Raw genomic sequence first — 72,089 nt, 5'->3', positions numbered from 1 at the left:
TAGGATTTCGCAGGTTCTTGTGACACATGAGGTCCAGGGCCTAGGAACTCTGACCGCCCCCCAGACACTTTTTGCCCTGGTGCAGTACCCGGCACGTTCTTTAAAAGACCATGCAGCACCCGTACTGGGTTTCAGGAGGGCCCCAGTGGGAAACAACCTGCTCTATAGTTGAAGAATATCTGGCTAAATTGACAACCACCTATCCAGAGCACCATTGCACAGGTCTCCTTTATAACATGGCACCGCCTTCCTACCACCAAATTTCCTGTCAGCAAGCAATCCAGAATACCTACTGGCCATCAATCTCTGTGTGTGCTAGCCAGTATTAAGGTTCTTTAGGGACCAGAGGGTCCGCTTGTGGTAGAAAGGAAAGCACATATCATGGCACTAGGTGCTGGCTGGGGTGTATGCTTAAACCAATCTAAGCAAACTGATTAAGGAAAATCCATCTGGGCCACCATCCACGGGTCCAGATGGTGCCCCACATGGATATTCCGGCCAACAATCTGCCTGCTCCACACAGTTCCATGGATTCTTCATGTCTTTCAATGGATGCATGGGAGTCCTTCTACTAGCCTCTCAGCAGAAGGTGGCCGTTATGTCTTGAGCCCAGCAAGCCACTGCTCCTTTTCACAACACAGTACTCTACTGTGGCACATGCCTGATACCTCAAGATGCCTCCGTGGGGTACTTCTGGGCATCACTCGCCCTGACTTTGTTGTCTGAGTGACGCTTTTGGCAACTAGACTGTCAGTGCTCTAATTTAGTACGAACCAAATTAAGGTACCTTGTTGTAGAATATGGAGAAGGCAATGGCACCCCACTCCAGTACTCTTCCCTGGAAAATCCCATGGACGGAGGAGCATGGTAGGCTGCACTCCATGGAGTCGCTAAGAGTGGGACAGGACTGAGCGACTTCACTTTCACTTTTCACTTTCCTGCATTGGAGAAGGAAATGGCAACCCACTCCAGTGTTCTTGCATGGAGAATCTCAGGGACAGGGGTGCCTGGTGGGCTGCCGTCTATGGGGTCGCACAGAGTCGGACACGACTGAAGCAACTTAGCAACAGCAGCAGCAGCAGCTGTAGAATATACAGCCTTACTAGAAACCCCCAGTAGGTCCTTTGTCCTCTGAATTCCACGTGGGGGACATTCCAGCTTTAAATGTTTTTGTGAGGTACTTTCTGCCCACAGCCCATATTGGAAGCACAAGCTGTTAGTCCAGTTTGACCACCGGCCTACTGCTGACACTGGAGGATATTCAATTGAGGGATAGAGCTCTGAAAAATACACAGCGGGCATTTGACAAAGGAATTTTGAACCCGATCAGCTCCCGTACTTCTCCAGTACCCTATCAGCTAAGAATTTTGACATTTATAGGCCACCATCCTTCACCTTAGGCTCCAGTGCACTGCAGAATTACCGAACACCAACAGTACCCTGGCTCTAAGGTTCCGGGACTACTTCTGATCTACTGACCATCACGTGCTCAGAAAACGTGTGTTCTTAAGCCCCCAACCTGCCTGCGTGATGCAGAACCTAGAACCCATCAGGTTAGGAGTTAGGCTTGTCTGTGGTGAGCCACTTGCTCTTCCAGTCCTCCGCTAGCTCATGTGCCATAGCTCTTTGAATCCTTTTCGTCATGGGCTTGCTCATTTGTGTCCCTAGAGAGGTTCCAATCACCAGGTCACCCAGCACCTAAGGTTCCTACACTCCTTATGGCCTCGAGCCTCACTGTTATTTAGGGGCACTCTGTACCCTTGTGAGGATCACCCTCTGGATAGGGCCAGAACGTGGAGTCCTTAGTGCATCTCATCCATTTTGATCAGAAGGAACCTCCAGGGTGTTCCTCAACAATGATGTTGCCCTGGCCACTGGCATTCAAAAAGGCCTTCTGGACACATTCTGCCCTGATCCTAGTGACCTGTGGATCCTTGCTGTAACCACAATATTTTGCATAGAGTTCCAGGAGAGCCTTTACGTACCCTAGCCTACACCTTTGCTTTGGAAGTTAGCTCTTTTTTTGGCAACCAGTCGTTCAGATCCATGCAGCATGAGGGGCCTTCTGCATCAATGCACCTCCGTCTAACTGGTTTAACTGAAATGTTTCTGCCTGCAGACTTCTTAGCAGGTAGGGTCCCCGGATCCTTCCAAGCCCCACTTGCAAGCCGCCAAAGCAGTGAATTTATTCTGGGGAATCCTGACTGCTTGTATAACCTGGATGCCCGACAGAGGTGAAAACAGAATATTTCCCCCTCCCTCCCCCCCCTCCAAGTCCAGTAATAATATCCATCAGTTGGAAACGTGAGACTTTCAGGCCTTCAATAAGCTAGCAGGCTTGAGATTAGCTCTCGGACACAGTCTGCCCTCTCCTGGTTGCCCCAGGTATTTTTCCGCCGCTAAATTTCCTTCTCTCCAAGATTCCAGCAATACTCCAGGCCAACAAAGGAAACTCAGGAAGGGAAATATGGGCTCTTCTTATCAAGTCATCAACCTGATGGTCCCTTTAGGTCTACATCCATCTAGAGATTCTCAGGCCCTGGGACTTTTCTGGATTCCACCTGCTAGCACACTGGTATCCCAAGGAGCATTTCCAGACACCATCTGCCATTTGAACTCTGGCCTGAGGGTCCTGATTCAGCCAGATTGCCATTGAACTGGAGTTGCGTGGTGTGATGTCCCCCCAAATCCTGTTATATGGAATATATAGTCTAAATGAAAACCAAACTTCCTGTACCCTGCTTGTCTCAGTCACAATTAGGCACCATGGCATCAGGGAAGTGTCCAGGATATCTTACTGCTCAAAGTTCACGGACATGCCTGCAACCAGGGGACTCTCTGTTGATTACTCTACTGGTGGCTGTTAAAAGTAGAGCTCTTTGGATCATATTACCAGACTTCAGCTCATGTATGCTAAGCCCTCATGACTAAGGAATCTCAACCCTTTCAGACACTGAGCATAACAAAAGCATAGATGAACAAATGAAATTTCAATTCGACATGTTTCCTCCCTTAAGGTCTGGTGCTCCTGAGAGTCCAGAATTGCTTGGCTTCCCTGTAGACCTAAAAAGATTAGGTCACTAGACTGACACTGTGCTAAAAAGATCAGGGCATTTGCACCCCCTAGCCATGCCTGGCTTGGGAAGGTCCTCAGATATCCTGATTCATATGGAAACTAGAACCCCTTCAAACATAAAATTCCACACCCATTGTGTCCCTGGCAACCTTCTTAGCACCATTTGGTCCCTGTATTAGAATTCCACGTGTCCTCATGGCTTTACCCTGCTCATCAGCTGGAGGATTAGATACACTTCACATCATCACCTTCTTAGTGGCCATGAAACTCACACCCTGAAGTCTAGGTCCCTAAGGCTCTTATGCCCACATTTATTCCAGGGTCTTCTTACTGAGGGAGCACTTGCAGACATGTGCGCTGACATGGGCCATGTGGATTCTTTCTGAAACCAAATTACTTGAGCAGTGAGTTCCAGAAGAACACACACAAGCACTAATTTGCCCGGGATATGTGGCACACACTGCCCTAAGGATAGTCATCCACCCAGCGGGTCCTCTTTCCCCCACTGCGTCTTGATCTGGACTTTGCCTGGGGCATCTGGTCATCACACTTTCTGCTAGCTAGGGTTCCACATTTCCAGCTGGCTCCCACTTTCTGTATATTCATGAGAAGCCAGGCTTATTGGTGACCTGTATCCCCCTCCAGGTGGAGAAACTTTGGGGTCACAGCACTATCAGCCCAGAGGAACTGAGTGATTGCTAGATGGTTAATACGGAGTTCTCTTGGCCACTAACTGTCTCACGTGCTGGTGCCCAGGAGAACGTTCCTGCAAACAGCCTGATTGCTTAGTAAGGTTCTGATGATAATTAAGGATCCTACACCATCCTCATGGGATGGAAACCCGGGATCCAACCAACTGACCCCAGAGTAGAACCAGGCTTTTCACTCTTAGGTATGGCACCCTCTTATGCCTGGGTCACTTCTATGACCCTCGCTGATACCACAGACATTACTCCTGGAAGACATCTTCCGTGCAGGGGACCTTCAGTGGAGACAGAACATGCATCCAGAGCTCCCATTGGCCCTAGTCAGAGACATACTTGTTATATATAGCCCTAGTGGGCACTATTCTTGTAAATCGGTCCTACTCCACACCCATTTGAGCTCCCACTGTCTGTCACATGAGTGTCAGGAGGGCCTTCACCATGGAGTTTTTGGGTACTTACCATCTAAGATGCACCAGTGTGCTTGGGGCCTGGGACTTTCCAGACATCAGTTTAGCAGTCTAGTGTTGAAATCAGAGGAGTTTCAGTCACAGTACATGACACATGCTAAGGTAAAGTGGGTAATTTCGGTTCTCTTGTTGGAACCATTTCAGCTACCTTGCCCCTTCCCCATAACTAACCCCACATGGGAACCCTAACGAAACTTCCAACCACAGATGTGACTCCTTGCTAGGGTTCTTGGGTTCACTCTTGCATGGGGTCTTCTAGCATTCTAGCATGCCTAGGGAATGAGGGTACTTTGGCCACCAGGCTTCCTCCATGATGCAGAAAGAACTCATCCAGCCACTGGTCAGGCCTAGCTCAGCTACACCATTTGCATATCACTTTCCATAACCACCATCCACTTGGCTGTGACAGCCATAGCGCATAGGGCATGGTTTTCCATCCAGACATCCAGGAACAAGTAGGTTTCTAGACACCTGCATTTGGAGCACTTCTGGCGACCCTGCCCCTGTGCTGTGTCCTGGGACTGTTCTCAGACAGACCAGGCTGTGTGTGCACTCTGTTCTACAAGGACCACAGGCTGCCTGTTCCTGTGGCACACAAATCCCTGTAAGGAATCACTTATCTAGAACTCTGGTACTAGATGACCCTGTTCACATCCAGCCTTCATCTGCATGGTGACCCAGCGGCCATCCAGCTGCCAGACTTGCTGCCAGCCTGGGTTCCAGGTTTCCCAACAGCTCCCAGCCATTGTGCAGCCTGGAGAACTGGGAACTGTGTTGGGCTCTTCAGCAACCAGCCTGCTCACGGAAGGCAGAAGGAGAGCACTTCTCCTCATAGCACTGACATCCTGAATGGTAACTGCGGGCCTGGTGTTTGAACCAGAGCACCTCTGTTCACAGCACAGGCCTCACTAGGAGATGTCATCGGGCTTCCAGCCCAGGAATCAGGAATCCTCTGGCACTCCGTTTCTCACCCCTTAGGGTGACAACAACATGTCCATTCACTCTGGTTTTGGGGGTCTTTCGGGCTCCCAAACACACTTTGATTGAACCCATGTAGAACCCAGGCTCCTCCTATTAGTCTGTCAGCAGGACGAGACACTTCGGACTGAGTCCATCTTGATTTCTCAGGCTGGTGACTCTTCTGGATGTGGGCTTGCCCCTGCACCAGTGCCACGGGAGACAGTTCAGGACACCATCTGCCTGGTCACACTGCCCTGGGGGCCCCTTTGGCAACTATACTTCTGAAAACCTATGATCTCTCTGGGCAAGAGCAAAGCTGTGAGGTGGAACACCTGGCCCTACCGTGAACATTACTTTGTAGTATGCAAGCGCCCATGGTCCCATTACTCCTAATCCATGTAATGTTAATGTTATGCAGGCCTTTCTGACTCTAAATTTCTAATCAAAGTCTGTTGGTGTGCTGGGCACCTGGGTGATTTACAGCAACCCATTTTGCAAAAGTCCGTTGAAACCAGAGCATTTTCATTCTAAATACGTGTCTCACACTGGAATAAATAAACTGGGCACTTGGGAGTTACCAAAGCTTAGTGCTCTCAGCCACCACACTTCCCCCCCAACGTGACTGCACTGATGGATTTTCTGATCACCATCATACTCCTTTGCTATGCTTCCCAGGTTCCTTCTGACCTGGATTTATCCTCCTTGCCTGGGAACCAAAAGTTCTTTCCCTAACCTGATAATGGAATACAGATAACAGAAACCTTCTGAATACTGCACAGGCATGGGAAACTATGGCCCTTATAGTCCTCAGCTAGCCCATCTGAAATGCTCCCTGGTATCCTTTGTGTTTGGAGTCTTTGCAGAAGTGAGTATACATAGCACATTATGATCACCATCCATCCTAGACCCCAGAATGTCCGGTGCCCTAAGATAAACAACTTGACCTGCAAGCTGGGCAACCATGTACCTTGTACCATCTCTCTTCTTGTAGGATGTAGATTCTGTAGCCCATGGACACGCCATCCAACTGGATCTCTAGGTCCCTAAGAGCGCGTCCAGAATGTGCTGTCCAGGGTGCTGAAACCCAGGACAGTTTCAGACTCTGCTAGTAAGGAAGCAGCTGACAGGACGTGAGGAGGGGTGTGAGAAATGCCTGGGGAGAGTCTGATAGACACCATGAGTTCATCAATTTCTGCACAAGGGCCCCTTTGGCGATGAGACTTATCACCCACGTCTGTGCCAGGGGCCTTACCCCAAACCTCTGCTGTGCAATATTTCTCTCATGAGAAATTCCAGCTGCCTGGACCCCATTGGCAGCATTCTACAGTCATATTGGAGTCATGAAGGCCCTTCCACGCTGAAGAACATCAGGGATAATTTTTCCATCAGGTGGATGCTGTGGACCCAGAGAGTTTTACTGTAAGTTTGCCCAGCTGCTCAGAATTCATTTTGGATCAATCACTTGAGCCATTTTGTCCACCGTCCCTACCCACTCTGCACACATCCAAGTACCTGCCAGTAACAATTACCCCTCATTACAATTCCAGAGCTCCTTCTGGCCCAAAGTCATCAAGAAAGTGTAAACCATTCAGACCATTACCTATCTCTAGCCTACCTCTACCTCCTAGGTCAGTCAGATCAACTGAATGACCAAGCAAAGCATAGCACACCTCGTGGCTCAGTTGGTCAGAATCTGCATGCGATGCAGGAGATCGAGGTTCAATCCCTGGATTGGGAATATCACATAGAGAAGGAAATGGCAACCCAATCCAGTATTCTTGCCTGGAGCATCTCATGAAAACAGGAGACTGTCAGGCTACAGGCCATGGGATCGCAAGATTTGGACACGATCTAAGAGACTAAACCACCACCAGGGCTGCTGGAGTTTCCAGACACAGGCAGTCGAAGGCACTGGCATCCTGAATCAATTCGGGACATATTCAGCCCTGACGCTAGTGCCCTGTGGGTGTTTTAATAGACCATGCCACTCCTATACTGGGGTCCAGGTGAGCCCACATGGGTAATAGCCAGCTGCATCGCTGAAGAATATCTGGCCTTATTGACAGTAACCTATCGAGAACATTGTTGTCAGGGGCTCCTTTTATCAACACACTGGCTTCCTGCCATTGCACCCAGAAAACCTTCCAACCACCAGACTTCCCGTCAGTCAGCAGTCTGGAATACCTGTTGGCCCCCAATCTGTACATGTGCTAGCATGTATAAAGGTTCTTTAGGGACCAGAGCGTCTGCTTGTGGTGGAAATGAAAGCATATGGTAATGGCATTAGACACTGGCTGGGGAGGTGCATGCCTCAACCAGTCTAAGCAAACTGATGAAGCCTTTTTGTCTGAGTCAAACTGCATTTCTCAGTCTCTGAGATTCTTCTGGATGTAAGCTTGCCCATGTACCCATGGTATGGGAGGCAGTTCAGGACACTATTTACCTGGGCATGCTACCTAGGGAGCCTGTTTGCAACTGTATGCCCAAAAACTAATGGTCTTGTTGGCCAGACTAAATTTGTTTTGTGAAATACGTGGAGCTGCTGTGAACCATACTTTCCAGTACACCAGTGTCCGTGGTCCCATTGAGGCACCCTACACCATGCATGTTAGTATCTTAAAAGTCCTTCTGGCCCTAAATCTAATCAAAGTCTGCTGGTGTGCTATGCATATGGAAGATAACCCGCAGCTAGTTTTTCAAAAGTCTTTTTAAACCAGAGCATTTTCACTCATAGTATAGGCCTCACACTGAAATACACTGGGATCTTGCAGTTAAGAACCCTGAGCCCTTTCAGCTATGACACTTCTCCCTGTGGGTGCACTGATGGATTTTTCTCACCACCATCATACCTCTTTGCTATGTTTCCCAGGTTCCTTCTGATCTGGATTTATCCTGCTTGCCTGGGAATGAAAACTTCTTTGCTTAAGCCTGGTAATGTGAATCAGATAGTAGAAATTTTCTGGATAGCAGACAGGCATGGGAAATATGGCTCTTATAGCTCTCAGCTATCCCATTTAAATGCTACCTAGACCATTTCTGTCAACAGCCTTTGAAAAAGTTAGTATACACGGCACATTGAGATCACCATCCAGCCTAGACTCCAGAATTCCAGATGTCCTAAAATCTACTAGTTGGTCTGGAAGCTGGGCAACCATGTAACGATATGATCATCACTCTTGGGTAGTATGCGGAACCTACAGCCCTTGGACGTCCTGTCCATCTTGATTCATAGGTGTATAAGGACTGGTCTGCAATGTGCTGTCCAGGGTGCTGAACCCCAGAACACTTCCGGACACAGCCTGAATGCAGGGTCAAGGGGGCCATTGGGCTGGGGAGGGCCTCTGTACGTCATGTGCCTGGTTGCTTCTTCACTGGGGCCCCCTTTGGGAAGGAGACTTACCACCTACAGTTGAGCCAGGGTCTTTACCCAAAACTCTTCCCGTGTGATATGTACCTTGTGTGAGCTATTACTGCCAGCTCCCAAAACCTCTTTTGGCAGCTTTCTACCATCATTTGGAGTCATGAAGGTCCTTTCACACTGAAGTGTTTCAGGGAGAAGTTTCTGGCCACACTGATGTAGTGGACCCAGGGATACCAATTGTAAATCAGCTCCACTGCTCAGAATTCCCTTCGGTTCAATCATTGGAGCCATTTCAGCCGCCATCTCTACCCACTTCTCCCCATCCAAGTACCTGCCAAAATCCAATTTAATTCCTCACTACAATTCCAGAGGTCCTTATCACCCAAAGTCACAAAGAAAGTATATACCTTTGAGACGATCTCCCTTCTCGTAGGCTGTAGAACCAAGGGCTTTTGTGCATCTAGGACTCCTGGAGTTCTCCCAGACACATGCAGTCCAGGACACTGGCATTCTGAATCATTTCTGGACACCTTCTGCCCTGGCACTGGTGCCCTGCTCGTCCTTTAGAAAACCCTGTTACCATGTACTGGGTTCCTGGAGAGCCCTTATGGGAAAGAGCCTGCTCTACTTCTGAGGAATATGTGGCTTTATTGACAACCACCTATTGAGAACATGATTGCAAGGGCCTCCTTTAAACAACGAATTGGGTCGGGGCAGTGCTCCTGCAAATCATAGTGGCCACTAGAGTTCCTGTCAGCCAGCAAAATGGAATTCCCACTGACCCCCAATGTGTATGTGTGCTAACAAGTATTAAGGATTTTTAGTGACAAGAAGGTCCGCTTGTGGTAGAAAAGAAATGCACTTGGTCATGAACTAGCCACTAGCTGGGGAGGGGTTGACCACAACCACTCTAAGCAAACTGATGAAGCAAGACCTCTCTGGGCAACCATCTAGCAGTCAAACTGGTACCACACCCTTGCATTCTGGCCAGGAACCGGTCTCCTCTATACCGTTCCATGGATTCTTCATGCCCTTCAATGAAAGCATGGGATCATCCTACCAGCAGAGAGCAGGGGGAAGCCTTTAGGCCTTGGGCCCCACAAGCCATCACCCCTTATTATAGCACACTACTGTACTTTTCTACATGCTTGACACCAAAATGATGCCTTGGCGGGGTACTTCTGGGCACCATTCCTCCTGATTTCATTGTCTGGGTGACCCTTTTGGCAACTAGACTGTCAGTGTACTGGGTTCCGACGAACTGAATTAAGAATTCTTGCCATGGAATATAGGGCCTTACTGGAAACCATTGTAACAGCTTGTTGGTACCTGGGGGCCCTTTGGCCCCAGTACTCCCATTCTGTTAGACTCATGAGGGTCATTCCAGCTTTAAATGTTTTCGTGAGATATTTCCTGTCCAAAGCCTAAACAAGAAGCATGGGTAGTCAGTCCAATTTGACCACTCGCTTATCACTGAAATTTTAACATGTTAGATTCAGGTATAGATCTCTGACCAAGACACAACGTGTCCTACGAGCAAAGGAATTTTGAACCGTATTGGCCACTGTCCTTCTGCAAGATACTTTCTCTGGGCTAATTTGGGCCTTTTAGTCCACCTTCCTTCACCTCAGGTTCTAGTGCAGAATCCTGATCTCCAACAGTACCCTGGCTCTAAGGTTCAGGGACTATTTCCAGCTTCCTGCCAATTGGGTGCCAGGAACCAAACATTCTTAAGCCACCAACCTGCACCATCATGCCGAAGCTAGAAGTCTTCAAGTCAGGAGTTAAAGTTGCCTGTGGTGAACCGATTGCTCCTCCAGTCCTAAGACAGCACCTATGGCATGAAACTTGAACCGTTTCATTCATGGGCTTGATCACTCCTGTCACTGGAGAGTTTCGCTCACCAGTCCACCCAGCACCTAAGGTCCCTACACTCTTTATGGCCCCGAGTCTCAGTGTTATTAAGGGCACTCTGTACCCTTGTGACCGTCACCCTCCCGATAGGGCCAGAACTCAGAGCCCTTAGTGCATCTCATCCATTTTGACCAGGAGGAATTTACAGGGTGTTCCTCCGCATTGACACTGCCCTGGACACTGGCACTAAAAAGGATTCCTTGACATATTCCGCTCTGGTCCGGATGACCTGTGGGTCCTTGCTGAGACCACAGTATCTTTGCGTAGAGTTCCAGGAGAGTGTTTATGTACACTAGATCTCAGCTCTTTTGGAATAGAGTTGTGTTTGGCAACCAGCCGTTGACTCTCCTGCAGTGAGGGGGCCCATCTGCATCACTTCACCTCGGAGTAAGTGGTTGGTGTACCTTGGAATTTTTATGGGAAAAGGTCTGGCAGTTAGGGTTCCAAGATACCCACAGACCACCACTCTGAATTTGTTCTGGGGAAACGAAATTGCTTGGATAACCAGGCTGCTGGACTGCAGGGAAAACAGAGGATTTCCCCCTCTAGGCACTAATACTCACCAGAGAGAAGTGTGAGCCTTTCAGGCCTTCAATTAGCTAACGGTCTTGCAATTAAATGAGCGTTCTGTGCCACAGTTCGCTGCCTCTACCATGCACCAGGAATTTTTCCTTCCTCTAAATTTCGCTCTCTCCAAGATTCCAACAGGTGGCGCTACTTGAAAAGAACCCTCCTGCCAATGCAGCAGACATAAGAGACATGATGGGTTCGATCCCTGAGTCGGGAAGATCCACTGGACAAGGAAGGAAATGGCAACCAAGTCCAGTATCCATGCCTGGAAAATCCCAGAGACTAAGGATTCTGGTGGGCTATAGTGCATGGGGTGGTAGAGAGTTGGACACAACTGAAGCGACTTAACACTCAGGGAAGATTCCAGCAATCCTTCAAGTCCACAAACCACATTAAGGAGGGGAAACATGGGTTCCTCTTAGTAAAATATCAACCTCATGTTCCCTGTAGGTCTGCGTCCATCTAGATTTTCTCAGGCCCTGGGACTTTTCTGAATTCTTTTTGATAAAACATTGGAGTGTCAGGAGGGTATCCAGAAGCCATCTGTCATGGAGCTCCTGCCCTGGGGGTTCTGATTTATGCAAATTCTTAGTGAATTGGTATGGCGTGGGCTGTACCCAAATCCTGTGCTATGGCATATATACCTGATTGAAAACCATACTTTCCGTACCCAGGTGGCCTCAGTCACAATTAGGCATGGGACTCCACATCTCATCAAGGAAGTGCTCAGGACATCTTACTGCTCTAAGAACGCGGACATGCCTGGGACCAGTGGGATTTCTGGCAATTACTTTACTGGCAGCTATTAAAACTGGAGTCCTTTTGGTCACAGTATCAGACTTCAGCATATGGACGCAGAGCCCTTACAGCTAAGGAATCTACCGGCTTTCAGACACTGTGATTCCAAAAATATGTATGAACCAATGAACTTTCAAGTCACCAACATGTTTCCTGTGGTGTTCCGTAGGGTCCAGTATTGTTTGGTTTCCCTGTAGAAATAAAACGATTAGGTCACTAGACTGATATTGTGATGCAGAGAACAGGGCCTTTGCAGCCACTAGCCAGACCTGGCCTTGGGGAGGGTCCTCAGCTATCCCACTTGAAACAGAACCTACAACCCTTTCCAACATGGAATTCAGCACGCTTGTGTCCCTAGGCATATTCCTAGCACATCTGGTCCCTGTTTCTGGATTTTCAAGTGTCCTTATGACCCTAGCCCATCCATCAGCTAGAGGATTAGATACACTTCACATCATCATCTTCTCACAGCCTGATCTCTATGACCCTAAGGCTCTTCTGACCACTTTTGGTCGAGGTGACTCTCGCCAAAGGAACACTTCCAGAAATGTACTGTTATGTGGCTCATGCACTGTGGATCATTTCTGAAGCCAAACTACTTCTGCACTGTGCTCCAGGAAAACACATACAGACACTATCCTGGGCCAAGTTTTGGCATGCACTGCCCTAAGGCTAACCATTCACTGAGGGATCTGGTGCAAAGGATCCCTTTCTCCAGTTCATCTTGATCTTGAAGTGCCTATGGAAGGTCTGGCCATCAGGTTTTGCTACCTAGGGTTCCAGGTTCATGCTGGCCCATACTTTTTTCATGTTCATGGGAACCTAGGCTTCTTGGAGACCTGTCTGCTCACCCTAGATGGAGAGACTTCTACATCACAGCACTATCATTGCAGCGGAACCTAGAGCTTCCTACCCAGCGAATCTTAGCTCTCTCGGTCACTAATTCTCGGCCTCATGATGGTGCACCAGGGAACCTTCCTGCCAGCAGCCTCACTGCCTTGCAATGTTCTGATGATCATTACGGCTCCAACACTATTCTCATGTCATGGAAACCCAGGATCCTCCAACGGGGCACAGAGCAGACCAAGGATTTTCACCTTTTGGTCTGTCACCGTCTCATGCCTGGACATTTCCATGCCCCACCCTGGTAGACAACTCCTGGAAGACAGCTGCTGTTCAGAGGGCCCTTTAAGTGGAGACCCCTGCATGGAGGGTGCACGCTGGCCCTGGACAGAGCCTGTGGTGAAAAATATATAGGCCTCGTGGGAACCATTCTTGTAAATAGATGTTACTCCAGACACATTTTGGCACCCACACTCTGTCCCATGGGGTCAGGTGGGCCTTCCTCAGCAAGGAGTTTTGGGGTAGTTCCCATCTATGACACACCAGTGTTCTTGGGGCCTGGGCCTCCAGCCATCAGATTGTTTAACTACTGATATAGGAGCACTTTGAGTCACAGTACATGACACACACTGATGTAAGCGGCTACTTTTGATTTAGTGTTGGGACAATTTCAGCCACCTTTCCCCTTCCACTCTACCCAAGCCCACATGGGACCCCCTAATGAAACTTCAAACCACAGATGTGGTTTCTTGCGAGAGTTCTCAGGTTCTCTCTTGAATAGGGCCTTCCAGCGTGCCTAGGGGCTGAAGGTACTTTGGTCACCAGGATCCCACATGATGTAGAACAGAGAGCACCTATATTCATTGGTCAGACCTAGATCTCAGGACATTTGATGGTTCCAGCACTCGGCTACATCATTTATACACAACCTTCCATAATCACCCTCCCAGTAACCTGTGGCACCTGGAGCACGTTGGGCACAGTTACCTATCCAAACATCCAGGAACAAAGAGGTTTCCGGACACTTCCACTTGCAGCACGTCTGCTGGGCCTGCCTTGGTGCTCTGTTCTGGAAATATTCTCAGGGACCAGGCTCTCTGCACACTGGATTCGAAAGGACCACAGGCTATCTGGTGCTGTGGAACATAAAACCCCTTAAGTGACCATTTATCTAGAGCTGTGGTACAAGACAGCCCCTTTCACAATCTGCCATCATCTGCATGGTGTCCCAGGGAGCCTTCCAGCCACCAGGCTTGCTGCCATCTAGGGTTCCAGGATTCCCATCAGCTCCCACATCTGTCAATCCTGCAGAACTGAGAAGTGTGTAGCTCTCCCAGGACAACAGGGTGCTTGGGGTAGCAGGATAGTTCAGTTCAGTTAAAATCAGTTCAGTTTCTCAGTCGTGTCCATCTCTTTGCAATCCCATGAACTGCAGCATGCCAGACCTCCCTGTCCATCACCAACTCCTGGAATTTACTCAAACTCGTCCATAGAGTTTGTGATGCCATTGAACCATCTCATCCTCGGTCGTCTCCTTCTCTTCCTGCCTTCAATCTTTCCCAGCATCAGGGTCTTTTCAAAGGAGTCAGTTCTTCATATCAGGGGGCCAAAGTATTGGAGTTTCAGTTTCAGTACTGTCAGCTTGGTGTTTGAACCAGATCACCTGTGTTCACAATACAGGCATCACTAGAGATATCATGAGCAATTCCAGCCCCAGCATCATGAACCCTGTAGGACAGCATTCCACCCCCCTTGGGATCCCCATGCATCTTCAGACCAAAAACATAATGATTCTTTAGATTCTGAGGATACTTAAGGCTCCCAATCACATTTCTGTGGTGGAACCCACGCTCCTCCTATTCGTATGCCAGCACGAGAAGACATTTTGGTCTGATTCCATCTTGACTTCTCAGAGCTGGGACTCTTCTAGAGGTGAGTTTGCCTCTGCACTGGTGCCATGGGAGGCAGTTCAGGATACCCTCTGACTAGACACATTACCTAGCAACCCGTTTTCAAAATATACCTTGAAAACCTAGGGTTTCTCTGGCCAAAACCAAATCTGTGTTGTGGAATACCTGGTCCTACTGTGAACCTACTTGCCAGTATGCGGTATGCCTATGCCCATGGTCACATTTAGGCGCCTAACACCATGCATGTTAATATCATGAAGGCCCTTCTGGATCTAAATGTCTAATCAAACTTTGTTGATGTCACAGTCACCTGGGTGATTTCCAGCTGCTAGTTTTCGAAAAGACTGTTTAAAGCAGAGCATTTTCACTCATAATACAGGCTTCACACTGGAACAAACTGGGCACGTGAGTTGAGAAACCAGAACCCTTTCAGCCATCACACTTGCCCCCATGGGTGCACTCATGGATTTTTTTGGTCACAGATTGTACTCCTTTGCTATGCTTCCCAGGTTCCTCCTGACCTGGATTTATCTAGCTTGCCTAGAAACTAAAAGTTCTTCGCCTAAGCCTGATAATGTGATACAGATAATAGAAACCTTATGGATACTGGACAGGCATGGGAAACCATCGTCCTTATAGTCCTCGGCTATCCCATTTGAAATGCTACCTAGATCCTTTTAGTCAAGAGTCTTGACAAAGTTAGTATACACAGCACATTGGAATCACCATCCAGGCTACACTCCAGAATTCCAGGTGTCCTAAGATATAATAATTGGCCTAGAAGATGCAGAATTCTATAACCTGCTGACCGGCACTCTTGTGCAGGATGTGAACCATACACAGTCCGTGGCCAGTCGGTCTATCTTGATGCTCAGGTCTCTAAGGGCTCGTCCAGAATATGCTGTCCAGGGTGCTGAACCCCAGAACACTACTGGACTCAATATGGATGCCAGGTCATGAGGGACACAGGGCTGGGGAGGGCCTTCTTGAACACCATCTGCCAGGCCTCTTCTGCACTGTGGGCTGCTGTGGCAAACAAGACTACCACTTTGGTTGAGCCAGGGTCTTTACCAGAAACTCTTGCTGGGCAATGTGGCCCTCGTGGTAATTAAACTGCCAGTTCCCTGGACCCCTTTTGGCAGCAGTCTACCACTGGATTCGACTCAGGAAGGCCCTTTTACCCTGAAGTGTTTCAGGGAGATCTTTCTGCCCACAGTTGCTGTGCAGTCAGAGATACTGATTTTACGTCAGCTGCACTGCTCAGAATTCCTTTTGTTTCAGTCATTTGAGCCATTTCAGCCACCATCTGTACCCACTCCTCCCCATCCAGTACCTGCCAATAACTAATTTAACCCCTCACTACCATTCCAGCACTCCTTGTGGCCCAAAGTCATAAAGCAAGCATACACCCTTGAGATCATCTCCCTTCTCACAGGCTGCAGAACCAAGTGATTCTGTGCATCTAGCACTTCAGGGGTTCTTCCAGAGACACACACTGAAGGGCACTGGCACTCTGCACCAATTCCAGACACCTTCTGTCCTGGCGCTGATACCCTAGTCATCCTGTAAAATCCACTGTTAGCCCGGCACTGGGGTCCAGGAGAGCACTTATGGGAAACGGCCTGCCCTATTCCTGAGGAACATGAGGCTCTATTGACAACCACTTATTGAGAACATGATTGCTAGGGACTCCTTTTAACAGTGAACTGGCTACTCGGCACTGCTCCCGGAAATCTTACCGTCCACTAAATGGTCTGTCAGTAAGTGAAACAGAATTTCCACTGGCCCCCAATCTGTATGTGTGCTAGCCAGTATTAAGGTTCTTTAGTAGCAAGAATGCTCACTTGTTGTAGAAAAGAAAGCGCTTGGTCATGGCAGTAGCCACAGGCTGGGGAAGGATGGGCCTTAATCACGCTAAGCAAACTGATGAAAAAAGATCCCTCTGGGCCACCGTCCAGCAGTCCAGATGGTGCACCACACTTACATTCCGGCCAGCAACCTGCCTCTTCCATAGGGTTCCACATATTCTTCATACCCCTCAATGGAAGCATGGTTCCTCTTACCAGCATTGAACAGGGAGCGGCCTTTGTGCCTTGAGCCCAACAATCCATCGCTCCTTTTCACAAAAGAAAGCGCTTGGTCATGGCAGTAGCCACAGGCTGGGGAGGGGTGGGCCTTAATCACGCTAAGCAAACTGATGAAACAAGATCCCTCTGGGCCACCGTCGGGCAGTCCAGATGGTGGACCACACTTACATTCCGGCCAGCAACCTGCCACTTCCATAGGGTTCCACGGATTCTTCATACCCCTCAATGGAAGCATGGTTCCTCTTACCAGCATTAAGCAGGGAGTGGCCTTTGTGCCTTGAGCCCAACAATCCATCACTCCTTTTCACAAGACAGTACCGTAGTTTAGTACATGCTTGACCCAGAAATGATGCTTTGGTGAGGTACTTCCGGACACCATTCCCCCTGACTTTATTGTCCGGGTGACCCTTTTGGCAACTAGACTGTCAGTGCACTGGGTTCCTACGAAATGAATTAAAAGTTCTTGGCGCGAAAGATAGGGCCTTACTGAAAATCATTCTAACAGCTTTTTGGTACCTGGGGGCCCTTCAGACTCAGTACTCCTATCCTATTAGCCTCATGAGGATCATTCCAACTTCAAACGTTTTCGTGAGGTATTTCCTTTCCGCAGCCTATACAGGAAGCACGGATTCTCTTTCCAATCTGACCACCCACCTACTGCTGAAACTGGAACATATTTGATTCAGGTTTAGATAACTGACAGTGCTATAATGTATCGAGGAGCTTAGGAATTTTGAGCCCTATCAGCCACCATACCTCTCCGAGACCCGTACAAACGATAAATTTGAGCCCTGTAGGCTACCTTCCTTCACCTCGCACTCCAGGGCCCAGCCGAATCACCGACCACCAACAGTACCCTGGCTCTAAGGTTCCGGGATGTTCTCTGGCTTCCTGCCAATCACGTGCCCAGGAACCAAACGTTATTAACTCGTCAACCTGCCATGTCATGCAGAAATTAGGCACTTCAGGTCAGGAGTTAGGCTTGTCTATGGTTAGCCAATTGCTCCTCCACTCATCTGCCCGCATGTTTGCCTGCTATGTTGAACCCTTTTAATGACGGGTTTGCTCGCTAGTGTGTCCGGAGAGGTTCCGATCACCAGCCACAGAGCACCTGAGGTTCCTACACTCCTTATGGCCCTGAGTCTCACTGTTATTCAGTGGCACTTTATCCTTGTGACTCTGGGAGTGTGTGGTGGACAGGGAGGCCTGGCATGCTGCAATTCATGGGGTTGCAAAGAGTCGGACACGACTGAGCAACTGAACTGAACTGAACCCTTGTGACCATCACCCTCCCGATAGGGCCAGGACTCAGAGCCCTTAGTGCATCTCATGCATTTTGATCGGGAGGAACCTACAGGGTGTTCCACCGCAATGACGCTGCCCTGGCCACTAGTACTCAGGACTTCTGGACACATTCCTCTCTGATCATGGCGACCTGCGGGTCCTTTCTGAGACCGCAATATCTCTGCGTAGAGTTCCAGGAGAGACTGTATGTACACTAGTGCACAGTTTTCGTTGAAGTGGTGTTATTTTGGGGCAACAAGTCATTCAGACCCGTGCAGAGAGGGACTGTTTAGAATCACTGCACCTCCGAGTCACTGGTGTACCTGGCGATTTTCTTGTGCAGACTTCTTGGCAGCTAGGGCTCTGGGATACCCTCTGGCCCCCAGGGTGAATTTATTCTGGGGAATCAACGGTGCTCGGAAAACGAGCCTGCCCGACTGCAGTGGAAACAGGTTATGTCTCCTTCGGGGCATCAATACTCTCCAGGTGGAACTGTAAGCCTGTCAGGCCTTCAAGTAGCTTGCAGTCCTGAGATTAAATAAACGCACACTGCCACAGTCGGCTGTCTAGTGTACGGCCCACGATTTTTTTCTGCCACTAAATATCCCTTTCTCCAAGATTCCTGCAGGTGGCGCTACTGGTAAGGAACACACTTGCTAATGCAGGAGACCTAAGAGACATCAGTTCAATCCCTGGGTAGGCAAGATCCCCTGGAGAAGGAAACGGCAACCCACTCCGGTATCCAAGATTGGAAAAATCCCAGGGACTGAGGATTCTGACAGGCTACAGTCCATCAGGTCCCAAAGAGGTGGATAGGACTGAATTCACTTAGCATGTATACAAGAAAGATTCCAAATCATTCAGTTCCATAAAGCATACTCAGGCAGGAAATGTGGGCTCCTCCTATTGAGTCATCAAAGTAATCCCTTTCGGTCTGTGGCCATCTAGATTTTCTCAGGTCCTGGGACTCTTCTGGATTCTTGCCTCCTAGCACATTGGAGTCCCAGGGGGCATTTCCAGACACCATCTGCCATGGAAGGGCTGCCCTTGGGTTCCTGACTTACCCAGATTGCCGGTGAACTGTCATGGCGTGGGCTGTACACAACTCCTGAGCTATGGCATCTGTACCCTGATTGAAAACCACCCTTCCCGTACCCTGGTGGTCTTGGTCACAATTAGGAACCTTACTCCACATCCCACTGGGGATTTGTCCAGGAGGTCTTACTGCTTAGAGTTCACCAACATGCTACAGAATAATGGGATTTCTGCTGATTAGTTTACTGGTGGCTTTTAAAACTAGAGGTGTTTTGGTCACAGTTCCACACTTGAGCATATGTACCCTGAGCCCTCACAACTAAAGAATCTCATCCTTTCACACACAGAACTGACTAACAGCATGGCTGATCCAATGAAATATCAAGTCAACAATGTGTTTCCTCCTTAGGGTCTGCTGTTCCTTAGGGTCCAGAGTTGTTCTTCTTCCCTGTAGACCTAAAATTATTATGTCACTAGACTGACATTGTGATGCAGAGATCATGGCCATTGCAGTCACTGGCCTGACCTGGCCTTAGGGATAATCTTCAACTATCCCACTTGAAACAGAACCTAGAACCCTTTCAAGCATGGAATCCCATATTCATTGTGTCTCTGGGCACCTCCTAGCAACATCTGGTCCCTGCATCTAAAGTTCAACCTGCCCTTATGGCACTAGCCCATCCATCAGCTGGAGGATCAGAATCACTTCTCATCAGCACCCTCTTAATGGCCATGAAACTCACAGCCTGAACTCTAGGTCCCTAAAGGCTCTTCTACCCACCTTGGTTCCAGGGCCCTCTCACCCAGGGAGCACTTCCGGACATGTTCTGCCTTCATGCTTGTTCCTTGTGGGTTCTTTCTGAAGTCAACTATTTGAGCACTGAGCTCCAGAACACACACTAGCACTGTCCTACCCCAGATATAAGGCACACACTGCCCGAAGGCACCACCCAGCGATCTGGGGCAAGGGACCTCTTTTCCCCAGTGCATCTTGATCTGGAAGTGCCTGGGGTATTTCTTGTCAGCGGTCTTTTTCCAAGCAAGGGTTCGAAGTTTCCTCCTTGCCCCACATAGACATGTTCATGAGAACCCAGGTTACTTGGCACCCTGTCTGCACCACTTCGGTGGAGAACCTTTGGGGTCACAGCATTATCATCCCACACGAACCAAGAGCTTGCTAGCTAGGGTATCTGGAGTTCTCATTCACTAGCTGACCCTCATGCTGGGTCCAGGAAATCAGCGACTTTACCTCAGGATGTGTCATGTACTGTGACTGAAAGTGCTGCCATTTCAACACTAGAGAGATAAACTCACCTCTGGAATGTGCCATGCCCAAAGCATATTGGTGCATCTTAGATGGGAATTACCCCAAAATTCCTTGGTGAGGAACGCCCTTCTGAGGCTTATGTGACTAGAGTATGGGTGCCAAAATGGGTATTAAGTCAGAGCATTTTACAAGTATGGTTCCCACTAGGGCTTTATATTCCATAGCACAGGCTCTGTTCAGGGCCAGTGGGAGCCCTGGTTGCAGGTAGTGTCTGACTTAAAGGGCTTAAAATGTCCAGGAAATGACACTTAAAGTGTCCAGGAAAACCTTCCTGCCAACAACCTGACTGCTTCGTAAGGTTCTGATGATAATTAAGGCACCTCCACTTTTATCACACGATGGAACCCCAGGATCCTCCAACTGGGCTCAGAGCAGTACAAGGCCATTATCTTTTGGGGTATGTCAACCTCTCATGTCTGGGCCATTTCCATGCCCCTCGCTGATACCACAGGCATTACTCCTAGAAGACATCTGCTGCACAGTCAGCCCTTTAAGTGAGACACTATCTGCAACCAGGGCTCCCACTGGCCCTGGACAGAGCCTGTGCTATGGAATTAATTCCCTAGTGGGAACCATACTTGTAAAATGCTCTGACTTAACACCCATTTTGGCACCCATACTCTAGTCACATAAGCGTCAGAAGGGTGTTCCTCACCAAGGAATTTTGGGGTAGTTACTATCTAAGATGCACCAATATGCTTGGGGCCTGGCACATTCCAGAGGTGAGTTTATCTCTCTAGTGTTGAAATGGCAGCACTTTCAGTCACAGTACATGATACATATTGAGGTAATGTGGCTGATTTAAGTGCTGGTGTTGAAAGCATTTCACCCACATTTCCCCTTCCCTCTACCCAAGCACACATTGCAGCCATAATGAAACTTTCACAACAGACATGGCTCATTGCTAGGGTTCTCAGGTTCTCTCTTGCATGGGGTCTTCTAGAGCACCTAGGAACTGAAGATATTTTGGGCACAAGGCTTCCTGCATGATTCAGAAAGAAGAAATCATCCAGTCACTTGTCAGGCGTAACTCAGCGACACTATTTGCACATCACCTTTGCATAATCACCCTATACTTGGTGTGGCACCAGAGCCCATCAGGCATGGTTTTCCATCCCACCAGGAACAAGAGTTTTCTGTACAGTTGCACTCGGAGCACTTCTGGTGATCCAGCCCTGGTGCTGTGTTCTGGGAATAATCTCAGAGACCAGGCTGTATGTGCACTGTGTTCTTCAAGGACCACAGGCTGCCTGGTCCTGTGGAACACAGAACCCTGTAAGGAACCCCTTATCTAGAGACCAGGTACAAGACAGCCCCGTTCACATCAGGCTTTCATCTGTGTCGTGCACCAAGGGGCCTTCCATGCCACCAAACTTGCTGCCATCTAGGGTTCCAGGATTCCTGACAGCACCCACCTTTGTCAAGCCTGGAGAACTGAGAAGTGTGTTGCCCTCTTGGGTGACCAGCCTGCTCATGGGTGGCAGAAGGAGAGTACTTCCCCTCAAAACACTGCTGTCCTCCAGGCCAACTCTTGGCCTGGTGTTTGAACCAGAGCACGTGTTTTCAGTATAGGCCTCAATAGAGATATCATGGGCGATTCCAGCCCAGGACTCATGAACCCTGTAGGCCACCATTTGTCCTCCCTTGCGACCCTCAAGAACTGTCATGCCAAGAACATATCCATTTTTTAAGGTTCTGAGGACGTTTTAGATTCCTAATTGCTCTTCTATAGCTCTTCCCTGATACCTCACTTGGAAAAGAATCCACCTGTAATACAGGACACATGTGTTCGATCCCTGGGTTGAGAAGGTCCCCTAGAGAAGGAAAATGCTACCCACTCCAGTATTCTGACCTGGAGAATTCCTTGGACTGTATAGAGCATGGGGTCGCAAGGAGTCAGACACGATTGAGATACGTTTACTCACTCACTTACTCACTCACTCACTCACTCACACTTCACCAGTGGAACCCAGTCTCCTCCTATCAGCCTGTCAGCAGGAGGAGACATTTTTGTCTGAGTTCATCTTGATTACTCAGGCCCTGGGACTCTCCTGGATGTAAGGCTGCACCTGAACTGGTGCCATGGGACGCAGTTCAGGACACCATCTGCCAGAGCACGCTGCCCTGGGGGCTTGGTTGCAACTATGTTTCTGAAAACCTGGGGTCTCTTTGGCCAAGACCAAATCTGTGCTTTGGAATACGTGGCCCTACTGTGAACCATGCTTTCCAGGATGCCTGAGCCCGTGGTCACATTGAGGCACCTAACACCACACATGTTAATAACATGAAAGCCCTTCTGGCTCTAAATTTCTAATCAAAGTCTGTTGGTGTGCTGGACTCATGGGTGATTGCCAGACACCAGCTTTCCAAAACGCTTTTGAAACCAGAATATTTTCATTCATAATAGGGGTTCACAGTGGAAGAAACTGGGCACTTGGAGTTAAGAAACCTGAGTACTTTCTGCCTCCACACTTCCCCCCACGATGGGTGTACTGATGGATTTTCTGATCACCAAAGTATCCCTTTGCTATTTCCCAGGTTCCTTCTGTCCTGGACTTATGCTGACTGCCTGGGAACCAAAAGTTCTATGCCCATTTCTGAGAATGTGATACAGAAAGTAGAAAACTGGATAGCAGAGTGGCAGGGCAAACTATGACTCTTATACGCCTCAGGTATGCCATTTGAAATGCTACTGAAAATTCTTTCTTCTGTCAAGAGACCTTGAAAAGTTAGTATACGCAGCACAGTATTATATCCATGCAACTAGAACTCAGGATTCCAGGAGTCCTAAGACCTACAACGTGTTCTGCAGCTGGGCAAAAGTGTACCTTCTGCCCTTCTCTCTTCTTGTAGGATGTTGATTTTGTAGCCCTTGGATATTCTGTCCAACTTGATCTTTAGGCCCCTAAGGATTCAACCAGAATGTGCTGTCCGGGGTGCTGAAACGCAGCAGTTCCAGTCTCTGTTAGTCTGGAAGCAGGTCATTAGGGCAACAGGGATGGGGAGGGACTTCTGGACACCATGTTACCCGCGCGATTCTGAACCAGGGCCCCTTTGGCGATGAGACCTCCCAGCCAAGGTTGTGCCAGAGGCCTTACCCCAAACCCTTGCTGTGCAATATTTCCCTCATGGGAATTTCCAGTTGCCTAGAAACCTTTGGAAGTATTCTACAGACTGATTGGAGTCACAAAGGCACTTTCATGCAGAAGCATTTCAGAGATGCCTTTTGCCCCAAGTGGATGTTGTGGACGTGGAGATTTTGACTGTAAGTTTGACCTGCTGCTCAGAATTCCTTTTGCTTTAGCCACTTGAGCCATTTTGGCCACCATCCCCTACCAGCTCGGCACACATCCCAGTACCTGCCAATAACCAAATATCCCTCACTGAAATTCCAGAGATCCTTCTGGCCCAAAGTCATCAAAAAAGTATGTACCTTTGAGACCATCTCCCTTACTGTAGGCTGCAGAATCCAGCAAGTTTGTGCATCTAGGATTCCGCAGGTTCTTGCAAAACATGTGGTCCAGGGCCTAGGAACTCTGATCACCCGCTCCCCCAACACCTTTTGCCCTGGTGCAGTACCCTGCACGTCCTTTAAAAGATCGTGCTGTGCCCATACTGGGTTCCAGGAGAGCCCCAGTGGGAAACAGCCTGCTCTATAGTTGAAGAATATCTGGCTAAATTGACAACCACCTATCCAGAACACCATTGCTCGGGTCTCCTTTTTAACACGGCACCGCCTTCCTATCACCAAATTTCCTGTCAGCAAGCAATCCAGAATACCTACTGGCCATCAATCCCTGTGTGTGCTAGCCAATATTAAGGTTCTTTAGGGACCAGAGGGTCTGCTTGTGGTGGAAAAGAAAGCACATATCATGGCACTAGGTGCTGGCTGGGGTGTATGCTTAAACCAATCTAAGCAAACTGATTAAGGAAAATCCATCTGGGCCACCATCCACGGGTCCAGATGGTGCCCCACATGGATATTCCGGCCAACAATCTGCCTGCTCCACACAGTTCCATGGATTCTTCATGTCTTTCAATGGATGCATGGGAGTCCTCCTACTAGCCTCTCAGCAGAAGGTGGCCGTTATGTCTTGGGCCCAGCAAGCCACTGCTCCTTCTCACAACACAGTACTCTACTGTGGCACATGCCTGACACCTCAAGATGCCTCCGTGGGGTACTTCCGGGCATCACTCGCCCTGACTTTGTTGTCTGAGTGACGCTTTTGGCAACTAGACTGTCAGTGCTCTAATTTAGTACGAACCAAATTAGGATACCTAGCTCTAGGATATACGGACTTACTAGGAAACACCGGTAGGTCCTCTGTCCTCTGAATTCCACGTGGGGGCATTCCAGCTTTGAAAGAATTCGTGAGGTACTGTCTGGCCACAGCCCATATTGGAAGCACAAGCTTAGTCCAGTTTGACCACCGGCCTACTGCTGACACTGGAGCATATTAGATTGACGGACAGACCTGTGTGAAAAACACAAAGCGGGCACATGACCAAAGGAATTTTGAACCCAATCAGCCCCTGTACTTCTCCAGTACCCTTTCAGCTAAGAATTTTGACACTTATAGGCCACCATCTTTCACCTCGCGTGCTAGTGCCCTTCAGAATCACCGACCACCAACAGCACCCTGGCTCTAAGGTTCCGGGACTATTTCCAGCTTTCTGCCAATCGGGTGTCAGGAACTAAACGTTCTTAAGCCACCAACCTGCACCATCATGCCGAAGCTAGAAGCCTTCAGGTCAGGAGTTAAATTTGTCTGCGGTGAACCGATTGCTCCTCCAGTCCTAAGACAGCACCTATGGCATGAAACTTGAACCGTTTCATTCATGGGCTTGATCACTCCTGTCCCTGGAGAGCTTCGCTCACCAGTCCACCCAGCACCTAAGGTCCCTACACTCTTTATGGCCCCGAGTCTCAGTGTTATTAAGGGCACTCTGTACCCTTGTGACCGTCACCCTCCCGATAGGGTCAGAACTCAGAGCCCTTAGTGCATCTCATCCATTTTGACCGGGAGGAATTTACAGGGTGTTCCTCCGCATTGACACTGCCCTGGACACTGGCACTAAAAAGGATTCCTTGACATATTCTGCTCTGGTCCGGATGACCTGTGGGTCCTTGCTGAGACCACAGTATCTTTGCGTAGGGTTCCAGGAGAGTGTTTATGTACACTAGATCTCAGCTCTTTTGGAATAGAACTGTGTTTGGCAACCAGCCGTTCAGACACCTGCAGCGAGGGGGCACATCTGCATCACTTCACCTCAGAGTAAGTGGTGTACCTTGGAATTGTTATGGGAAACGTTCTGGCAGCTAGGGTTCCAAGATACCCACTGGCCACTACTGTGAATTTACTCAGGGGAAAGGAGATTGCTTGGAGAACCAGGCTGCTGGACTGCAGGGAAAACAGAGGATTTCCCCCTCTAGGCACTAATACTCACCAGGGAGAAATGTGAGCCTTTCAGGCCTTCAATTAGCTAACAGTCTTGTAATTAAATGAGCGCTCTGGGCCACAGTTCACTGTCTCCCCCACGCCCCAGGAAATTTTCCATCCTCTAAATTTCGCTCTCTCCAACATTCCAGCAGGTGGCGCTACTTGAAAACAACCCTCCTGCCAATGCAACAGACATAAGAGACATGATGGGTTCGATCCCTGGGTCGGGAAGATCCACTGGACAAGGAAGGAAATGGCAACCAAGTCCAGTATCCATGCCTGGAAAATCCCAGGGACTAAGGATTCTGGTGGGCTATAGTGCATGGGGTGGTAGAGAGGCGGACACAACTGAAGCGACTTAACACTCAGAGAAGATTCCAGCAATCCTTCAAGTCCACAAACCACATTAAGGAGGGGAAACATGGGTTCCTCTTAGTAAAATATCAACCTCATGTTCCCTGTAGGTCTGTGTCCATCTAGATTTTCTCAGGCCCTCCCTGGAATTTTCTGAATTCTTTCTGATAACACACTGGAGTGTCAGGAGGGTATCCAGAAGCCATCTGCCATGGAATTCCTACCCTGGGGCTTCTGATTTACGCAAATTCCTAATGACCTGGCATGGCGTGGGCTGTACCCAAATCCTGTGCTATGGCATATATACCTGATTGAAAACCAGAGTTTCCGTACCCAGGTGGTCTCAGTCACAATTAGGCATGGGACTCCACATCTCATCAAGGAAGTGCTCAGGACATCTTACTGCTCTAAGTTCACGGACATGCCTGGGACCAGTGGGATTTCTGGCAATTACTTTACTGGCAGCTATTAAAACTGAAGTCCTTTTGGGCAGAGTATCAGACTTCACCATATGTATGCACAGCCTTCACAGCTAAGGAATCTCCATGCTTTCAGATACTGTAATTCCCAAAATATGTATGAACCAATGAACTTTCAAGTCACCAACATGTTTCCTACCTTACAGTCTGGTGTTCCTTACAGTCCAGAATTGTATGGTTTCCCTGTTGAAATAAAATGATTAGGTCACTAGACTGATATTGTGATGCAGAGAACAGGGCCTTTGCACCCACTAGGCAGACCTGGCCTTGGGGAGGGTCCTCAGCTATCCCACTTGAAACAGAACCTACAACCCTTTCCAACATGGAATTCAGCACCCTTTGTGTCCCTAGGCATATTCCTAGCACATCTGGTCCCTGTTTATGGATTTTCAAGTGTCCTCATGGCTCTAGCCCATCCATCAGCTAGAGGATTAGATACACTTCACATCATCACCTTCTCACATCCTGATCTCTAGGACCCTAAGGCTCTTTTGACCACTTTTGGTCGAGGTGACTCTCGCCAAAGGAACACTTACAGAAATGTACTGTTATGTGGCACATGCACTGTGGATCCTTTCTGAAGCCAAACTACTTCTGCACTGTGCTCCAGGGAAACAGATACAGACACAATCCTGGGGCAAGTTTTGGCACGCACTGCCCTAAGGCTCACCATTCACTGAGAGATCTGGTGCAAAGGATCCGTTTCTCCAGTTCATCTTGATCTCAGAGTGCCTGGGGAAGCTCTGGTCATCAGATTTTGCTAGCTAGGGGTCCAGGTTCATGCTGGCCCATACTTTTTTCATGTTCATGGGAACCTTGGCTTCTTGGAAATCTGTCTGCTCACCCTAGATGGAGAGACTTCTGGATCACAGCACCATTATCCCAGAGGAACCCAGAACTTCCCAATCAGTGATTCTTCGCTCTGTCTGGCACTAACGCTTGTCCTCATGTTGGTGCCCCAGAGAACCTTCCTGCCGACAACCTCACTGCTTTGCAAGGTTCTGATGATCATTATGGCTCCGACACTATTCTCATGTGATGGAAACCCAGGATCCTACACCAGGGCTCAGAGCAGACCAAGGGTTTTCACTTTTGGGGTCTGTCACATCTCATGCCTGGACATTTCCATGCCCCTCCCTGGTAACCAGGTATTACTCCTGGAAGACAGCTGCTGTGCAGAGGGGCCTTTCAGTGGAGATACTCCCTGCATTCCAGGGTGCTGACTGGCCCTGGATAGAGCCTGTGCTGTCAAATATACAGCCTTAGCAGGAACCATTCTAGTGAATTGCTGCTACTCCAGACACAGTTTGGCTCCCACACTCTGTCACATGAGGATCAAGTGGGCCTTCCTCAGCAAGGAGTTTTGGGGTAGTTCCCATCTATGACACATCAATGTGCTTGGGGCTTGGATCTCCAGCCATCAGATTGCTTAACTACTGATATAGGAGCACTTTGAGTCACAGTACATGACACACACTGAAGCAAGTGGGTACTTTCAATATAGTGTTGCAACAATTTCAGCCATCTTTCTCCTTCCTGTCTACCCAAGCCCACATGGGACCCCGTAATGAAACTTCCAACCACAGATGTGGCTTCTTGCTAGAGTTCTCAGGTTCTCTCTTGAATATGGTCTTCTACCGTACCTAGGGGCTGAAGGTACTTTGGCCAGCAGGGTCCCACATGACGTAGAACAGAGAACACCTATATCCACTGGTCACACCTAGATCTCAGGACATTTGACGGTTCCAGGAATCGGCTACATCATTTATACATGACCTTCAATAATCACCCTCCCAGTAAACTGTGGCACCCAGAGCACGTCGGGCATGGTTTTCTATCCAATCATCCAGGAACAAAAAGATTTTGGCACACTTGCACATGCAGCACATCTGCTGGGCTTAACCTGGTGCTGTGCTCTGGGGATATTCTCAGAGACTAGGCTCTCTCCACACTGGATTCTACAAGGACAACAGGCAGTCTGGTGCTGTGGAACATAAAACCCCTTAAGTGACCATTTATCTAGAGACTTCTGGTACAAGACGGCCCCTATCCCAATCTGCCATCATCTGCATGGTGTCCCAGGGAGCCTTCCAGCCACCAGACTTGTTGCCATCTAGGGTTCCAGGATTCCTGCCAGCTCCCACCTTTGTGAATCCTTCAGATCTAAGAAGTGTGTTGCTCTCTCAGGTTAGCAGCGTGCTCATGGGTGGCAGTTCAGTTCAGTTAAAATCAGTTCAGTTGCTCAGTCGTATCCAAGTCTTTGCAACCCCATAGCCTGCAGCATGTCAGGCCTCCCTGTCCATCACCAACTCCTGCAATTTACTCAAACTTACCCCCATTAAGTCGGTGATGCCATCCAACCATCTCATCCTCTGTCATCCCCATATCCTCCTGCCTTCAATCTTTCCCAGCATCAGGGTCTTTTCAAATGAGTAAGTTCTTCATATCAGGGGGCCAAAATATTGGAGTTTCAGCTTCGATACTGTTGGCTTGGTGTTTGTACCAGATCACCTCTTTTCACAATACAGGCATCACTAGAGATATCATGAGCAATTCCAGCCCAGGGAGCATGAACTCTGTAGGACAGCATTTCCATCCCCTTGGGATCCCCATGCATCTTCGAACCAACAACATATTGATTCTTCAATATTCCAAGGATATTTAAGGCTCCCAATCACACTTCTGCGGTGGATCCCTTGTTCCTCCTATTAGTATGCCTGCACGAGGAGACATTTTGGTTTGAGTCCATCTTGACTTCTCAGATGCTGGGACTCTTCTAGAGGTGAGGATGCCCTTGCACTGGTGCCATGGGAGGCGGTTCAGGTCACCATCTGCCTAGACATGCTACCTCAGCAGCCCATTTTCAAAATATACTTCTGAAAACCTAGGGTGTCACTGGCCAAAACCAAATCTGTTTTGTAGAAAACCTGGCCCTACTGTGAACCATACTTTCCAGTATGCCTATGCCCCTGGTCACATTTAGGCACCAAATACCACCCATGTTAATATCATGAAGGCCCTTCTGGATCTGAATTTCTAATCAAAGTTTGTTGGTGTGACAGGCACCTCAGCAATTTCCAGCTGCTAGTTTTGCAAAAGACTGTTTAAAATGGAGCATTTTCACTCATAATACAGGCTTCACACTGGAACAAACTGGGTACGTGAGTTGAGAAACCAGAACCCTTTCAGACATCACACTTCCCCCCATGGGTGTACTCATGGCCTTTTTGGTCACCGATTGTACTCCTTTGCTATGCTTCCCGGGTTCCTCCTGACCGGGATTTATCTAGCTTGCCTGGAAGCTAGAAGTTCTTTGCCTAAGCCTGATAATGTGATACAGATAATAGAAACCTTATGGATATTGGACAGGCATGGGGAACTATAGTCCTTAGAGTCCTCAGCATTCCCATGTGAAATGCTGCCTAGATCCTTTAAATCAAGAGACTTTGAAAAAGTGAGTATACACAGCACATTGGGAAATACACAGCACATTATCATATGCAGCACCATCCAGCCTAGACTCCAGAATTTCAGGTGTCCTGAGATATAATACTTGGCCTGGAAGATGGAGAACTGTGTAACCTTCTGACCGTCACTCTTGTGTAGATGTGGACCCTACAGTCTGTGGACATTTGGCCCATCTTGATGCTCAGGTCTCTTCCAAGGACTCTTCCAGAATGTGTTGTCCAGGTTGCTGAACTCCAGAACACTACTGGACTCAATCTGGATGCCAGGTCAGGAGGCGCACAGGGCTGGGGAAGGACTTCTGAACACCATCAGCCAGGCCACTTCTGCACTGTGGGCTGCTGTGGCAAACAAGACTACCACTTTGGTTGAGCCAGGGTCTTTACCAGAAACTCTTGCTGGGCAATGTGGCTCTCATGGGAACTAAAATGCCAGTTCCCTGGACCCCTTTTGGCACCATTTTACTGTTGGATTGGACTCAGGTAGGCCCTTTTCCCTTGAAGTGTTCCAGGTAGATCTTTCAGCCTACAGTTGATGCTGTGCAGTCAGAGATACTGATTTTACGTCAGCTGCACTGCTCAGAACTCCTTTTGTTTCAGTCATTTGAGCCATTTCAGCCACCATCTGTACCCACTCCTCCCCATCCAGTACCTGCCAATAACTAATTTAACCCCTCACTACAATTCCAGCACTCCTTGTGGCCCAAGGTCATAAAGCAAGCATACACCCTTGAGATCATCTCCCTTCTCACAGGCTGTAGAACCAAGTGATTCTGTGCATCTAGCACTCCAGGGGTTCTTCCAGAGACACGCACTGAAGGGCACTGGCACTCTGCACCAATTCCAGACACCTTCTGTCCCGGCACTGGTACCCTAATCATCCTTTAAAATCCACTGTTAGCCCGGAATGGGATTACAGGAGAGCCCTTATGGGAAACGGCCTGCCCTATTGCTGAGGAACATGAGGCTCTATTGACAACCACTTACTGAGAACATGATTGCTAGGGACTCCTTTTAACAGTGAACTGGCTACTCGGCACTGCTCCCGGAAATCTTACCGGCCACCAGACGTTCTGTCAGTAAGTGAAACAGAATTTCCACTGGCCCCCAATCTGTATGTGTGCTAGCGAGTATTAACATTCTTTAGTAACAAGAATGCACTCTTGTTGTAGAAAAGAAAGCGCTTGGTCATGGCACTATCCACAGGCTGGGGAGGGGTTGGCCTCAGTCATGCTAAGCAAACTGATGAAGCAAGATCCCCCTGTGCCACCGTCGAGCAGTCCAGATGGTGCACCACACTTACATTCCGGCCAGCAACCTGCCTCTTCCAAGGGTTCCAAAGATTCTTCATACCCCTCAACAAAAGCATGGTTCCTCCTACCAGCATTAAGCAGGGAGCGGCCTTTGTGCCTTAGCCCAGGAAAACATCTCTCCTTTTCACAACACAGTACCGTACTTTAGTATATGCTTGACCCAGAAATGATGCTTGGTGGGTCACTTCCGGACACCGTTCCCTCTGACTTTATTGTCCGGGTGACCCTATCGGCAACTAGACTGTCAGTGCACTAGGTTCCTATGAACTGAATTAAAAATTCTTGTTTGAAAAGATAGGGCTTTACTGGAAATCATCCTAACAGCCTTCTGGTACTTTGGGGCCCTTCGGCCCAAGTCGCCTATCCTATTAGCTTCGTGAGGGTATTTCCATCTTAAAACGTTTTCGTGAAGTATTTCCTTTCCGCAGCCTATATGGGAAGCATGGAGTGTCATTCCAAACTGACCACCTACTGATGAAACTGGAACATATTTGATTTAGGTATAGATAGCTGACAGTGATATAATGTATCTAGGAGCTAGGAATTTTGAGCCCTATCAGCCACCGTACTTCTCCAAGACCCGTACAAATCATAAATTTGAGCCTTGTAGGCTACCTTCCTTCACCTCGCACTCCAGTGCCCAGCCGAATCACCGACCACCAACAGTACCCTGGCTCTAAGGTTCCGGGATGTTCTCTGGCTTCCTGCCAATCACGTGCCAAGGAACAAAATGTTATTAAGTCACCAACCTGCCATGTCATGCAGAAATTAGGCACTTCAGGTCAGGAGTTAGGCTTGTCTATGGTTAGCCAATTGCTCCTCCACTCGTCTGCCCGCTTGTTTGTCTGGAATGTTGAACCTTTTTAGTGACGGACTTGCTCGTTAGTGTCTCTGGAGAGGTTCCGATCACCAGCCACACAGCACCTGAGGTTCCTAGACTCCTTATGGCCCTGAGTCTCACTGTTGTTTAGTGGCACTTTACCCTTGTGACCATCACCCTCCCTATAGGGTCAGGACTCAGAGCCCTTAGTGCATCTCATGCATTTTGATTGGGAGGAACCTACAGGGTGTTCCTCTGCAATGACGCTGCCCTGGTCACTAGTACTCAAGACTTCTGGACACATTCCGCTCTTATGATGGCGACCTGCGGGTCCTTTCTGAGACTACAATATCTCTGCGTAGAGTTCCAGCAGAGCCTGTATGTACACTAGCACACAGTTTTCTTTGAAACGGTGATCATTTTTGGCAACTACCCTTTCAGACACATGCAGGGAGGGGCCGATCTGAAACACTGCACGTGCGAGTCACTGGCGTACCTGGCGATTTTCATGTGCAGACTTCTTGGCAGCTAGGCCTCCGGGATACCCTCCGGCCCCCAGGGTGAATTTATTCTGGGGACTCGATGGTGCTTGGAAAACCAGCATGGCCGACTGCAGTGGAAACAGAATATGTCTCCCCAGGGCAACAATACCCTACAGGTGGAACTGTAAGCCTGTCAGGCCTTCAAGTAGCTCACAGTCTTGAAATTAAATGAATACACACTGCCACAGTCAGCTGTCTAGTGTATGGCCCACGAATTTTTTCAGCCACTAAATAGCCCTTTTTCCAAGATTCCTGCAGGTGGCGCTACTGGTAAAGAACACACTTGCTAATGCAGGAGACCTAAGAGACATCAGTTCAATCCCTGGGTAGGCAAGATCCCGTGGAGAAGGAAATGGCAACCCACTCCAGTATCCAAGATTGGGAAAATCTCAGGGACTGAGGATTCTGACAGGCTACAGTCCATCAGGTCGCAAAGAGATGGACAGGACTAAATCCACTTAGCATGTATACAAGATTCCAGTAATCATTCAGGTCCACAAAGCATACTCAGGCAAGAAATGTGGGCTCCTCCTATTGAGTCATCAAAGTAATCCCTTTCGGTCTGTGGCCATCTAGATTTTCTCAGGCCCTGGGACTCTTCTGGATTCTTGCCTCTTAGCACATTGGAGTCCCAGGGGGCATTTCCAGACACCATCTGCCATGGAAGGGCTGCCCTTGGGTTCCTGACTTACCCAGATTGCCGGTGAACTGTCATGGCGTGGGCTGTACACAACTCCTGAGCTATGGCATCTGTAGCCTAATTGAAAACAGCCTTCCCACACCCTGGTGGTCTTGGTCACAATTAGGAACCTTCCCCCACATCCCACTGGGGATTTGTCCAGGTCTTACTGCTTAGAGTTCACCAACATGCTACAGAATAATGGGATTTCTGCTGATTAGTTTACTGGTGGCTTTTAAAACTAGAGGTGTTTTGGTCACAGCACCAACCTTGAGCATATGTACCCTGAGCCCTCACAACTAAAGAATCTCATCCTTTCACACACAGAAATAACTAACAGCATGGCTGATCCAGTGAAATATCAAGTCAACAATGTGTTTCCTCCTTAAGGTCTGGTGTTCCTCAGGATCCAGAATTGTTTTTCTTCCCCGTAGACCTAAAATGATTATGTCATTAGACTGACTTTGTGATACAGAGTTCACGGCCTTTGAAGTCACTGGCCTGACCTGGCCTTAGGGATGATCCTCAACTATCCCACTTGAAACAGAACCTAGAACCCTTTCAAGCATGGAATCCCATACTCATTGTTTCTCTGGGCACCTTCCTTCCAACATCTGGTTCCTGCATCTAAAGTTAAACCTGCCCTTATGGCACTAACCCGTCCATCAGATGGAACATCAGATACACTTCACATCTGCACCTTCTTAATGGCCTTGAAACTCACAGCCTGAACTCTAGGTCGCTAAAGGCTCTTCTACCCACCTTGGTTCCAGGGCCCTCTCACCCAGGGAGCACTTCTGGACATGTTCTGCCTCCATGCTTGTTCCTTGTGGGTTCTTTCTAAAGTAAAGTATTTGAGCACTGAGTTCCAGAACACACACAAGCACTGTCCTACCCCAGATATAAGGCACACACTGCCCAAAGGGTAATCATTCACCCAGCGATCTGGGGCAAGGGACCTCTTTTCCCCAGTGCATCTTGATCTGGAAGTGCCTGGGGTATTTCTTGTCAGCGGACTTTTTCCTAGCTAGGGTTCGAGGTTTCCTGCCTGCCCCACATATACATGTTCATGAGAACCCAGGTTACTTGGCACCCTGTCTGCCCCCCTTTGGTGAAGAACCTTTGTGGTCACAGCACTATCATCCCACACGAACCAAGAGCTTGCTAGCTAGGGTATTTAGAGTTCTCGTTCACTAGCTGTCCCTCATGGTGGTGACCAGGAAAACCTTCCTGCCAACAACCTGACTGATTCGCAAGGTTCTGATGATAATTAAGGCTCCTCCACTATTATCACATGATGGAACCCCAGGATCCTCCAAATGGGCTCAGAGCAGAACAAGGCCTTTATCTTTTGGGGTATGTCAACCTCTCATGTCTGGGCCATTTCCATGGCCCTCGCTGATACCACAGGCATTACTCCTAGAAGACATCTGCTGCACAGTCAGCCTTTAAGTGAGACACTACCTGCATCCAGGGCTCCCACTGACCCTGGACAGAGCCTGTGCTATGGAATATAAAGCCCTAGTGGGAACCATACTTGTAAAATGCTCTGACTTAACACCCATTTTGGCACCCATACTCTAGTCACATAAGCGTCAGAAGGGCGTTCTTCACCAAGGAATTTTGGGGTAGTTCCCATCTAAGATGCACCAGTGTGCTTGGGGCCTGGCACTTTCCAGACATCAGTTTAGCTGTGTAGTGTTGAAATGGGAGATATTTCAGTCATAGTGCATGACACATGCTGAGGTAAAGTGAGTAATATAAGTTCTGGTGTTGAAAGCATTTCAGCCACGTTTCTGCTTCCCTCTACCCAAGCACACATTGCAGCCATAATGAAACCTTCAAAACAGATATGGCTGTTTGCTAGGGTGCTCAGGTTCTTTCATGCATGGGGTCTTCTAGCGTGCTTAGGAACTGAAGATATTTTGGCCACAAGGCTTCCTGCATGATTCAGAAATAACTCATCCAGTCACTCGTCAGGCCTAGCTCAGCGACATTGTTTGCACATCACCTTCGCATAATCCCCCTACACTTGGTGTGGATCCCAGAGCCCATCAGGCATGGTTTTCCATCACAACAACCAGGAACAAGGAGTTTTCTGGACAGTTGCACTCGGAGCACTTCTGGTGACCCTGCCCTGGTGCTGTGTTCTGGGAATACTCTCAGAGACCAGGCTGTGTGTGCACTGCACTCTACAGAGACCACAGGCTGCGTGGTCCTGCGGAACACAGAACCCTGTAATGAACCACTTATCTAGTGCCCTAGTACAAGACTGCCCGGTTCACATCCTGCCTTAATCTGCACAGTGCACCAGGGACCATTCCAGCCACCAGACTTGCCGCCAGCCTGGCTTCCGCGTTTCCCACCAGCTCCCAGCCTGTGTGCAGCCTGGAGCACTGGGAACTGTGTTGCACTCTTGAGGAACCAGACTGCTAGTGGCCAGCAGAACGAGAGCACTTCCCCTCATACCACTAATATCCTGCAGAGCAATTGCGGGTCTGGTGTTTGAAACGAAGCACTTCTGTTCACAGTACAGGCTTCACTTACTATGAGCTATCATCAGAACTTCCAGCCCAGGATGATGAATCCTCTTGCACTCCATTTCTCACCCCGTAGGGTGACAACAACATATCCATTCGCTAAGGTCTTGGAGATATTTCAGGCTCCCAATCACACTCGTGTGGTAGAACCCAGGCCCCTCCTGTTACTTGTCGGCAGTCAGTTCAGGACAGCATCTGCCCAGGCATGATGCCCTGGGGGCTGAATTTCCAACGATACTTCTGAAAACGTGGGATCTCACTGGCCAAGAAGAAATCTGTGCTGTGGAATGCGTGTGCCTACTGTGCACCATAATTTGCAGTAGTCCGGTGACCATGGTCCAATTTGGGCACCTTCACCACGCATGTCAATAACATGAATGCCTTTCTGGCTCTAAATTTCTAATCAAAGTCTGCTGGTGTGCTGGGCACCTGGCAGATTTCCAGCCACCAGTTTTCCAAATGGCTGTTGAAACCATTTCAAACTGAAACTGTATTCAGTTATAATACAGCTTCACTCTCGAATAAACTGGGCATTTGCAGTTAAAAATCTGAGTCCCTTCAGCCACCACCCTTCCCCCCTATGTGGATGCACTGATGAATTTTCTGATAACCAACATACCCCCTTGCTATGCTCCCAGGTTCCTTCTGGCCTGGAGTTATTCTGCTTGTCTTGGAACCAAACTTTCTTTGCCCCAAGCCTGACAGTGTGATACAAAATAAAATATCTTTCTGGTTATGGGAATGCATGGGAAACTATGGCCCTTACAGTCCTCAGCTATACCATTTGAATTTCAACCTAGAATCCCTTTGTCAAGTGCCTTGGCAGAAGTTAGTATACACACCACATTGGTATCACCATCTACCCTAGAACCGAGAATTCTAGGTGTCCTCAGATCTACTGTTTGGCCTGCACTTGGGGGGACCGTGTATCCTTCTGACCATCACTCTTCTTGTGGAATGTAGAACCTATAGCCCTTGGCCAATGGATTCATCTGAATCTCTAGGTCCCTAAGGGCTCATCCAGAATGTGCTGTCCAGGGTGCTGGAATCCCAGGAGCACGTCCGGACTGTGTTAGCCTGGAAAGGGTAAAGTGAAAGTGTCAGTCACTCAGTCGTGTCCAACTCTTTGCAACACCATGCACTGTAGCTCCCCAGGCTCTTCTGTCTGTGGGATATTGCAGGCAAGAATATTGGAATGGGTTGCCATTTCCTTCTCCAGGGTATCTTCCCGACACAGGTTTCAAACCTGGGTCTGCTGCATTACACGTGGATGCCTTACTGTCTGAGCCACCAGGGAAGCCCGTTAGCCGTGATGCCAGGTCATTTTTGAGAACTGCCTCTTTGCACACTAGGGTCTAGGAGAGCTCATATGGACACGAGCCTTGTGCCGTGATCTAATGAGGTGCAAGGAGGCTCTTTTCACCACTGCATCTCCATCTGTGTTGTATCATAGGCAACCTTCCACTCACTCTTACTTTCTAACATCTAGGGTTACAGGTTTCCTATTAGACTCCAGCCTATGGATGCTCTGGGGATCAGAGGATTCTTTTGCTACATGCCTGTTACCTGTGACTGCAATGAGAGCATTTAGTTTATGGCACTTGCTTCCCAAACAGGAGTGGAGAGCCCTTCAGACCTCCAATCAGCTCACAAGCTGGACAACCATGACCCCTCTAGGCCATCGTCTGACCCTCATGTGGGCGGTTTGCTTTAAGTGCTCCCAGTGTGCAAACTATCTTTTGGAGGTGCACAGTACTTTTACTAAGTACTATTTTGGTGATTCTTTCATTTTTCTGATTTTTTTCACACAATGAAACCAGAAGACTATAGGTTTAAAAAGCCACTGCTCATGGGCACCAGTCTGACCACATCTTGGAAATCAGGGGAACCTTTCAACCACCCTACCCTCCTCCAGATACAGCATGAAAGACCTAGGCCAACATCAGCCTGTCCACGAATGGTATCCCAAGGGCCTTGGAAACAGACCACACACTGGTGAAGGAACTTAGGGACCTATCAGTAACCATTCCGTTCACATGGCACTGTCTCAAGGGCCCTTTCCAAAGAAACCCAAGTGTGGTAAAATTCACAAATTCTACTCCGCCATCCACAGAGCTAGGGTTCCCTGCCTCAGTCCATTTCTCCCTTTCAGATCCCAGAACTCTACTAGAAACATACCTGCCACCTTGTTGGGCCCTGGAGCACTTCCAGACTCTCTCCACCCTTGTGATGGTGCCCTTGATGTACCTTCTGAGTCCATACTGCACACAAATTGTGGTCCAGGGTAACCAGATGGTAGCCACTGCTGTGGAACACATGGCTCCTCCTTCCTGGGCAGTAGGGCTTCAGGCGCCTATTAACTACATCAGGCCTGAGCAGCTGGAAACTGTCCGACCTTGAAACTCTTCCTACCAGCTAGGGATGAGGATGCCTTCCACCCTAGACTCTTAGGTATCGAGGGTTCTTAGGCACTCAGGCTGCCTGTCTGCTATAGAAAGTATAGTATTTTCAGTCACAGCCATGGCATCCTGCTGAGGTAGCAGCAGTACTTCAACCTTCAGTCGGCTCACAAGTTCAGATAACACGAGCTTTCTCAAGCCAGTACCTCTCCCTCAGGCAGGTGCCCTGGAGCCTTCTTGCCAGAAACCTGCTGGCTCGTCAGGGTTCCACGTACCCTTCAGGCCACCAGGTGGTCCTATTAAGGCAGTTGCATGCATGCTAGTCACTCAGTCCTGTCTGTCTCTTTGAGACCCCCTGGACTGTAGCCTGCCATGCTCCTCTCTTCATGAAGTTCTCCAGGCAAGAATACTGGAGTGGGTTCCCATACCTTCCTCCAGGTGATCTTCCCCAAACTGGGATGAATCCTTTCTCATGTCTCCTTCATTGGCAGGCGAGTTCTTTGCCACTAGTTTCACCTGAAACTCAGGCAATTCATACTAAGCCGTCAACAGGCCTTTTGGTCTACAGGCCTCTTACTCAAATGGCGCCTTCTGAACTCTCCAAAGGGGTCACGGGAGAGGGGCACAGGGCTGTGGATTATTTCTAGACACCATGTGCCTGGACACTTCTGCACTGCGGATCCTTTTAATGGATTTACCACACACAGGTGGGCCAGGGGCCATGCCCAAAACCCTTACTGTGCAATATGGCCCTTGTGGGAACTAAACTTCCAGCTCCCTGGACCCCGTTTGGCAGCATTCTACCCCCTTATTGGTGTCATGAGGGCCCTTTCAGCCCTACGTGTTTCAGGGAGGTCTTTCTACCCACGGTGGCTACTGCAGACCCAGATATTTGAACTCTTAAGTTTCCCCCACGGCTCAGAATTCCTTCTGGTTCAGTCACTTGAGGCATTTCAGCCACCGTCCCTAACCTCTCTGCCCCACCGAAGTATGTGCCAACCACTAATCTAACCACTCACTACAATTCCAGAACTCCTTCTGGCCCAAACTCCTTAAGAAAACACATAATACACTTGAAACCATCTTCCTTTTGTAGGCTCTAAAACCAGTACAATGATGTTGTCCATCCAGGACTCCTGGAGTTCTTCCAGACGCATGTGGTCCAGGGCACTGTCACTCTGAATCACTTCCAGACACATTCTTCCCTGCCACTGGGGCCCTGGGGGTGTTGCCCCTCATACTGGGAAACAGCCATTTCTAGTGCTGATTAATATGTCCCTTTATTGACAACCAGCTATCCAGAACACTGCTGCAAGAAGCTCCTTATTAACACAGTTTTGGCATCTGGGCAGTGCTTCCGGGAAACCTTCTGGCCACCAGACTTCCTGTCACCAAGCAATCCAGCATTCCCACTAGCCCCCAGCCTGTGTCCTGATGAGTCTTAAGTCTTTAGTGACCAGAAGGTCAGCCTATGGTGGAAAGGAAAGCACTTGGTCATGACACAAGCCACTGGCTGGGGAAGAGTAGGCTTCAGCCGCTCTAAGTAAATTAATGAAGTGAGATAGCTCTGGGCCACCATTCAGTGGTGCAGATGGTGCCCCACACTGACATTACAGCCAGAAACCTGCCACTTCTGTGCCACCATAGGGTTCCATGGCATCTTCTCACCCCTCGGTGGAGGCATGGGCTCCTACCAGCAGTTCAGCAGGGGGTAGCCTTTATGCCTTGGACCCAGCAAGCCACTGATACTTCTCACAACATGGTACCCTACTGTGGACATGTCTGACACCTCAATGATGCCTTGGTGGGGTACTTCTGGACACCAATCCCCCTGACTTTGCTGTCTGGGTGACCCTTTTGGCAATTAAACTTTCAGTACTCTGTGTTTCTATGAATTGAATTAAGATACCTTGCTGAGGAATATATGCCCTTACCCGAAACCATTCTAACAGCTTGTTGGTACCTGGAGGCCATTTGACTCAGTACTTCCATCCTGCTTGCCTCGTGAGGGCCATTCCAGCTTTAAAGGCTTTCATGAGATACTTTCTGCCCACAGGCTATATGGGAAGCATGGGTTGTCAGTTCAATTTGACCACTCGCCTACTGCTCAAACTGGAGCATACTGGATTCAGGTATAGATCTCTGACTGAGATACAACGGGTCGTATGAGTAAAGGAATTCTGAGCTGAATTGGCCACCATGATTCTCCAGGCTCCCTTACAAGGTGAGAAATTTGAGCCTTGTAGGCCACCTTCCTTCACCTCGAGCTTCAGTGCCCAGCTGAATCACTAGTACCCAAGCTATAAGGTTCCAGGACTTTTTCCAGCTTTCTGCCAATCATGTGCCAGGAACCAAAAGTTCTTAAGCCAGCATCCTTCCCTGTCATGCACAAGCTAGAACACTTCAGGTCAGGACTGTCTGTGTTGAGCCAACTGCACCTCCAGTGGTCCTCTAGCTCATGTGCCATGTGACTTTGAACACTGACAGTCACAGTCTTGCTCGCTAGTGTCCCTGGAGAGGTTCGATCACCAGCCCACCCAGCACCTAACGTTGCTTCACTCCTTATGGCCCCAAATCTCACTGTTATTTAGGGGCACTCTGTACCCTTGTGACCATCACCCTCCCATTAGGGACAGGACTCAGAGCCCTTAGTGCATCTCAACCATTTTGATCGGGAGAAACCTACAGGTTGTTCCTCTGGAATGACACTGCCCTGGCCACTGGCACTCAGAAAGGACTTCTGGACACATTCTGCTCTGGTCCTGGTACCTGTGGGTCCTTTCTGAGACCACGATATTTTGCGTAGGGTTCCAGGAGAGCCTTTATGCACAGTAGCCCGCACCTTTTGCTTTGGAAGGGATATATTTATCAGCGACCAGCCATCCAGATGCCTGCAGCGAGAGGGCCCTTCTGCATCATTCCACCTCCATCTAACTGTTGTACCTGGAAAGCTTCCCACCTGCAGACATCTTGGCAGCTAGGGTTTCAGGATACTCCCCAGCACCCAGTGTGAATCTGATCCAGGAAACTGAGGGTGCATGGACAACAAGCATGGACGCCTGCAGTGCAAATAGAGGATTTCCCGCTCAGGTCACTAATACCCATGAGGTGTAACTGTGAGCCTTTCAGACTTTTAATTAGCTAGCAGTCTTGAGATGAAATGAGCACCCTCAGCCACAGTCGGCCATCTTGCAGATGCCCCGGGAATGTTTCCTGCTGCTAAATTTCCTTCTGTCCAAGATTCCAGCAATTTTTCAAGTCCACAAACCAAAGTAAGGCAGGCAAACATGGCCTGTTATTAAAACATCAACCTGATGATCCCTTTAGGTCTGTGACCATCTAGATTTTCTCAGGCCCTTGGACTTTTCTGGATTCTTTCTGCTAGCACACTAGAGTCCCAGGGGGCATTTCCAGACACCATCTGCCATGGATCTCCTGTCATTCGGGTCCTGATTTACGCAAGATTCCCAGTGAACTGGCGTCACATGCGCTTCCCCCAAATCTGGTGATATGGAATATATAACCTAATTGAAAATCACACTTCCCATATCCCATTGGGATCTCTGTTCAAATTCGGCACCATACTCCACATGCCATCACGGAAATTTCCAGCAGATCTTACTGCTCAAAGTTCATGGACATTACTGCCAGGGGCATTTCTGGTGATTACTTTACTGGCACCTTTTAAAACTAGAGGTCTTTTGGTCACATCACCAAACTTGGGCATAAGTAGCCTGAGCCCTCACAGCTAAGTAATCTCAGCTCTTTCAGACACTGTACTTACCAATAGCATGAATCAGCCAATGAAGTTTCAACTCAACAACATGTTTCCTCCTGTAGGTTCTGTGTTCCTTATGGTCCAGAATTGTTTGGCTTCTCTATAGACCCAAAATGATTAGGTCACTAGCCTGAGATTCTGATTCAGAGATCAGGGCCTTTGCAGCCACTGGCCTAACCTGGCCTTGGGAATGGTCCTCAGCTATCTCATTTGAAACAGAACCAAGAACCCTTTCAAAGATGGAATTCCACAGCCATTGTGTCCCTGGGCACCTTCCTAGCACAATCTGGTCACTGAATCTCAAGTTTCACCTGTTCTTATGGCCCTAGCCCATCCATCAGCTGGAGGATTAGACACACTTCATATCATCACCTTCTTTGTGGCTCTCAAACTCACAGCCTGACCTCTAGGTACCTAAGGCTCTTTGGCCCACCTTTGGTCTGTAGCTAGTAGGCTGTGGCACCCAGAGTCCATCATGTGGTTTTTCCATCCCGACATCCAGGAACAGGGAGGTTTCTGGACATTTGTACTTGCAGCACTTCTGGTGACCCTGCCCTGGCACTGTGCTCTGGGCATACTCTCAGAGTCCAGGCTGTCTGTGCACCGGATTCTACAAGCACCACAGGCTGCCTGGTGCTGTGGAACACAAAACCCTTTAAATGACCATTTATCTAGAACCCTGGTACAAGATGGCCCCTTTCACAACCTGCCTTCGTCTACATGGTGCACAAGGGAGGCTTCCTATCACCAGACTTGCTGCCATCTAGGGTTCCAGATTTCCACAAGCACTCACCTTTATGGACCCTGGAGAACTGAGAAGTGTGTAGCTCTCTTGGGTGAGCAGTGTGTTCATGGGTATCAGAAGGAGTGTACTTCCCCTCAAAATACTACTCTCCTCCAGGGCAACTGTTGACTTGGTGTGTGAACCAGAGCACCTCTGTTCATTATATAGGCCTCATTAGAGATATAATGAGTGATTTCAGCCCAGGAATCATGAACCCTGTAGACCACCATTTGTCCCCACTTGGGGACCCCCAAGTATCTTCATGCTAATAACATATCGATTCTTTACTATTTCAAGGATCTTTTAGGCTCAAAATCACACTTCTGTGGTGGAACCAAGGTTCCTCTTGTTAGTCTCTCAGCAGGAGGAGACATTTTGGTCTGAGTCCATCTTGATTTCTCAGGCCCTAGGACTCTTCTAGAGGCGAGGTTTCCCCTGAACCGGTGACATGGGAGGCAGTTCAGAACGCCATCTTCCCAGACACGCTTCTCCAGTGGCCCATATTCCAACTATACTTCTGAAAACCTAGGGCCTCATTGGCCAAGACCAAATCTGTAATGTGGAATACCTGGCCCTACTCTCAACCATGTTTTCAAGTATACCTGTGCCTGTGGTCCCACTGGCTTCCCAGGTGGTGCTAGTGCTAAAGAATCTACCTGCCAATGCAAGAGATGTAGGAAACGTGGGTTCGATCCCTGTGTTGGGAAGATGCCCTGAGCGGGACATGGCAAACCACTCCAGTATTGTTGCCTGGAGATATCATGGACAGAGGACCCTGGTGGGTTACAGTCCATGGAGTCACAAAGAGTTGGACATGACTGAAGCAAGTTAGTATGTGATCCCATTTAGGCACCTAACACCACACATGTTAATATCATGAAGGCCCTTCTGGCTCTACATTTCTAATCAAAGTCTGTTGGTGTGATGGGCATCTGGGTGATTTTCAGCTGCTACTTTTCTAAAATGCTTTTGAAACCAAAGCATTTTCACTCATAATACAGGCCTCACACTGGAACAAACTGGGCATGTGGAGTTAAGAAAGCTGAGCACTTTCAGCCATCACACTTCCTCCTGAAGTGGGTGCACTGATGGATTTTCTGATCACCATCATACTCCTTTGCTATGCTTCTCTGGTTTCTCCTGACCTGGACTTATCCTGCTTGCCTAGGAACTAAAAGTACTTTGCTCATGCCTAATAATGTGATAGAGAAACTAGAAACCTTCTAGATACCAGACAGTCAGGGGAAACTATGGCCCTTACAGTCCTCAGCTATGCCATTTGAAATGCCACCTAGAATCCTTTCTGTCAAGGGTCTTTGCTGATGTTAGTATACATAGCACATTATGATCACCATCCACACTAGACCCTAGAATTCCAGGTATCCTAAGAGCTATAATTTGATCTGCAAGCGGGGCAACCATGTACTTTCTGACCACCTCTCTTCTTGCAGAATGTAGATTCTGTAGCCCTTGGACATCCTGTTCAACTCAATCTCTAGGTCCCTAAGGGTGCTTCTGGAATGTGCTGTCCAGGGTGCTGAAACCCAAGACACTTCCGGACTCCATTACTCTGGATGCAGGTCATGAGGGGGCACAGGGCTGGGGAGGGACTTCTGGGCACCATGTGCCCGGCCACTTCTGCACCGGGGCCATGTTGGCAATGAGACTTACCACCCACAGCTGTACCAGGGGCCCTACCCCAAACTCGTGCTGTGCAATATTTCCCTCATGGGAAGTTCCAACTTCCTAGACTCCTTTGGCAGCATTCTATAGTCTTACTGGAGTCATGAAGGCTCTTTCACGCTGAAGCATTTCAGGGAAAACTTTTTGCCCAAGTGGATGTTTTTCACACTGAAGCATTTCAGGGATAACTTTTTGCCCAACATACACCTTTGCTCATGCTTCCAGGTTCCTTCTGGCCTGCAGTCAGCCTGCTTGCCTGGAACCAAACATTCCTTGCCCCAAACCTGATAGTGTGATGCAGATACAAGAATCTTTTTGGATTACTAGACAGGATGGGAAACTATGGCCCTTATAGTCCTCAGCTACTCCATTTGAAATACTACCAAGAATGCTTTCTGTCCGAAGCTTTTGTAGAAGTTAGTATATGCAGCACATTGGGATCATCATCCACCCTGTTTGTGTTAGTTGCTCAGTCGTGTCTGACTCTTTGTGACCCCATGAACCACAGCCTAGGTCAGACTCCTCTGTTCATGGAATTCTCCAGGCAAGAATACTGGAGTGGGCAGTCATTTCCTTCTACAGGGGATCTTCCAAACCCAGGGATTGAACCTGGGTCTCCTGCATTGTAGGTAGATTCTTTACCATCTGAGCCAACAAAGAGCCCTAGTGTCCATCTTAGACCAAAAAATTCCACCGTTCCTAATATCTACCAGTTGACCTGAAAGCTGTGCAACCATGGACTCTTCTGACCATCATTCTTCTTGTAGGGTGTAGAACCTATAGACCTTGGACATCCTGTCCATCTCCATCTCTGTGTCGCTCAGAGCTCGTCCAGAATGTGCTGTCCAGGGTGCTGAACTTTCAGCCACTGGTCAGGCCTAGCTCTAGGGACATTTGGCAGTTACACCGCCCAGCTACACCATTTGCACATGCCCTTCCATAATCACCCTCTCAGTAGGCGGTGGCACCCAGAGCACATCAGGCATGGTTTTCCACTCAGACATCCAGGAACAAGGAGGTTTCTGGACACTTTCACTGGGGAGTGCTTCTGGTGCCCCTGCCCTGGTGTTGTGATCTGGGGATATTCTCAGAGACCAGGTTGTCTATGAATTGGGTTCTACAAGGACCACAGGTTGCCTGGTGCTGTGGAACACAAAGCCCTGTAAGTAACCATTTATCTAGAGCCCTGGTACAAGACGTCACCTTTTGCATTATACCTTCATCTGCACAGTACCCCTGGGAGCCTCCAAGCTACCAGACTTGCCACCATCTAGGGTTCCAGGATACCCGACAATTCCTACTTTTGTGAAACCTGCAGAACTGAAAAGTGTGTTGCTCCCTTGGGTGATCAGCCTGTTCACAGGCAGTGGAATGAGAGCACTTCCCCTCAAAACACTATTGTCCCCCAGGGCAACTGTCGGCCTGGTGGTTGAACCAGAGCATATCTGTTCACAGTACAGGCCTCACTGAGATATAGGCGCTTCCAGACCAGGAGTCATGAAGCCTCTAGGCCACAATTTGTCCCCCTTGGGGACCTCCAGGAATCTTCCTATCAGGAATAAGTCCATTCACTAAGGTTCCATGGATCTTTCAGGCTCCCTATCACACTATTGTGGTGGAACTCAGGCTCCTCCTATTAGTCTGTCAGCAGGAAGAGACATTTTTGGTTTGAGTCAATTGTGATTTCCTAGGCCCTGGGACTCTTCTGAATGTGAGCTTGGCCCTCACTAGTGCCATGGCAGGCAGTTCAGGACAGCATCTGCCTGGGCATGGTGCCCTGTCGGCTCATTTTCCAACTATACTTCTGAAAACCTAGGATCTCATTGGCCAAGAAGAAACTGGGCTGTGGAATATGAAGCCCTACTGTGCACCATACTTTGCAGTATGTCTGTGCCCATGGTCCAGTTTAGGCACCTTGCACCACTCATGTTAATAACATGAAGGCCTGTCTAGCTCTAAATTTCTAATCAAAGTCTGTTGGTGTGCTGGGCACCTAGGAGAATTCCAACCACCAGTATTCCAAAGGGTTGTTGAAAGCAGAGCATTTTCACTTATAATACAGGCATCACTGGAATAAACAGTGCATGTGCAGTTAAACAACCTGAGCCCCTTCAGCCACCACACTTCCCTCAAATGTGGGTGCACTGATGAATTTTCTGATTACCAACCTACCCCTTTGCTATGCTTCCCAGGTTCCTTCTGACCTGGAGTTATCCTGCTTGCCTGGGAACCAAAATTTCTTTGCCCCAAGCCTGACAGTGTGATACAAAATAAAATATCTTTCTGGTATGGGAAGGAATGGGAAACTATGGCCCTTACAGTCCTCAGCTATACCATTTGAATTGCAACCTAGAATCCCTTTGTCAAGTGCCTTGGCAGAAGTTAGTATACACAGCACACTGGGATTACCATCTACCCTAGAATCCAGAATTCTAGGTGTCCTCAGATCTACTAGTTGGCCTTCATGCTGAGGAATTGTGTATCCTTCTGACCATCACTCTTCTTGTGGAATGTAGAACCTATAGCCCTTGGACAATGTGTCCATCTGAATCTCTAGGTCCCTAAGGGTTCATCCAGAATGTGCTGTCCAGGGTGCTGGAATCCCAGGAGCACGTCCAGATTCTGTTAGCCTGGAAAGGGAAAAGAGAAAGTGTCAGTCACTCAGTCGTGTCCAACTCTTTGAGACACCATGGACTGTAGCCCCGTCCTCCCCCCGCCGCCTCGCCCCAGGCTCTTCTGTCTGTGGGATATTGCAGGCAAGAATACTGGAATGGGTTGCCATTTCCTTCTCCAGGGTATCTTCCCGACACAGGTTTCAAACCTGGGTCTGCTGCATTACACGTGGATGCCTTACTGTCTGAGCCACCAGGGAAGCCCCTGTTAGCCGTGATGCCAGGTCATTTTTGAGACCTGCCTCTTTGCACACTGGGTTCTAGGAGAGCTGACATGGACATGAGCCTTGTGCCATGATCTAATGAGGTGCAAGGAGGCTCTTTTCACCACTGCATCTCCATCTGTGCTGTACCACAGGCAACCTTCCACTCACTCTTACTTTCTAACATCTACAGTCCCGGGTTTCCTACTGGACTCCAGCCTATGGATGCTCTGGGGATCACAGGACTCTTTTGCTACATGCCTGTTACCTGTGACTGCAATGAGAGCATTTAGTTTATGGCACTTGCTTCCCAAACAGGAGTGGAGAGCCCTTCAGGCCTCCAATCAGCTCACAAGCTGGACAACCATGACCGCTCTAGGCCATCATCTGCCCCTCATGTGGGCGGTTTGCTTTAAGTGCTCCCAGTGTGCAAACTATCTTTTTGTATGTGCACAGTAACTTTTACTAAGTACCATTTTGGTGATTCTTTCATTTTCTGATTTTTTTTTCACACAATGAACCCAGAAGACTATAGACTAAAAAGCCACTGCTCATGGGCACCAGTCTGACCACATCGTGGAAGCCAGGGGAACCTTTCAACCACACTACAGCCCTCCAGATACAGCATGAAAGACCCGGCTGACACCAGCCTGTCCATCAGTGGAATCCCAGTGGCCTTGTAACATTAGGCTGCACACCGGCAAAGGAACTGGGGGCCCTATTGGTAACCATCCCCCTTGAACGGTACTGCCTCTGGGGCCCTTTCCGAAGAAACTCAAGTGCAGTAAAATCCACAACTCTAACTCGGCCATCAGCAAGCTAGCACTCCCTGCCTCAGTCTGCCTCCCTCTTTCTGACCCCAGAACTCTACTGGAAATGTACCTGCCACCTTGCTTAGCCCAGGAGCACCTCTAGACTCTCTTCGCCCTGGCGATGGTACCCTAGATGTCCCTTCTCTGACCATATTGCACACAAACTGTGGTCCAGGGTAACCAGACGGTAGCCAGTGCAGCGGAACACGTGACTCCTCCTTCCTGGGCAATAAGGCTGTGGGCACCTATTAATTACATCATGCCTGTGCAGCTGGAAACCGTCCGACCTCCAAACCCTTCCTACCAGCTAGGGATGGGGATGCCTTCCACCCCAGTCTGTGTGCATGCTGAGGTATTGAGTGTTCTTAGGCACTCAAGCTGCCCATCTGCTATGGAAAGGACAGCATTTTCAGTCACAACCATGGCATCCCGCAGAGGTAGCAGGAGTCCTTCAACCTTCAGTTGGCTCACAAGTTTGGGAAACACGAGCTTTTTCGGCCACTGCCTCTCTCTCAGGCAGATGCCCCTGGAACCTTCCTGCCAGAAACCTGCCCGCTTGTCAGGGTTCTGCGGATCCTTCAGGTCACCAAGTGTTCCTTATTAAGGCAGAAACCCAGGCAACATACTAGGCCGTCAACAGGCCTTTCAGTCTGGCAACATTTTTCCCCATCAAACTTCTGGACTCTTACCTCTTCACTGGGGTCACAGGAGCGGGGCATAGGGCTGTGGGGCGACTTGTAGACATCATTTGCACTTGAGTCCTTTAGGTGACAAGATTTATCATGCATGACTGTGCCAGGGCCCCTGCTTAAAACCCTTTCTGTGCAACATGGTCCTCTTAGACATAGACTTCCAGCTGCCTGGATCCCTTTTGGCAGCATCCTGTTGCACTGGTGTCATGAAGGCCCTTGCAGCCCTAAGCATTTCTGGGAAATCTTTCTGCCCACAGTTGATGCTGCAGACCCTGAGATTTTGGCTTATGTTTGCCACACTGGTCAGAATTCCTTTTGGTTCAGTAAGTTGAGCCATTTCGGCCACCATCCCTACCTCTCTACTCCCATCCATCTAAGGACCTGCCAACCACCAATTTACTCCTCACTGTAATTCCAGAGGTCCTTCTCACCCAAAGTCATCAAGAAAGTATATACCCTTGAGACCATCTCCCTTCCCATAGGCTGTAGAAACCAGCGATTTAAGGCATCTAGCGCTCCTGGAATCCTTCCAGACAGGTGCGGTCCAGGGCACTGGCACTCTGAACCACTTCCAGACACCTTCTGCCCTGGTGCTGGTGGCCAGCGGGTCCTTTAAGATCTTCTATGACCCACCTCCCAGAATATTGGAAATAAAAGCAAAAATAAACAAATGGGACTTAATGAAAATTAAAAGCTTTTGCACAACAAAGGAAACTATAAGTAAGGTGAAAAGACAGCCCTCAGATTGGGAGAAAATAATAACAAATGAGGAAACAGACAAAGGATTAATCTCAAAAATATACAAGCAACTCCTGAAGCTCAATTCCAGAAAAATAAACGACCCAATCAAAAAATGGGCCAAAGAACTAAACAGACATTTCTCCAAAGAAGACATACAGATGGCTAACAAACACATGAAAAGATGCTCAACATCACTCATCATCAGAGAAATGCAAATCAAAACCACAATGAGGTACCATTACACGCCAGTCAGGATGGCTGCTATCCAAAAGTCTACAAGCAATAAATGCTGGAGAGGGTGTGGAGAAAAGGGAACCCTCTTACACTGTTGGTGGGAATGCAAACTAGTACAGCCACTATGGAAAACAGTGTGGAGATTTCTTAAAAAACTGGAAATAGAACTGCCATATGACCCAGCAATACCACTTCTGGGCATACACACTGAGGAATCCAGATCTGAAAGAGACACGTGCACCCCAATGTTCATCGCAGCACTGTTTATAATAGCCAGGACATGGAAGCAACCTAGATGCCCATCAGCAGATGAATGGATAAGGAAGCTGTGGTACATATACACCATGGAATATTACTCAGCCGTTAAAAAGAATTCATTTGAATCAGTTCTAATGAGATGGATGAAACTGGAGCCCATTATACAGAGTGAAGTAAGCCAGAAAGATAAAGAACATTACAGTATACTAACACATATATACGGAATTTAGATAGATGGTGGCGATAATCCTATATGCAAAACAGAAAAAGAGACACAGAAATACAGAACAGACTTTTGAACTCTGGGGGAGAACGTGAGGGTGGGATGTTTTGAAAGAACAGCATGTATATTATCTATGGTGAAACGGACCACCAGCCCAGGTGGGATACATGAGTCAGGTGCTCGGGCCTGGTGCACTGGGAGGACCCTGAGGAGTCGGGTGGGGAGGGAGGTGGGAGGGGGGATCGGGATGGGGAATACGTGTAACTATATGGCTGATTCATGTCAATGTATGACAAAACCCACTGAAATGTTGTAAAGTGATTGGCCTCCAACTAATAAAATAATATTAAAAAAAAAAAAAAAAGACAGTGTTTCTCATGTAGTAGGTTTCAGAAGGGCCCTTATGGGAAACAGCCTGCTCTAGTGCTGAGGAATACATGGCTTTATAGGCAACTACGTATCGAGAACACTGCTGCAAAGGGTTCCTTTTAGCCACCACACCATTTTCCAGGCAGTGCTCCCCCAAAACCTTCCGGCTGCCAGACTTCCTGCCAGCAAGCAGTTCAGAATTCCCATTGGCCCCTAGTCTGTATGTATGCTGAGTCTCGGGTTTTTAGTGACCAGAGGGTCTGCCTGTGATGGAAAGGAAAGCACCTGGTCATGGCACTAGCCTCTGGGTCGATAGGTGTAGGCCTCAACCAGTCTAAGTCAGCAAACTAATGAAGTAAGATCCCTCTGGGGCACCATCTACCCATGCAGATGGTGCTCCAGAATAAACTTCCGGCCACCAACTGGCCTCCTGCATAAGGTTCTATGGATTCTTCCATCCCCCTTTGGGATCCTCCTATTAGCATTTCAGCATTTCATTCACAAGCCTTGGGCCCAGCAAGCCATCTGCTCCCTCTTAGATCCCAGTACCCTACTGTGTACATGCCTGACACATCAATGATGCCTTCGTGGGGTACTTCCAGACACCATGCCCCCTGACACTGTCATCCTGGTGACCCTTTAGGCAAGTAGACTGTCACTTCACTTGGGTCCTGCAAACTGAGTTAAGAATCCGTGCTGTAGAATATATGACCTCACCAGAAAGCATACTAACAGCTTGCTGGTGCCTGAGGTCCCCTTTGGCCCCAGTACACTCATCCTGTTAATGTCATGAGGGCCATTCCAGCCTTAAATATTTTCATGAGGTCCTTCCTGCTCACAGCCCATATGGGAATCACAGGTTGTCAGTCCAGTTTGACTGCCCACCTACTGCTGAAACTGGAGCACATTCGCTTGAGGTATATATCTCTGACCAAGATACACCAGGTCCTTTTCGCTAAGGGATTTTGGGCCTTTTCAGCCACCATTCATCACCCGGGCCATTTCATCTATGGAATTTGAGCCCTTTAGGCCACCATTATTCACCTACAGCTCAGGTGCCCAGTAGGATCACTGACCACCAACAGCACCCTTGCTCTAAGGTTCGAGCACTATTTCTGCACTGCTATCAATCACGTCCCTGGGAACTGAAGGTTCTTATGCCACAAACCTGCCCCTGTGATGCAGGATTCTAGAACCCTTTAAGTGCTGAGTTAGGCCTGGCTGTGGCGACCAATTGCTCCTCTAGTCCTCTGCTAGCTCGTGTGTCACAGCACTTTGAACTGTTTCAGTTGCTGGTCTGCTTGCTAGTGTCCCAGGAGATGTTCTGATCACCAGTCCACCCAGCATTTAAGGTTCCTACACACCTTATGGCTCCAAGTCTCACTGTTATTTAGGGGCACTCTGTACCCTTGTGACCATCACCCTCCCAATAAGGCACAGAATATGGAACATTTGGTGCATTTCATCCATTCTGATCAGGAGGAACCTAGGGGGGTTCCTTTGGAATCATGCTGCCCTGGCCACTGGCACTCAGAGAGGACTTCTGGACATTCTCCTCTGGTCCTGGTGGCCTGTGGGTCCTTTCTTAACAACGATATCTTTGTGTAGTGTTCCAGGAGAGCCTTTATGTACACTAGCCTGCACCTTTGCTTTGGAACTGAGTTCTTTATTGGCAACTACCCTTTCAGAAACCAGAAGTATGGGGCTCCTTTTTGCCACTTCAACTCCATCAGGGTGTTGACCCAGGAAACCTTCTGGCTATGGCACTTGATGCTATCTAGGGTTCTTGGCTTTCTACAGACCCATACTCTGCATGCTCTGTGGAACTAAGGGTTCGTTGGTGACCAGCTGCCTGTCTGAGGTGGGAAGGAGAGTATTTTCAGTCACAGCACTGCCACCTTGCAAGGGAACTGTGAGCCGTCCCAGCCACCACTCAGCCCTCAAGCTCAGGAATCCTGAGCCCTCATGCCCACCATCTGTCTCTTACACAGGTGACTCAGGAAATCTTCCAGCCAAAAACCTGACCACTCACTGGGATTCCAGCAATTATTCAGGCCCCCATATTGTATTTACACAATGCAACCATGAGCTTCTCTTACACGGCTTTCAGAAGGACTAGATCTTTTTGTCTCCGTCATTCTCTCTTTCTCAGTCCCCAGGATGCCTCTAGATACCAACTTAACATTGGGCTGATGTCCGGGTGAGCACTTTCAGACACCGTCTTACCTGGCATTACTGTCCTGGGGGCCCTTTTGTGACTGTCTGTGTACTGGAACACTATGGACTAAACTAAGAATTCAAATCAAGAATATATATCCCTACTGAAAACCATTCTTGTACTTTCATGTTAGTGTCATGAGGACACTTATGTTCCCATAAATTTCTGGGGGTCCGTCCTCCCCACAGTACATGGTCATGTCTGGGTCCCAGGGATTTCCAGCCATTAATTTGCCTATCTGCTACTAAAACCGAATCATGTTCTGTCACAATTTAGGATGCTTTTTGTTTTATCATGGGCCTTTTCAGATCCAGAATCTGAGACTTTCAGACACCACCCATCTTCCTCTTTCCCGAACCCCCACTTCCCCTGGGTCCTCACTTGGTTACCCAGGGAAATCTTCCAAACACCAATATGGCCTCTCACTAAGGGTTCAGGGCTCCTTCTGGCTTGCAGTCATCACATGTACCCAAGAATCAAATGTGATTCTGATATTAGCCTGTCCATGTGATGGCAAACCCAGAACCCTTATGGTCACCAAACAGGCCTGGAACTGGGTAACTGAAGGCCCTTTCAGTCTTTAGCTTCTTTGTTTTCAATAGAACCTATAATCCATTTGGCTAAAGGCCTCCCATGAGACAGTGTCTCTGGTGACCTTCCAATTAGAATGTGGCCTGGGCTCTGGGGTTCCCTATGTTCTTATGGACCATAGATAGAATGCAAGATGAGGAACCATATACCTTCTGACCGCCATCTGCCCTGAAGACTGTGGAACCCAGAGTCAATTGGGGATCATTTCTAACATGGAGGTGGGTTTCATGGCATGAACCATCCAGGGGCACTGGCATACTAAGGGCACTCCTGTACTGTATCTGCCCTGGTACTGGTATCTTGGGGCTTCCTGGGTAGCTCAGCTGATAAAGAATCTGCCTGCAATTCAGGAGACCCTGGTTTGATCCCTGGGTCGGGAAGTTCCCCCTGGAGAAGGGATAGGCTATCTACTCCAGTATTCTTGGGTTTTCCTGGTGGCTCAGACAGTGAAGAATCCTCCTGAAATATGGGAGACCTGGGTTCGATCCCTATGTTGGGAAGATCCCATGGAGAGCATGGCAACCCATTCCAATATTCTTGCCTGGAGAATCCCCATGGACAGAGGAGCCTGGTGGGCTACAGATCATGGGGTTGCAAAGAGTTGGACACGACTGAGTGACTAAACACACACTGGTGTCTTAGGTGTGCTGAGACCAGGCTGCCCACTCACTAGCTTCCAGAAGATCCCATTTAGGACATCAGCCTGCTTAGTGCTTTGGAACATAGAAGCCTATAAGCAAACATCCATCCAGACGTCTGCAGCGATAGGGCCATTCTGCATCACTGCACCTCTACCTGGTATACCTGGAAAGCCTCTGGCCTGCAGACGTCTTGGCAGTTAGGGTTCTGGGGTATCCACTGGCCCCCATTGTGAATTTCTACTGAGGAACCAAGGGTGCCTGGACAACTAGCCTGCCCTTCTGCAGTGAAAACAGACGATTTCCCCCTCATGGCACTAATATCCACCAGGTGGAACTGTGAGCCTTTCAGGCCTTCAATTAGCTAGTAGTCTTGAGATCACACTCTTTAGGCCACAGTCTGCCCTCTCATGGATGCCACAGCAATTTTTCCTGCTGCTAAATTTCCCTCTCTCCAAGGTTCATAGTAAATACCCTCTTTCAACAACACAATAGATGACTCTACACATGGACATCAGTAGATCATCAATACCAAAATCAGATTGATTATATTCTTTGCAGCCAAAGATGGAGAAGCTCTATACAGCCAGCAAAAACAAGGTTGGGACCTGACTGTGGCTCATATCATGAGCTACTTATTGCAAAATTCAGAGTTAAATTGAAGAAAATAGGGAAAATCACTAGACCATTCATGTATGACCTAAACCAAATCCTTTATGATTATATAGTGGAAGTGACAAATAGATTCAAGGGATTAGATCTGATAGACTGCCTGAAGAACTATGGAAAGAGGTTTGTAATATTGTACAGGAGGCAGAGACCAAAACCATTCCAAAGAAAAAGAAATGCAAGAAGGGAAAATGGTTGTCTGAGGAGGTCTTATAAATAAATGAGAAAAGAAGAGAAGTGAAAGGAAAAGATACACCCACTTGAATGCAGAGTTCCAAAGAATAGAAAGGAGAGATAAGAAAGCCTTCTTAAGTGAATAATGCAAAGAAATATAGGAAAACAATAGAATGGGAAAGACTAGAGATCTCTTCAAGAAGATTAGAGATATGAAGGGGAACATTTCAGGTAAAGATGGGCACAATAAAGGACAGAAACAGTAAGGATCTAACACAAGCATAAGAGATTAAGAAGAGGTGGCAAGAATACAGAGAAGAACTGTACAAAACAGATCTTAATGATCTGGTTAAGCACAATGGTGTGGTCACTCACATAGGGTCAGACATCCTTGAGAGTAAAGTCAAGTGAGCCTTAGGAAGCATCACTAAGAACAAAGCTAGTGGAGGTGATGGAATTCCACCTGAGCTATTTAAAACCCTAAAAGATGATGCTGTTAAAAGTTCTGTACTCAGTATGTCAGCAAATTTAGAAAACTCAGCAGTGGCCACAGGACCGGAAAAGGTTGGTTTGCATTCCCATCCCAAAGGAAGGCAATGCCAAAAAAATGTTCAAACTACTGCACAATTGCACTCATTTCACATGCTAGCATGGTCAATACTCAAAATCCTTCAAGTTGGGTTTCAACAGTATGTGAACGGAAAACTTCCATATGTTCAAGCTGGATTTAGAAAAGGCAGAGCAACCAGAGATCAAACTGCCAACATCTACTGGATCATAGAAAAAGCAAGATAATTCCAAAAAAACATCAACTTCTGCTTCATTGACTACACTAAAGCCTTTGACTGTGTGGATCACAACAAACTGTGGAAAAATTCTTAAAGAGATCAGAATACCAGACCACTTTACCTGCCTCTTGAAAATCCCATATGCAGGTCAAGAAGCAACAGTTAGAACAGGACATGAAACAATGGACTGGTTCCAAATTGGGAAAGAAGTACAACAAGGCTGTATACTGTCACCCTGCTTATTTAACTTATATGCAGAGTACATCATGAGAAACGCTGGGCTGGATGAAACACAACCTGGAATCAAGTTTGCTGGGATAAATATCAATAACCTCGGATATGTAGATGACATCACCCTTATGGTAGAAAGTGAAGAGGAACTAAAGAGCCTCTTGATGGAGGTGAAAGTGGAGAGTGAAAAAGATGGCTTAAAACGCAACATTCTAAAAACTAAGATCATAGCATCTGGTCCCATTATTTCATGGAAAATAGATGGGGAAAAAATAATTCAGACAGTGACTGCAACCATGAAATTAATAAAAAACAAAAACAAAAACAAAAAATGCTTGCTCCTTGGAAGAGAAGCTATGATAAACCTAGACAGTATATTAAAAAGCAAAGACATCACTTTGCCAACAAAGGTCTGTGTAGTCATAGCTATGGTTTTTCCAGTAGTCATGTGTGGATGTGAGAGTTGGACCATAAAGAAGGTTGAGCATGGAAGAATTGATGCTTTTGAACTGTGGAGTTGGAGAAGACTCTTTTCAGAGACCCTTGGACAGTCAAGAGATCCAACCAGTCAATTCTAAAGGAAATCAACCTCAGATATTCATTGGAAGGACTGATGTTGAAGCTGAAGCTCTAATACTTTGGCCACCTGATGGGAAGAGCCAATAGATTGGAAAAGATCCCGATGCTGGGAAAGATTGACGGCAGGAGAAGAAGGGCAACAGAGGATGAGATGGTTGGATGGCATCTTTGATTCAGAGGACATGAATTTGAACAAACTCTGGGAGATAGTGATGGACAGGGAAGCCTGGTATGCTGTTCATGGGGTACCAAAAAGTCGGACACAACTGACTGGCTGAACAGCAACAAAGTTCAGGCAATCCTTAAAGTCCACAAACCTTAGGCAATAGAAACATGGGCTCCCCTTATTAAGCCACCAACTTGATGATCCATTTAGGTCTGTATCCATCTAGAGTTTTTCAGGCCCTGGGACTCTTCTGGATTCTTGCCTGCTAGCACATTGCAGTCCCTGAGGGCATTTCCAGACATCATCCGCCATGGAACTCCTGCTCTGGGGGTCCTGATTTAGCCAAATTCCCAGGGAACTGGCATCACATGGGCTCCCCCCAAATCTGGTCATATGAAATATATAATTGGAAACCACTCTTCTAGTACCCTGGTCATCTCTGTCACAATTAGGTACTGTACTCCACATTCCATCAGGGAAGTTTCCAGGAGATCTTACTGGTCAAAGCTCACGGACATGCTTAGGACCAGGGTAACTTCTGGCAATTACTTTACTTTTCTGGCAATTACTTTTAAAAACTAGAGGTCTTTTGGTCACAGTACCAAACTTGGGCACATGTAGCCTGAGTCCTCATGGCTAAGGAATCTCAGCCCTTTCAGACACTGTACTTCCCAACAGCATGGATGAACCAATGAACTTTCAAGTCAACAACAAGTTTCCTCCCTTAGGGTCTGGTGTTCCTTGGGGTCCAGAATTCTTTGGCTTCCCTGCAGACCTAACGTCATTAGGTCACTAGACTGACATTGTGATGCGGAGATCAGGGCCTTTGCAGCCACTAGCCTGGCCTCACCTTGGGGATGGTCTTCAACTATCCCACTTGAAACAGAACCTAGAATCCTTTCAAACGTGAAACTTTGTATCTGTTATGTCCCTGGGCACCTTCCTAGCACCATCTGGTTCCTGAATCTAGACTTTCATGTATTCTGATGGCCCTAGCCCATCCATCAACTTGAGGATTAGATACACTTCACATCGTAACGTTCTTAGTGGCTGTGAAACTCACAGCCTGAACTCTAGGTCCCTAAGGCTCTTCTGGCCCCATTTGGTCCACGGCACTCTCACAGAGGGAGCACATTCCAGACACCATTAGCCTGGATGATTAGCCGGGTTGTTTTTGAGACCTGACTCTCTGCTCAGTGGGTTCTAAGAGAGCTCATATGGACACTATGGTGCAAGTAGGCCCTTTAATCACTGCATCTCCATCTGGGCTGTACCACAGGCAACCTTCCACTCACTCTTACTTTCTAACAGCTAGACTTCGGGTTTTCTATTAGACTCCAGCCTGTTTATGCTCTAGGGATCGGAGGATTCTTTTGCTACATGCAAAATGGACCATTCCCAAGGCCAGGCCTGGCTAGTGGCTGCAAAGGCCCTGAACTCTGCATCACAATGTCAGTCTAATGACCTAATGACTTTAGGTCTGCAGGGAAGCCAAACAATTCTGGACCCTAAAGAACACCAGACCCTAAGGGAGGAAATGAGAGCATTTAGTTTACGACACTAGATTCCCAAACAAGAAGGGAGAGCTCTTCAGGCCTTCAGTCAGTTCAGAAGCTAGAGAATCATAAGCCCTCGAGGCCATCTTCTGTCCCTCATGTGGGTGCCCCAACAAAGCTTCTTCCCCTCTTTCTAGGGCTCCAGGGATCTTTCAGGTCCCCAGATTTTCCTTAAATGATGGACCCATAGGATCCTCCTAGTAGGCTATCAGCAAGAGGAGGCCTTTCTGCATAATTTAAATTGTGTCCTTTCAAGTTCTGGGACTCTTCCTGTCACCTGCTACCTCGCTGGTGTTGTGGGTGGAACTTCTGGACACCACCTGCCCTGTGGGCCCTTCTGGTCTCCAGACTACCCGTGTACTGGAGTCCCATGTAACGTAAAAGACTCTAGCTAGATCTCATGCTATAGCTCATATGCATCTTTGGCCCCTGTTACTACCACCATTTTAGTGTCAGGAGCGACTTTCAGGATTTTCTTCCCGCCCATATTCTTCTGGCATGTTAGTGATCTGGAGGTATTATGGCTGTCATTTTGCAACTCTGCTATTGAACCAGAGTATGCTCAGTTATAGTTCAGACCACAGCTGTGTTACCTTGGGCCCTTTGGCTCAGGTGTCTGAGTCCCTTTGGCTACTGTAATTCCTGCCATTCCCCCTTGCAGGTGCCCTGAGTATACCTCCAACCACCCTCAGGTCTTTTCTGACCTCTAGAAATCTAAGGCTCTTCTGGACATGTGCCAACCAGCATGCTGGTACTCTGGAACACTTTCAGACATGATTTAACCTTGCACTCATATGTTATGGGTCTTTCTGAGACCAGCTGCTTGTGTACACTTGCCCACTGCAGCACTGTGAAATACAGGGACTTACTGGAGTCATCCTTCCAGCAGCATGGCACTTCAGGGGCCCCTTTCAGTCACCATACCTCCAGCATGCTACCAGTCTTCCCACCATCTAGGGTTCAGATATTCCTGAATGACCCCAGCCCTTCCTCAGGCTGGAGAATCAAGGGTTCTTTGGTCACCAATATAGGACGCCTTGGACCTTGGTGAGCCCACAAGCTGACCAAAGCAAGAAATAATTCAGCCAAACAAAAACCACCAACAAAGTGAAGTCTAGCACCAGATGCCTTCACTGGTGAATTCAACCAAACATTTAAAGAATTTACACCAGTATTTCTCAAACTCTTCCAAAAAATATGAGAAGAAACACTTCTTAACTCATTATTTGAGGCCAGCATTCAGATATCAAAGTTGAATGAAGGCATCATCAGAAGTAAAATTAGTTATTAATATCCTTTATGAATATAGATATAAAAATCTTCAACAAAATAAAATACAATAGGATTAAAAGCATTAAAGATTATATACCATGATCAAGTGGCATTTAACCCAGAAATGCAAGGTTGAATATAAAATCAATGAACATGGTATCAATACATCACACTGATACAACCAAGGGAAGGAAATGTATAATCATCTCATTAGACACTGAAAAGGCATTTGAGAAAATCTGATACCCTTTCATGATAAGAACTCTCAGAACACTAGAAATAGAAGGGAACTACCACAACATAATAAAAGGCATTTATGAAAAATCCACAGTTAATAACAGACTCAATGCTGAAAGGCTGAAAACTTTCCCACTATGATCAAGAACAAGTCAAGGACATCTATGTTCACCATTGCTATTTAAGACTGCACTACAATTTTTAGCCAGAGAAATTAGGCAAGAAAAATAAATAAAGGACATTCCAGTTGGAAATGAAGAAGGAGAACTACTCACAAATGACAAGATTTACATGTAGAAAATTCCAAAGAATACAGAAGAAAATTATTACAGTTAATTTAAAAATTCATCAAAGTTGAAGGGTACAAAAGCAACACATATTTCTAAATTAGAAATGAAAAATCAGGAAAGAAAATTAATATACCAATTTCATTTATAACAGCATCTAAAAGAACAAAATACCTGGGAATAAATTTAACCAAGGAATTATACAATGAAAAGCAAAGAACAATGCTGAAAAAAATTAAAAGAAGGCCTAAGTAAGTAGAAAAATATTCCTTGTTCATGGATAGGAAGATTTAACATAGCCAAAATATCAATACAGGTTTCCCCCGCTATCTGAAAGTGGAGTGTTCCTATGAAACCTTTCGTAAACTAAAATGGTGTTAATCAAAGAAGCAATTATCTGAGGACACATCTTGCTAATGGATGCACAAAATTAACTGAGATAAAGCAGAGACACTCACAGACACAGTTCATAGCTAGGGCAACTTGATGCTGAGCATATTTTCCAGGAAAGAGCTTAGTGGTATCACTCTTGCTACTCAGGGTGCATGTTGCCTCTATAACCACTCCCTGCAAAAGAAGTGCTAAACGCTATTTTTGCTTTTTGCTTTTTTTTTTTTTTTTGGAAAAGCAAAAATTCTTTTCAGATTTCTTTTGGTTAGTGAAAATGTAGTTGTTTCCTAAAAGTAAATCAAACCCCAAGTTCATATGGACGTGCAAGGGTAGGGGGGTTCTAGATAGCCAAAACAATCTTGAAAAAGATAAACAAAGTTGTAGAACTCACACTTCTCAATTTTAAAACTTACTGCAAAACTAAAGTAATCAAAACAGCGTGGTGCTGACATAAGGATAGATGTATCGACCAACAGAATAAAATTAAGAGTTCAAAAATAAACCCATACATCTATGACCAATTGCTTTTTGACAAGGGTGGCAAGTACATTGAATGGGGGAAGAATAATCTCCTCAACAGATGGTGGCTAGGAGAACTGGATTCCCACATTCAAAAGAATGAAGTTGGACTCCTACTTCATACCATATGCATAGGTTAATTCAAAATGAAGCAACAACTTAAATATAAATGCTAAAACCATAAAACTCTTAAAAGAAAACAAGGATAAATCTTTATGACCTTGGCTTCAGAAATGGGTTCTCATAAATAGCACCAAAAGCATGAGCAAAAAAAGAAAAAATAAATAAATAATGGACTTAACAAAAATGAAAGATTTTAGTGCATCAAGCACATCATCAAGAATGTGAAAAGATAACCTATGGAATAGGAAAAAATATCTGGAAATCATAGGTTTTAATATCTAGACCACATAACATCTACAACTCTACAAGAAAAAGACAACCAATTAAAAAATGGTTAAGGGACTCAGACATTTCTCCAAAGAAGATATACAAATGGACAATAAGCACATGAAAAGATGTGCAACATAACTGGTCACTAGGGAAATGCAATAACCTCAGATATGCAGATGACACCACCCTTGTGGCAGAAAGTGAAGAAGAACTAAAGAGCCTCTTGATGAAAGTGAAAGAGGAGAGTGAAAAAGTTGGCTTAAAACTCAGCATTCAGAAAACTAAGATCATGGCATCTTGTCCCATCACTTCATGGCAAATAGATGGGGAAACAATGGAAACAGTGAGAGACTATTTTCTTGGGCTCCAAAGTCACTGCAGATGGTGACTGCAGCCATGAAATTAAAAGACGCTTGCTCCTTGGAAGAAAAGCTATGACCAACCTAGACAGCATATTAAAAAGCAGAGACAATACTTTGCCAACAAAGGTCTGTCTAGTCAAAGCTATGGTTTTTCCAGTAGTCATGTATGGATGTGAGAGTTGGACTATAAAGAAAGCTGAGCACTGAAGAACTGATGCTTTTGAACTGTCGTGTTGGAGAAGACTCTTGAGAGTCCCTTGGACTGCAAGGAGATCCAACCAGTCCATCCTAAAAGAAATCAGTCCTGACTATTCATTGGAAGGACTGATGCTGAAGCTGAAGGTCCAATACTTTGGCCACCTGATGCAAAGAACTGACTCATTGGAAAAGACCGTGATTCTGGGAAAGCTTGAAGGCAGGAGGAGAAGGGTACAACAGAGGATGAGATGGTTGGATGGCATCATTGACTCGATGGATATGAGTTTGAGTAAGCTCTGGGAATTGGTGATGGACAGGGAAGCCAGGCGTGCTGCAGTTCATGGGGTCGCAAAGAGTTGGACATGACTAAGCAACTGAACTGAACTGAACTGAGGGAAATGCAAATCAAACCCATAATTATATACCTCTTTATATCCATTAAGAGGGCTATTAAAAAAAATAAGTGTCAGAAAATATGTAGAAAAATTGGAACCCTCACACCTTTCTGGTGGTGGTGGTTTAGTCACTAAGTCATATCCGGCTCTTGCAACCCCATAGACTGTAGCACGCCAGGCTCCTCTGTCCATGGAATTTTCCAGGCAAGAATACTGGAGTGGATTGCCATTTCCTTCTCCAGGGGATATTCCCAAGCGAGGAATCGAACCCAGGTGTCCTGCATTGCAGGCAGATTCTTTACTGACTGAGCTATGAGGAAAGCCCAAAGTCCTACCTTTCTGGTAGGAACGTGAAATGATGTAACTACTGTGGAAAACAGTTTGGCAGTACCTAAAAAAACTACACATGTAATTAACATATAGCCCAGTAAATCTACCCCAAGGTGTATAGCCAAAGGAATTAAACACAGATACTCAAATATACACTTGTATATGCCAGTGTTCTTTGCAGTATTATTTGCAATAGCCAAAAGATGGAAACAACCCAAGTGTCCATCAACAGATGAACAGATAAATTAAGGATGTAAGGATACATACACTGAAATATTATTCGGCTATAAAAAGGAATGAAGTTCTGATGCATGCTATAACATGGATGAACTTTGAAAACATTATACTAAGTGAAATAAACCAGCTACAAGAGGACACATGTTGCATGATTCCACTTATATAGGTTACTTTCAGTATATAAATTTGTAGAGACAGAAAGTATAATAGAGGTTACCAAGGCTGGGGCAGGGGGATAGAAGTTATTGTTTTTGTTTGGGATGGTGAAAGTTCTGGAAGTGGATAGTAGTTATGGTTGCACAACACTGTGAATGTGCTTAATGTAACTGAAATTAAAAATGGTTAAAAGAGAAACTTTATGATATATATTTTTTAACCACAATTTTAAAAAATTAACAATATGCTATACAAAAAGCCATTAAGCTGTACACTTAGGGGTGTGAATTGTATGGTATGGGAATTATATTTCAATATAGCTGTATTTTAAAAAGAAAGATAGTTCTAATGATCTTAGGTAACTAAAAACATATTTATGCTAAATTATGTTAATTAATAGATATTCAGTAAATATCCAGATCATTATTAATGAGATAAAATACTGAAAATTAATTGCTGGGCATAATTTTACTGGTGTATATATTTGGATTCATTAATGAACATGCTCATTTTTTTCCAATTTGAGAAATTTTACCAGGATATATTAATAGTATTATATCCTTTGAAAGTGAAAGTGGCTCAGTCGTGTCCGACTCTTTGAGACACCATGGACTATACAGTCTGTGGAATTCTTCAGGCCAGAATACTGGAGTGGGTAGCCTTTCCCTTCTCCCGGGAAATCTTCCCAACCCAGGGATTGAACCCAGGTCTTCCTCATTGCAGGCAGATTCTTTAACAGCTGAGCCACAAGGGAAGCCCATTATATCCTTTATATGACTATAAAAAGTTGTTAAACATTTATCTGTAAGCTTTGCTAGTCTGCTATAAAATACTTGTGAATGACAGTTCACAATTATCCACTTTCAAGTTTTTTCTGTATAATAGAAGTTATCAATTATTAAAATTTTTAATTAATATATTGCATGCAAGGTATGGAGAGTATGTTATTATTAAGAAAGATAAATATTTTTGTCCCAAAATAAAAGAACTGGCGGTTCCAGAATGAAAAAGAAAAAAAGTGCTAGTCAAAATGCAAAAGGATATAAAAAGTTGTAAAATGTTCATGGGAGGGGAAATTTGTTGTGGTCCAAGCTAGCTAAGGTTGATAAATTTATTAATAACATTTTAAAAACAGCTTTAACATCAAATATTATACTGATGCAAAACTAGAATTTGGTTCTCTCACTGTTAAAATGACACAATTTTCTTATTGTTTTGCTCTTAAGAGGTTATAAAAGGTTTTTTTTCTTCTGATAATCCGCTTTGAAGGCAAATAGGCTATGTCTTATTAGAGTAATTTCCTGTCTTATGTTGACTTCACCATACCCTTGATTATTTAACAAAACGAAATGTTCTCACTCTTAAAAGATGTAACGTTTTCACAATCATGTTAACTCCAACATTTATTTCAAAAAATACTACAATATTGTAAAGTAATTAGCCTCCAACTAATAAAAATAAATGGGAAAAAAATTTCTTATTATCACTTGCATAAAATAGGTAGCCAAGTACCATTTTTCGCTGACCCATGATCCCATTTAATTAAATGTTCGAACTTCCTGACAAATTCTGACATTTTGTTCTCCTAGAACTGAATCCTAAATGTTATCTTTTGCACCTAAAATTCCCTGGAGGAGGGCATGACAACCCATTCCAGTATTCTTGCCTGAAGAATCCCATGGACGGAGGAGCGTGGCAGGCTACAGTCCATAGGGTAGCAAAGAGTTCAACACAACTAAAGTGACTTAGCATGCACGCACCTAAAACTATCTTTGAATTTCCCAAAGGCCCCTGGAAAATCACAAAGGATTCGTCCTTTCACCTTGTAATACGAGTTGCTAGAAATTATTAGGATTTTTTATATATTTTGAGTATGTGGGAAGTATTGTCAAGTCAGAAGAGCCACTTAGCCTTCCTGAGGCTAAATATGTATGGGTAAAATGTTATTAATATAAATATTTAAGGAATTACATGAATTTCCTAGAGATTCATCAATGTCCTTGCTGTCAGTGATGTTTCAATTTATCAGAGTCCTGGTACTGTTTTTCTTGATATTAGACAACAGTATTATGTTATTAGTGGTAATTTCAGTTATTTTTTAAAGTGTTAACTTGGTCACAATTTAACTTCTTAAGATTAAATCCTGTTTCCTTGGTAGCTCAGACGGTAAAGAATCTGCCGGCAAAGCAAGAGACCTGGGTTTGATCCCTGGGTCAGGAAGGTCCCCTGGAGAAGAGAATGGCAACCCACTCCAGTATTCTTGCCTGGAGAATTACATGGGCAGAGGAGCCCGGGGCAGGGGGGGCTAGTCTGTGGGATGGCAAGAGGCAGACACGAATGAACGACTAACACACACATATGTTCTAGGCCAGTAGTTTTCAACCGAGAATTCCCATCACTTGTCTATGGAGTTTTATTAACATGTTCAGGACCTACTCCAGTCTTGATATTCTTTACTTAATGTTTTTGATATATTCTTGGTATATTCTAAGTAAGTGCTTGATGCATTCTTGGTATATTATGTCTTGGGATTATTACTCGTTACATTTGAAGGCTTTTTTTTTTTCTGTAAGCATTGTATACACTAATTTTCATAAATTATATATCCACTCTTCTTTGAGAATAGGGCTGCTATGTTTATAGTTTGTCTAAAACCTTTTTGATATGACTATTTTATGTTGCATGCCACAAAACCAAATTTCCTGGTTAAATGCATTATTTTTATAATGAACTCTCATCAGATCATTCATTTTGAAACTCAGCAGTAATAAGTTAACCACAGCCATTGTGTCTTTTGTCAATCACAGATTGTTTTCTTTCTTTCTTTCTTTTTTTTTTTTTTTTTGTTACTCTAATGCTTCCCTGAAAGCACTTGCCACAAGCTACAGGCCAGAATGCTTATCCTAGACAAAGGATTGTCTCAGAGAGCCATGGAAAAGGCCTATGCCAGCTGGGTATTCTTAGGCACAGGCTTCTACTGGCATCACTTAATTCTGAGGCCATACCAGTGGCCAGGATCAGGATTTCCAGAATCCTAGTAGACAACAGATGGGTTCATGAAACTGGTAACCCGAAATCAAGTGGAAAAGAAATTAATTACAGAGGACTGAATGAAGTGATGAACGATGATTATAGGTTTTCTTAGGAATATTGCTGCTACTTTAGTGTTCTGTTTTCTGCATGTAAGCTATCTCTAACTCATAACAATTTAGCAGACTATACTTTTGTAAACAGAAACGAAACATTTATCTTTCTCTCCCTGATTGATCCCTCTACAATTCAGAAACTCTTACTGAGTATTCTCTTTATCATGGCAATATTGGTTATGTGCATAGAGTCTATGCTTGTTAACAGAACCTAACTGCAAACATTGGTTATGCAACCAAGGCTTTTTCTGGAATGTCATATTTGAGAATGAGGTTCATTTAATAAGATACGACTAGAAACTTTAAAGGAAAGGAACAAAGGTTGACTTTATGGAGCAAATGCTTACAAAGCGCTCTTAAGAAAATTGGTCTGATATGTTATATACAGGCTTCCAGCTTTATAAATGAGTAGAGAAAATCACTTGCTGACAGGCAAGGAGCCTTGGGGTATTTTTGTTGATCTCAGGAAAAGAGGGATGCACCCAAATCTACAGGTAATGAAGGTAAAATGTGATGGCAAATTCTTGGCTTGGCTTTCCTGGAATGTAAGAGGCTTTTACATTCCAGTCTGAGATTCCTTGTGAAAACTTGCAGCAAACTAAAAAAGGCTTATGTACAAAATCATTATTTCTGTTTCTATGTAAATAATCAGGCCAGCTGTAATGAGATCAGCTTTATTTTGTGATCCAGAATAATATTTCTTTGATATTATGGTTGCTCAAAGGGGGAGGGGTGACAGTGAAAAAAATATGTTTCTGAAAAGGTACTCAACATCACTAGTCATTAGGGAGATGCAAATCAAAAGCACAGGGAGACATCACCTCACACCTATTAGAATGGCTATCATCAAAAAGATAAGAGATAAATGCTCTTGAGGTTTGTAGAAAGTGAACCCTTGTTCACTGTTTATATGGTCGTAAATTGGTACAGCCACTATGGAAAGTATGGATGTTCCTCAAAAAATTAAAAATAGAACTACCAAATGATCCAACAGTTCTACTGCTGGGTGTATATCTGAAGGAAAGCAATTCATTATGTTGAAGACATGTCTGTACCTCCATGTTCGTTGTGGCATTATTTACATAGCCAAGACCTGGAAACATCCTAAGTGTCCATCAACAGACAAATGGATTAAGGAAGTGTGGTATATACATACAAAAGAACTGTATTCAGCCACAAAAAAGAAGGAAATTCTGCCATTTGTAACAACAACATGGATGGTCTTTGTGGGCACTATGCTAAGTGAAGTAAGTCTGACAGAGAAAGAGAAATACTATATGATCTCATTTATATGTGGAATATTAAAAAAAATTTTCATAGAAAAATAGGTCAGATTTATGGTTACCAGAGGGCAAGAGGAGAAGGGGGTGGCAGAGGATGAGATGGTTGGACAGCATCACTGACTCAATGGACATGAGTTTGTGCAAACTCTGGGAGACAGTGAAGGACAGGGAAGCCTGGCATGCTGCAATTCATGGGGCTGCAAAGAGTCAGACACAACTTACCGACTGAACAACAATAATGGTTACCAAAGGTGGGGGTTGGGGCTGAGTAAATTGGATCAAGATGGTTGAAAAGTACAAACTTGTAGTTATAAGATATAGAAATGTAATGTACAACATAATGACTATAGTTAATACTGATGTATGGTATATTTTAAAGTTGCTCAGAAAGTAGATCATAACAGCTCTCATCACAAAAACATTTTTATTCTATCTATATGATATGATGGACAACTAAATTCACTGTGATAATCATTTGACAGTATATGTAAGTCAAGTCATTATGCTGTATACCTTAAAACTATACAGTGCTGTATGTCAATTTTGTCTCAATAAAACTGAGAGAAAAAACCAAATGAGATGAAAACAATTTTTGATTATGTTTCAATTTAAAAAATAGTATAATACATCCGCCTGGCTTATCAGTTTCTGGTCCTGTCAGTTGTCTTTGAGCTATTTCTTACCTCTCTGTAAATTGCAAGTAACTGATGGATATGCAAATTTCATCTTGTCTGATAGAGATTTAATTGACTTTCTCTCCCACTGTGGAAGAACCAATTTTGGCATTTACCTGTAAACCGGAATGAATTCTATTATACTGTCCAAACTGTCAACCTGTACCAAATTTTTCAATCTTTCAGTTTCTTTCAATACTTGGCTATATCTTTCCAAACTAACATTTCCAGGTTTTCTCTCTCCTACCTTAGCATCAACAAGAACTAAAACCTGACTATCAGATCCTTATACTGACTCTAGGTGCTTCGTAGCTGACCTTTTCTCCAGGATCTGAAAAAGCAATGTTTAGCTAAAGTCAGACCAACTTGATATATACCTTGAAGGATTCATCACTGTAGCAGACTATGCTAGCATCCTGTCACTTCAGTCCTGTTCAACTCTGTGTGACCCTATGGACGGTAGCCTGCCAGGCTCCTCTGTCCATGGGCTTCTCCAGGCAAGAATACTGGAGTGGGTTGCCATGATTGCCAAGATTGCCTCCAGGCAATCTTCCCGACCCAGGGATCAAATCTGCATTTCTTACCTCTTCTCATTGGCAGGCAGGTTCTTTACCACTAGTGCCACCTAGAAAGCCTGTGGCAAACTATGCATGGCCTGATTTCCTAGACAACTGTGTGAATCACTAAGAAATTCTGGTGAAATGCTAAGGCATTAAGTTGCAGGCCCTCCTTCTTACAGATTTTAGCATTTTCCTTCCCCCTTCCACAGCCACCTATCGCTTGGTCTCTGCTGCATACAAAGGCTTTGCTTGCCCACCCCTTCCTTAAGTTGTTTCTGGCTTGGACTCTAAACATCTCCTAGAGCAACTGTCCCTCCACTCCTATTGCAGTTGCTTCAGTTGGGTGGGACTCTTTGCGACCCTATGGACTGTAGCCCCCCAGGCTCCTCTGTCCATGGGATTCTCTAGGCAAGAACACTGGAAGGAGTTGCCATTTCCTTCTCCAGGGGATCTTCCCCACCCAGGGATGGAACTCCCGGCTCCTGCACTGCAGGCGGATTCTTTACCTCTGAGCCACTGGGGAAGCCCTATTGCATAACCATTCCATAAAGCCTTTCCTTACTAGTTTACAGGTGTGCATTTTCTTTTTTTTTTTTTTCCTGTATAAGATGTTCCAGTCACCAACCATCCTGCTGCTGCTGCTGCTAAGTCGCTTCAGTCGTGTCCGACTCTGTGCGACCCCCTAGAGGGCAGCCCACCAGGCTGCGCCATCCCTGGGATTCTCCAGGCAAGAACACTGGAGTGGGTTGTCATTTTCTTCAATGCATGAAAGGGAAAAGTGAAAGTGAAGTCGCTCAGTCGTGTCCGACTGTTCGCGACCCCATGAACTGCAGCCGACCAGGCTCCTCCATCCATGGGATTTTCCAGGCAAGAGTCCTGGAGTGGGTTGCCATTGCCTTCTCACCAACCATCCTGGGTCCAAGGAAAACGAGTGCCCTTCGAGTCACCATGCATCCACCATCTCCCCCACCCCCGTACCCCGCCCTCTGCTCCGCCCCCTGCCCGTACCACGCCAGATGCTAGCTAGGGCTCTTCCGGCTATCAGGAACTGGCCCGCCTACATTCAGAGGTACCTAAGGCTTTTCCTTTTGGCCATCATCCTTCCCACGTGCTGGCACCCAGGGTTCCTTCCAGTCACCAACCTGCCCCTAGAGTCCTACCAGCTGCCATCTTTGCTGCACACTGATGCACTGGCGTCCGTTCCAGTCACTGGCTCCCCATGAGCTTAGGACCCAGCTGCCCTTTCAGAGACTGAGGGCCCATGCAGTGAGGATCCTGGAGGGCCCTTCAGGCCACCACCAAGCCCACTTGCTGTGGCACCCAGGCCCTTCCAGCCATTTACCTGCTTGAGTGCGGATGCCCCTTCCAGGGGACCTCGAACTATTGGTCCAGCAGTCCTTCTCACCATTTCCGGTCTCTGAGCTGGTGCCCCCGGGGGCTCTTCCGATCACGCCTGTGCCCACCCACTAGGGTTCCGGGGGCCCTGCGGACATTAACCTGACGGCGCTCTGTCAACTGGGGACCCACGCTGGTCTCCTCACTTGCTGGGGACCCAGCCAGGCCCAGAGGCAGCAACGGCCTGTCTCTGCACCCTGACCGGGGCCTGCCCTTTGCCTCCCGCAGTGGGTCAGAGCAGCTGGAGGATGCCAGAAGGCCCAAAGGTGCAAGAAGCCGCCTCCCTCGAGGTGAGCTTGGCCTTCTTGGGCACGCGCACATCGTGGGACCTGCTTCAGTCACTCTGTTCCCAGTGAAGGAGATGCTGTTGCGTGCCAGGCTCGACGGATCGGTGCCTCGCTGGCAGCACAGGTGAGTGGCGCCCCGGACAAGGCCAACGGACAGGTCGGCGGCCAGCAGGTGGCTGGGAGGCCTGCTGCCAGCTCTGGAGAGTGGCTGAGGGGAAAGATAGAACAAAGTACTGCCTTGGGCTAGCAGGCAGAGCCCAACATGTTGAAAGGTGTACTGGCTGGTGATAAAAGGCTTAATTCATGTAGTATAAAAAGATTTCTCTCAGTTTTTCTCTCAACCTTTTAGGACAGCAGTCCTCAACCTCCAGGATACAATGCCTGACGATCTGAGGTGGAGCTGATGTAATAATACTAGCAATAAAATGCATAATAAATATAATGCACTTGAATCATCGCAAAACCCATCCCCCTACCCTGGTCTGTGGAAAAATTGTCTTTCATGAAACCAGTCCCTGGTGCCAGAAAGGTTGAGGACTGCTGTTTTAAGAGACACATTAAAATCCTTTTTCTGCTACCTCTAGGCTTCGAGACCTAACATACTGACATTGGATGAAAAATAGAAATCACAGATCTTATTAAGTAAACTTTTGGTTAATTTTTTTTTTTTTTTTTTACAAAACAAATGTCTTCTGGCGTGACTTTCGAAGTGGAATCTTTAGGCCACCACTAAAATAGACACCAGGAGCCACACAGGACCACATTTGTTTGGTGGGATAGAGGAGGTGGAACAAAAGGCCTTGGAAAGAAAGGAAAGTGTTCATATTTAGAGGGTATTTTCGTGTTATAACCATCATTCATGTATTTGATTCCCCTTCTGTATGATGGTTGATAAGGTTATGTCCTTTTTTGAAATATCTACTCTTTCTTCATGTTCCAGATTTTCTGAGATGCACAAGCTATGTTAAAAGTACAGGTAGGGAACTTCCCTGGTGGCCCAGTGCTTAAAAAATCCATCTTCCAATGCAGAGAACATGGGTTAGGCTCCTGGTCAGGGAACTAAGATCCCACGTGCCATGGGGCAGCTAAACCTGCCTGCCTCAACAAAAAGATCCCTGCATGACACATCTAAGACCCAAAAACCAAATAAATTCAATTTTTAAAAAATGAATTATATAAAAAAGTAGAGGAGTAAAAGAACATATTTTATTACTATCTTATTAAAATTCATATGAAATCTTATCTTTCGGTTATGAAATGGTTAAACCTCCTCTTTGAGCTGCATTTTCTTTTGCTCTGTTTATAGTCCATAATGGACAAATAGATCTCAGTTTGCAACATCTAGTATCCAAATGTTTAAGAACTTACAAATTCTTAGTTGTATGACTAAAATTAGCCCATTTTTATACCTTGTGTTGAAACTCATAGGAAAGCTTGTCCTCTGTAAAATACTTCTGAAATTGAATCTGAGTTTGTTCAGCTGCCTCTGAGCAGTATACTTGTCTATACTTGTCCACTGTATTAGCAATATTGAGGAGG

The sequence above is a fragment of the Muntiacus reevesi genome, chromosome X, assembly GCF_963930625.1.
Source record: "Muntiacus reevesi chromosome X, mMunRee1.1, whole genome shotgun sequence".
Lineage (NCBI taxonomy): Eukaryota > Metazoa > Chordata > Mammalia > Artiodactyla > Cervidae > Muntiacus > Muntiacus reevesi.
This window is presented reverse-complemented; position numbering follows the sequence as displayed.